Raw genomic sequence first — 72,089 nt, forward strand, 5'->3', positions numbered from 1 at the left:
TTTTTACTATTTTGAAATACATTTTTGAATAGTGGAAATAGCCGATCTACAAGCTCACAACGTGTTCGTGTAGATCGGCTAGTTGAACAATTTTAATGTTTTTCAAAATAGTAAATCCAAAGGCAAAGAAGTTTAGGGATAAGGCGTTTAGCACAGACGGAAATAGAGCCCTTATTCTCAAACACAGCACGATGAGACTTAGATGAGCCTATATTAAAAAGACACGTGAATTTGATAGACACAAGCTTCAACACTGTATGTACACAACGTTTTCAAGTAAAGGCATGGGTATGTAGTGTTTCTCAGTCTGATCATGATGTCAATAATATTGCGTTGCTATTTGCTAAACTCTACAAAACTTGTGTTACATAACTATGTTTCATTTAGGTGTTTCTGCTAGTGGTGCACAACAGTACAATATACTCAAGTAAATATGAAAGGAAGAGAAAAATACTTTATCACCTCATATCTTTCAGCAACACAATGAACACAAAGTACAATAACTCAATCACTCGCAGGTTTAGACTTCTCCCATTCTCAGAGTCTGAGAACTATCAGAACCATGACAGACATAATGACAATACAAAACTGTCCAGAACAATGCAATATTGTAAAAAAAAAAAAAAAAAAAAAAGAGGACATTATATACAAGCCTAATTCATACCTTGCTGAAAATAACTTCTTAGTTACAGATCGGTTATTTTTTTGTAAACAACTTTGTCATGACAAAGTATAAATTAGGCTTTAGTGGCTCGGTGCAGACTTTTCCACAGGGTCCCTCAGTACCACGTTTCATTATAAAGACACAAAACGTTTAATTGCAAGTGTTGAATGTTCAATTTCTCAGCACTGAACGCCAACATCACATCATTCAAGAGAATCGATTAGTTCTCGATAAGTCACAGTGCATTAGCAAGTACAAAACTACACAAAACGAGTAGAAAACACAAACAAACTAAAACAATCGGAGTGTCTTGCACCCAAACAGGTGACACGCATAAAGAAAACAAGGTCACACGCAAAATACTGAATTTGAGGACGGAACACAAAAACACAAGTAATATAATGATATCATTATATGAAAGCAAGGTGTTAATTGAAGACGCTACTAATCTAAAATTCATAGGATGAGCCACAGAGACCGTTTCAAGACTGAAATGGATTAAGGGTAGGATTAGTACTGGCTAATGAAATATTACGTAATATTTGTGTACAGTAGCCTATACCAGTGATTCCCAAAACAGCCCGTGACCCAAAAGAGAAATATCCCCGGGAAGAGCCAAACTAGTGAAAATAGCAGATCCAAAATAATTTCATGCCGATCTACAAGCTCACAATGTGCGTCGTGAGCTTGTAGATCGACATGAAATTATTTCGGAAAATTATTTGAATTTCGTATATGAAAAACACGGGATATCATTTTTGAAAATCTTTTGACATAAAAATAAACAAAAATATTTACTCACGACCAACACAAATCGGTCCACGACCTACATCTTGTCCCATCTTGGTTTGGGAAACAGTGCTGTACACAATTGAGAATGGTGAACACATATTATTTATTAATAAACAGATTGATATAAGGGAGTCAGACACAGTACGTTGCAGGCCTTGTAGTCATTAAGAGTTGCAGAGGGCAGAGGCCTCTTTAGCATAATTCCGGAAACAAAACAAAAAAGTTCATACGTGCTAGTATGTTCAGCCTCACCTTTTCGATCCTACTCTCAGGAGTATTTATGTCTGGCTACCTTAACCACTTTCAACCAGGTGTCCTTATTTTGGGCACGTAATTATAGGCTTTATTTCATAAATAGCAGATTTACAAGCTCACAATGTGGCACGATGTGATGCGTTGTAAGTTGTAGTTTAATTATTTTTAATAGGGCTTAAGTGGTTAAAGCTGAATGTTGAGTAACGCCGTCCTCAATGTCCAAGAGAAGAGTTTGCACCTGGAAATTCTGGAAAGCTTCCCGTTGGTTGAATGCAATGACATCTGAAATCAATGAAATCTGGATTAGGAGTTGCCCCCATTTAGTCTCACATGGTCAGACCCACACAAGTCTTACGTAACCAATTTCAGCAATGGAGGGTTTGAATCACAATGTTTGGATTTTGACAGAGAAAAAGTCCAGGGAAGCATCTTTTTGGCTGGGCTGTAACGGAAGTCCAAAGTTGGTCCGTGGTTGGTCAAGATCCTTAACTACTTTGATAGTTGAACCTCAATTTTGTAGGTTTAAGGTCAAGGTTTTAGCTGCATGTAACATTTTAAGAAGCTACCTTTTGTATAGAAATGTTAGAAAATGGTGCTTTCAGTCATTCCTGAAAGATTATAGGCACACATCTGACATCATGTTACTGATGGTTGAATCTGTGGCGGGTGGCCGGGTGCTGTATTTGGCTTGCATTTGTAGGATCATCTGGCAGGGACAAAACAAATTGACAAATCAAAATGGGCACCTCGATTAGACAATAATATTAATCAAGTGAAGAATCAGTCTGGAACCTGGGCATAAATATCCCTTCTTCCACGGTCTTGAAAACAAGCGTGTTTGGTCAAATGCAAATCAATGCATGGTTCATTGTATTCCACGGTCTTGTTCAGCGTCTCCAAGTCATTTCCCTGAGTGCTTCCTCTGCAATGTACCCTCAGCCAGGTCAGTACATTGACTCTGTGTCTCGGATGGTTCCAAAGGACAAGCTAAAAGTGCTTCCTAGTCTCTTGGTGACCCCACCCCCTTCCCTGTTCTTCTTCCTGTTCCAGTTGAGCAGGGAGCCGGAGCTCTGTCCCCTGGCTCCGGCCAGCATGCGTTGTCTAGTGTTCTCTTTGTCCCCACTGTGTGAGAGCATCACTGACCTCCTGTCCACCTGTATACACACACACACACACACACACACACACACACACACGTTACTATCAAGCTTCAATGTTAAAGTACTTATTTTAGGCATTTACTGTAGGTGGTGCTCTCTTAAATAAATTTTATTCCACGATTTTGTAACCCCCGTGTCAATTATCTAATGCGATCTTGGGCTCTACACACCCTCCGCCAACCTAGTCCCCCTGTAGGTGGTGCTCTCATGCAACCAATAAGCTTCAATTTCGCAGTGACAGACATTACATTACACTCAGACGTTGTAATGAGTGCCAATTCTGCCAAATATCTCCCAATAACAGCACTCACATAATATAAATGTATCATTTTACCTTATTATACCTGTAGCCTAGCAACTGCTGCCAGTTTATGTATTTAGCTGTGTAATAAGCGGGATAATGTATGGCTTCGTGTCCGTGGTTAATCACCCAGCCATACATTATCCCTTACTTGTGTGTTGATCTACAAACACAGACTACTAGAGCAAAGTATTTTTGCTCTAATAGTCAAAGTCGTATGGTTAGTCACACACGTTACCACAGTAAAATGTGTTCTCTGCATTTGACCCATCTCTGAGCGGTGAGCCGCAGCGTGCACCGTGCTCAGGAATCATTCGTTGATTTGAGCCCCAATCCAACCCATTGATGCTGAGTGCCAAGCAGGGAGGGTCTTTTTTACATGACCTGGCCCGGGGATCGAACCCCCGACCTCCCAGTTTCAGGGCAGACCTAGGTGTTTGTAAAGATGATTTTAAAATGGCAATGGTAACAACTGAGGAGGTACTTAAAAAACTGAGTGCCCTCCAACCCCACAAGGCCACTGGCCATGACAATATTCCCTCCAAGTCATCACCCACATAGTAAACCTCTCCATCAAACAGGGACAGGTCCCCCAAGATTTTAAACTGGCCAAAGTAACCCCCCTGTACAAAAAAGGGAGTAAATTAGAACCCGGCAACTACCTACTTCTACTACTTCTGCCCTATTTCTATTCTAAGCTCCATCTCGAAAGTGATGGAAAAAATAGTCTATGAACAGGTTGAAAAGTATCTTGCCACTAATAAATTGTTGTACGAGTTCCAATCTGGTTTCAGAACATCCCACTCCACTGACACATGCCTCCTCTATTTGAGCGACCACATCAAACACGAGGTGGATGCTGGAAAATACTGCGGCATGGTCAGGCTGGACCTCCAAAAGGCTTTTGACACCTAGAAACCACTCCATACTGGTTAACAAACTTAAAGCTATTGGTTTTGATAGCACATCAGTGAGTTGGATGCAATCCTACCTGGAGGGGAGAGAACAGATGGTGGAGGTGAATGGAACACTCAATCCATTCTCTTCGGATCTAATTGTAATCTCAGCAAGGCAGATGGCTTCTTGGTTAGAGTGGGTGACAATATTATCACACGAAAAGATGAAATTACCTACCTAGGTTCCATCCTGGAGGCCAATCTTTCCGGTGATAAAATGGCCACCAACGTAATCAAAAAAGTCAATCAAAGAACAAGATTCCTTTACAGGATCTCCTCACTGGTCAACAAAAACACCTTGAAGACCTTAACAGGAGCCCTCGTACAAGGTTTCTTTGACTATGCATCCACCTCTTGGTACCACAGCACCTCAAAGGCCCTTAAAACAAGGCTCCAGACCTCCCAAAACAAACTGGTCAGGCTCCTTCTTGGCCTCACCCCCCGAACCCACCTCACCCCTGCCCACTTTGACAGGCTGGGATGGCTTAGGGTCGACGACAGAGTACAGCATCTTGCAATGGGTCTGGTCCACAAGATTCGATACACCACCAAGATACCCATGTACCTGTCTAAATACTTCCTTAATGTAAACGAAGTCCACACCCACAACACCAGAGGGAGTGCAACAAACCATGTACAACCCAGATTCGGCACAAACAAGGGACTAAATTATTTTCGCTCCTATGCCACCAAAATGTGGAACGCCCTACCAACAGTCATTAAGACATGTGAATCCCTTGACTCCTTCAAAACCACTCTCAAAGGGCACCTACGGATGGCTGCAATTCAAAACTGGCCTCTGTAAAATCTGAATCCCCCCACCGCCCCCCCCCCCTTTCCCCTCACTGTATATGTATCTTTTCCCTTTTTGCTTCCTATATGATGAATTCCTGTTCTGTTTTATAACTACATAGAAGTGTCTATTTGTATGTCTCTAAATGTTTTGATGAATTGAACAATGTGGACCCTGTTGTAAACAAGTGTAATGCTTAATTGGGTCGTCCACTCACAGTCTTTGTATTGAGTTTGTGCTTGAAATGTACTGTAATTCTACAAACTGTTAATAAATATTTCAATCAATCAATCAATCAGACACTCGTAGTAGCACAAGATCAGACATAGTGAAACATATTATAAGTAGTTGCTATATTTAGAAATGTAACTAAGAGAGGACGTAAATGCAGTAGGTTAGGGTTGATCCATTTATAACTGACGGTGTACAAATGCCCTAAACCTTAAAAGTCTCAGAGTTATATGAACAGTATGACGTTACCTGTATGTCTTGTGAGTGCAGTGTGACGACCCCTAGCTGCACTCCTCTGTCACTGCAGCTCTTCAGTATTTGGACCACCTCTGCATGTTTAGCCCACTTACAGTCCTGACCGTCCACTGCCACGATGTAGTCTCCTTCCCTCAGCCCTGCCTCCTATACATACATACAGCACACATACAAAATATATATAACACATGTGTGTTTGCATGGTTCTGTGTGTGTATTGTCTGTGTGCACACAAAATGGTAGCATTAGGATATAAGTGGAGAGGGTTCTCTCTCACCGCGGCACAGCCTCCAGGCACCACCCCTGCCACCAGAACAGGGGAGTCTCCTCTGAGCGTGAGGCCCAAGCCGCCGTCCCGTCTCTGCAGGCATATGACACGAACCGGGCCCCAGCGTGCCCGAGCACAAAACACAGACAGAGGACCCTGCGGCAGAAGAGAGAGAATGCCATCCTTATCCAAGTTACATTACATTTTCAACCCTTTTCATATCAAGGTCCATTATTTATTTGGCATTTGAGCCATGGACCACCATTTGATGACATTTGATGACATACCAAAAACTTATCGTTGGATACAATTTTGTCCACAATTCCATGCTGTATTGATGTTGGTACCACAGGAGAGACAACAGGCAAACGTTGATCAAAATAACAATTCTTGTACATTCTCTAATTGTGTAGACTTTTTGTAAATTAAGTGTTGCAGATGTTTAACAATAATGTAACTCTTACATGAAACCAATTGGACTCTTACGGGTCCATTTGTTTTCAAGAGTAAAAAACCAGTGGTCCCTCTCAAGGACCACTGGTTGAAAACCACTGCTGTATACAGTATGGAGAGAGCTGCATTCACATACAATGCAGCACAATTCACCATCACAATATTCAACTAAATGTTTTTCAATGTGAAGCAGTGTCTCTCACCAGTTTTTGGAAGATGTCAGTGACTTGGACGGTGGAGAAGTTGGGTGATGTGATGTCTGGCTTCTGCAGGGTTTGAGCTGTCAACAGGAGGCAACGGGATCACTTACTGTTTTAGCATACTGTAACTGTGTTACTGTCACATTAAAGCTGCAATCCATAACATTATTAGTGAATATGAGTGAGATGGTTGAGAAGGGGTATAAAGGTACTGTATGAAGCTGCCCAAAAGGGCTTTTCATCTCAGCAGTAGATGAAACCCAGGGTTTAACCCATTTTGACATGACGTCAAAATTTTAAAACGATTTTTCAAAAATAGCAGACCTACTGTACAAGCTCGTAGCGCGCCACCGAGCTTGTAGATCTGCTATTTTTCAATAGCTAAAGTGTAACATAATGCTTAGTTAAAACACCAAAAGGGGTTCCCGCCCAGAATGGGTTAACCCTGGGTACAGATCGCAGCTTTAACATCCAGCTCCTCAACATTATATATCGTTAAAATGAAAAAGATATAAAACAATATGTTGCTCTTGAACAATGTAATTAATTTCCTCTCCATCTCCGCATCATTCCTTTTAATATTCTCTTCATAAGGCAACTTGTTTTCATCTTGTTAGAAATTATTTGGCCACTGTTTACATTAATAACAAGGAGGTACAGTGCTGAATAGTGTAGTCAAGGATGTGTACGTGACAGAGCCGATCTACAATCTTTCACAGCATCGCGATGCAGTGAGTTGTGAGCTTCTAGATCAGCTCTTGTTGGCAAGCGACACCCAGCGATTATGCAAATTAAGCTTAAAGGTCAATTCCGCACAAGCTGTTTTCTTACCGTATATGAAGTCCGTATCCATTCGTCAAAGGAAAAAAAAGAAAAAACATGCCGAGCGGTCCATACCAAATTAGCGGATTTACCGTCTGTGCGGGTCAAACGCTAGAACTCTTATTCACTTGCGCAATTTGTTTTTTGTTTACATCTGCTCTAGATTATATGAAAGGTTAGTCCATGGAGTGTTGTTGCTGGAACTCTTCCGGTTCTACGTGAGCTGACATTAGTCCCCGCCTACCCTTTTTTTCCCATATCAACAGAATTTAGTAAAACAAAACAGCTATAGGGAGGAATTAGGCTTTAAGTCCCATCATCACCCAGTAGTAGTACCATCAACGTGTGTATTCAGAGCACACTCTACACAGGGCACTCACACTGGATCTCTGGAGCATCAGCAATCTCATCAAAGTCGTCCTCTCTGTCCAGCTCAGAGTACGTGTCCAGAGAGCGTCTGTGCGTCAGAGACAGCACGTCCTGCAAAATATCCATCTTCCGCAGGATCTTACACAGGCTGTGGACGCGCAAGGCCTCCTCGTGACGAATCACAGCACGCCGCAAGTGAGCTTTACCTGCACATGTGCACACACACAACACAGAAACATGATCTACCACTAGCCATCTTAATGTTTGGGATACAATAATCACTTTCCTGGGGTTCTTATGTGTGTAATACGTGTTTTTAGATATTTTAGTATTTCAAAGTGCCAGTGATGTCATGTACACTGGTCTCACTTCCTTCCTGGACTACAGCCCTCCCCCTATCCACAAGGTGGGGAGAGTGCAGCAAACTACCCACATAAAACCCCCAGGAAAGTGTTTATTGTCTCCCAAACATCATTCAAATAAGACCTGGTTGCAAAAGGAGTGAAGTATCCCTTTAAAGACATGATTAAATTGATATCTAGGGTTCTTGGACCTAACATTGCTATCGAGGGGAATAGCGATGGTGACAATCTCCCTGGAGGAGTGGTATTCCACCCGCTCAGCTCCACTCACATGCTCATGGACTGATAGATACTTTTTGTCCTAGTCTGATCTAACAACACAAATGACTCAGTGTCCATGTCACAGTTATTAAAATTAATTTTAATAACAGTTATATTAATCAATATAATGTATGTTTACAATAATACATAATTATTATCCGCCTAGGACTTAGGACTCCGGAGGTCCCAGAGGCGAAGCAGTACACTAGAACGGGCAGAGCACCCCCTGCCCCTCCGCTCTTCTCCTGCCCAGTCAATGTTGTCAGGGCGCCAACTCCCTGCAAGCCCCTTGGGACCCGACCAGGTCCCGGTCCGGCCCGCCAGAATGGGCTCACGTGCCGTTGGATGAAATTCCCCCCCCCCCCAGACTGGACTTGTTACATGACCACACACAAATCTGGTACATATTGCATTCTCTTTAAACTATTCTCTTTCCTTCACTCGCTTAATTACTCATCATGCCCCACAGCTGTGCACAGTGGACACCACAATTTGCGCACGCACACGCGCGCACACACACACACACACACACACACACACACGTGAATGAAATGTTTCAGATCGGAGATCACAAGCAGTCACAAATACTGCAGGAGAATTTCAACCTTGTCCTATCAAACGAGCCAGTTGGTTTTGTACAGTGCAGAAAATGAAAGTCTTCTTGACTTATTATTATTGTGGGTTTGTATTTATCAGCGCAAGGGGCGAGGGGCTGCTGAAAGTGCAGCAGCTGTTGCGCGCAATGTGAATGCATGCGCAGCGATGCGCTAGAAAAGGTGTCGGTGGGCCCATATTTTGGGCCCATGCAGGGCTTTGGAGTGCGTGCGTGCGTGTATTGACCTAGTCTTCGTCTGGCCTCTGGGTCTTGTAGGACAGTGCAGACTGGCGGTCCAGCAGGAACATTGACGTGGAACTGCAAGAAGGCCTTCTGGGCCTCTTCGTCACACTCCTCTTCCTCCTCCTCGCCACAATCTACACAGCAACACACACAATTGTTTTTTTTAATTATTATTCAGCAAAAGTTCAACTTGTTGTTGCCACACATGTAGATACCTTGACACAATAGTATACAGTAACACGCCATAACTTTCCCTTCCAGATGGAATTTCATGGCTCCCACGGTGTCCCACCAGTACAGGCTTTAGTTCCGACACACCAAAGGTTATTAGGCCGACAACGTATACCCAAAGCCCTAACCTAACCCTAACCGAAAGAACGACGCAACGCATGTCAGACCAACGCATGTCGGGAGCGCCAGGTGATTTTAGCATTTCGATCGACATCGACAACAACATCAATCGGCATTAACCAACATCGATGTGGTTAGCAGGACCTTGTAGTCAATCCTGGCTGAAACGGGGAGCCAGTGTGTGGGGGGATCAATCTCTAGTTTACTCAGAAGGCACACTGTCCCAACCAGTCCAGAAAACAGAGGTGAAACATAATGGCCACCACCCATCCCTGTATCGCTGTGACATTTAGGTTTATTGTCCTGCAGTCCATGCACTCACGTTTGTTGTCGCAGAGTGCGGTGGCAGCGTAGTAGTGGGACAGGGCGCGGAAGTGTTCCGATTTGACCTGGACCATGGAGGCCCAGGAGAACGGCACGTAGTCCTTCACCAGCGGCTGGGACATGCTCTGCTGCACCAATGAGTACACGTCTGATACCTGAAGAACACACCAACAATATCATATTATGGTATTCCTTCACACTGAAATAATGTGTCTGGAGTTACGGCCGGGCAGTTATATTGTCTTCAACAAAATAGAAAATACTGTATATTTTAGTAACATGTAGTATCTAGGGCTGCGCCTGCAACTATTGATTATTTTCTTTATTTTTATTTTATTCTAGAGATTACTTTTTCAATTAATCAAATAATCGAGTGCATCTTTTTGTATACTGTATATGAACAAATCACTGCAAGAATAGATTATTTTGTAATCAATCATAATAAAATACTTTAGTTATTAGTTTGATTAATGTTGCAGTCTTAAAACCATCTTTACCAAGCTGTGATTTTCCAGTATCAATCAACAATAGTAGGGAACTGGGAATTGTGTAACTGATTAAATGAGGTATGTAAAATAACGTGACAATATCACATGTATTGTCCACATTACGGACGGCGCCTGTGTGTGTGTGTGTGTGTGTGTGTATGTACTGTGCTCACCCGTGCAGCCTCTTGTGCCAGGCAGAGTTGCGAGGTGAAAGGTTTGCCCTGCGCAGTGAGCGTGACTCGCTCAAACACACACTCCTGCACCTGGGCGATCATCAACCGCACCAGCATGCAGAGGGAAGGACCACTCATGTCCAGACTGGGAGCGTTGGAGAAGTTCTCCTTCAGGTAATTGAACGCACCTGCATGCACGTAGGCGCGCACACACACACACACACACACACACACACACACACACACACACACACACACACACACACACACACACACACACACACACACACACACACACACACACACACACACACACACACACACACACACACACACACACACACACACACACACACACACGCCAATATGAACCGTTTGCTGGTGAAACCTCAATAGCTGATCTACAACAAGCTATAGTATAAAAGCATAAAATCAGGCTTAAAAAAGGTACCTGCAGCCCTCTGAAAGGCGTCTATCGCTCGGTCGATGCCGACGGTGGCAGAGCGGTCCTGCCGTGCTCCAATCTGCGTGTACAGAGCCCCGATGTTGAACAGAACGCTGCCCTTCTCGAAGGCCAAGGCACGCTGGCACGATGGCACGCCTGTCAGGGAGTCATACCTGAGGAGAGGGACACACGTGGAGGTCCCCATTGTAATCTGTGAGTGCAAATGTGGGGCACTGGTCGTCATTTGCATCTGCATTTTGTTATCATCTCCTGATCGACACTTTGATCAGGAGATCAGCATGTGCATAAAATATGCATTATTCAGTCCACACTGAATATTCTTCAGGTTTGACCTGAAGAAGGTCCATATGAATACATGTTTCCTCTTGTACCAAGCAGATATACAGTGTGCAGGCGAATCTTTCTATTCCAGTATTGGTTTGCTTTATTTAAAATTATTATAAGGGGGGGGGGGGGGGGGGGGGTTGATTAGGTTGATTATACTTTGTACATCCTGAGTGTCAACATAGTCAAATGAACGCGAATGAAATAAGTAAAAACATGCAGATGCTGCATTCAGAATGGAACTTTAGGCCTGCTTGCGTGTGTGTGTGTGTGTGTGAGTGAGTGAGTGTGTGCATGTCTAGTCTACGAGTCTGACCAGTGGAAGTGCACTCCCAGGTTCCTGTGTTGGGGGAAGAAGCGCTGGTCCAGGTAAAACAGCTGGTTGTAGTATTCTATCAACAGCTCCAGGCCAGCCTGATTACGACTGGGAGTCCGCATAGCCTGAACACAACAACAACAACGATAGAGTATGAACATTTTATACTGCACAACCACAACAGGCTTCGGACTGACATCATTATATATGATCAAGTTGTAGACAATAAGCAACTAGCAGGAAATACACATAATAGGGATGCATAGTTTGCCGACACTGCTAATTTGTTTTGAAAAATATCACTTGTTACCGATTATTTGCTATTTACACCTCCGTTAACTTCACTCACAACAGCTTGAGAGTCTGTATATGCGATTATGCGTACACGTATATATTGTCCCATATCTATGTGTCACCTTACCTATCAGTTGTCAGTACTAGCTGTCAGCCAGTAAGTCTGCTATCGTTCACACCTGAACAGTCCCGATAGTTATCCACAGCCTACTTTATCATGCTTTCATTGTTGTCCCACTGCAGCAAACGCTGAACCAGATACAGGTTTAATGTGTGGAAGTGTGTTTGTTAGCCCTCACCTGTCTGAGCTCCATCAGTTCTTTGATCTCCTTGTCGTAGAGAGAGCCGTCCTCTCCGTAGTGCTCGCAGATGAAATCCTGCAGTGGAGACAGCATGTCAAAGTGATGCACATCCTTGCACTGTGTGCCCACTAATTTGTGACAAATGGCTGGCTTTCATTTATAAAGTTTGGGCAATACTACCAACTGTGTAAACGTTTATCAGGCCAGGCGTCATTGTGATTCCCTTGTCCAAGGGCACAGCAAGGATCATCCAAGAAACATTACCGGCAAGCAAAATAAATTCTTATTTAAAGGGGACCTGTGCCATTTATGCATTTTGAGGTAATTAATTGAATTCCATTCAATCAATACCGTATGAAAAATCAACTAGAGACTTAAATGAGATATGTATTGTATCCAACACACAACATTGTAACTGAAAGTTACACAACTACATTGATTAACGAGCCGAAAATAGTCCCCAAAGAAAAACCTACAAATGCAATTAAAAAGTCCATGAATTCTTAGAATAATTAAACTGATTCCCTGAATATTCCTTTACTATCTTCTATGTCCTTTCAGTAGTCTGACATGCAGAGACATGCATAACATAAAGAATCAAGTCATTATTTGATGGGGCTGTCCTGACCCGTCACCCGCGCCGTGCTTCAATGATCACTCAGCAATTTGACAAAGCCGTGGGAAAACCGGTGGCTTTGTCTCCATGCCAGCCTCCGTTCGACAGCATTTTCACTGGCTTAGAACAGCACACTTGGCAGAGCTTTTGCAAACTATAAATCTAACCTGGAGGCACATTACACTGACTATAAAAGGTTTATAACTGATGAAATGCATTGCCGTGATGATTCACTTGTGCAGGGAATAGACCTGTCAACACTTAATCTAACTACCCTTAACCCAACTGAAAGTAGCTTTGCACTACAGTTATATTGGAGGGATCAGGGGAGGACTTATTACGTTACCTCATGTTAAGGTCATGACTCTCTCTCTCTCTCTCTCTCACACACACACACACACACACATGCAAATGGTGCAGCTATTAATAAGCTACTTATTGATGAACAAAAATTATTCATGAATGACATTTGTGCACCCGTCTTGTTTGAAATTGGATAACGCCCATAGGATATGTACTGTATTAGTGTGAGTAAAGGGGGGAAAACTAATATATATATCACAGTACAGTCCACGATACCGATATGATTTGCGGTCTTTCTGACCTTTTCAGGTGTATTTTATCGATTGGGTCACCAAAGTATATTTTTAAAAGCTTGTTATCATACATTGAAATGATCCCTTTAATGTTGGTCAATGATCTTGCTTTCAGTAGACACTGACACCCCCTATTTTGTAATTTTGTTCATGTCCCCAATGGCCTTCGATGAAAGTGGACTTGAGATAGGACTATAAAAAATGTACAAAACTCCATAAATTAGGCCACATATAAATCTATCTTTGATTTATTGCTGGTCATGTTAATTTTTTTAATAAATAGATGATTAATCATTAAAATAACATTAGATAGATCTGTTCCCTAGTTGCACTCAACCCCGTTACACAAGTCATTCTCCATAACAATAATGAACTGGCCCTTTAGTGACATCAGCAACAGGAAGTGGCATTCTACAAGTCTTCTGAACAACATGCTACAGAAAGAGGCAATTTCACACCAATTTCACACTTGCAATGTTTTATAGTAATTTATAATCTCTTTATACTCTTAAATCTATTTATACTCTCTATACTCTCTCTCTTATATGTGGTCATAAATCATAACAGCTCAACTCTGTTACATGGAATAAAGATAGAAATCAATTATTTGTTTGTTATTTCAACAATATATCTTATTTCTTAATCATGCATGCGATATGCGAATATCACAAACGCGTCCCCGTTTTTCCTAACCGATTTCGCACCAGTGAGGGGTAGGAGGGCGAGAGACCTGTATGCAGATTCAAACACACTGCCTTATTTAATACAACAAACCACCTTTACAACTGTTTTAGTTGCCTTAAGTTCAAGATTCATAACTTGTACTATGCAATTGGCTGTTTGTATTATTTTTGGAAACATAAAAGGATACTCATGGAAATGCTATTTTATTTTACTTATATTGATCCTATAAACAATTTAGTATATTAATGTTACCTCGTCAGATAATCCCCAGACTCATAAATAAATAAATTATATTTGTACTTTGAAATGAGCATTTGTGCCTGTCGTAGACATGCGCAGAGCAAGTTCAGTCAGGGAACCTCAGTGCAGTTGCTGCCGGCCGTTAATTGGACCACCTCAGCATCACTCATCCACATGATTCACTCAACCAATCACACACTCACTCCATCTTCATACCGGCTACTTTAACCGGAGGTTTGCATTCCTCCTCCTGCTTCCTTGTTTGCTGCTGCTGCTGTATCTGCGCGCTGCTGTATACAAACCTGCTGCTCACTCACCTCCACCCCAGCTACCACCTGTCGTTTTGGATCTACTGTTTAGGTACGGGGGATTCAGAGTCCCTAATTATATGGCCGGGACTGATGCGCTTGATCTGAGTACCTAAAAAGCAGATCCAATACATCGCCAAACCATAATAAATATATTGCTCATCTTATATTCAATAAATATATATTCCATCCATCTTGAGTTGTCCTGACTGAAAGTTTATAGTTAGAGAAATTCAAAGTTTCAACACCAAAGTACCGGTAGTAGTAGTTGTTGTGAATTAGCAAACTGGACATTTGTACTGAATGTTTCCTTTATCCTCGTGTTGTGCTTCTGTTTTCGCCGAAGTTTTTAATACGTGCCGTTGTCCTTCCAGTTCCACAGCCGACCGCCCCCAGCCCCTCCCACCCCTCACTAGTGCGAAATCGGGTAGGAAAAACGGGGACGCATCACAACCCTGTTCGACTCAACCCTGTTAATTGTCAATCCTGTTATTGTATTATTGTATACAAAATATTAATGTAATGCCCGAGATGGGAAAATATGATTTTCTGCTAGTTCAATATGTCCTTAAAGTTGTGGGGTATTCAGAAAAGTAAAACCTTTCCACACTGTTCTCAACCAGTGTGGTTTACGTTCAAAGTTCTATTTAGCACCTCAACTATCCCAAAGAACCACTGAAGAACCCGGACGTGCTAACTTCAGTAATTGTGTTGAATGATATATTTGGAACTATATATATATACACACAGTATATATGATTACTTGGGTATTTTAATGTATCCAGATAATTTGATGACAGAATCACTCTCTCCTCACCTGAATAGAGACTGTGAAGTCCACTTCCTTCGTTTCTTTCAACCCGAGGGGGATCATGGGAACGTTGACTCCCTCACTGGGAGTCAAGCAAAATGTAAACATAAACACATGCAGGGCAGGATACTTCACCCTCACATTGTACACACATTAACCACATACTGCATTACTTACACAACATTTTAGGCTAGTAGTCTGTAGTCTAGTATAGATGTACAGTATATTATACAATTTACAATGTTCTGCATTGTCTACACAGGGTTCCTCAATTAATTTTTCTCAAGGGCCATATTTTGACTAGCGTACCAGGCTGAGGGCCGAGTCCGCACACGCGAGGTCGAGGTCTTGCCCTGAAAATTTAGGACAAGACCCCATTTGAAAAGGATGCCCAGTTTGACATGCATATAGGCTACTGACCCCCATGTAATGCCATTTATATCTGGGACTCTGCCATTTATATCTGGGCAACAAGGGGGCGCTCTGCGGGCCGCAAATGGCCCGCGGGCCGCCTATTGGGGAACCCTGCTCTACAGTAGTCGTGTACATGTGCTTTGTCAGTAGTATGTGATGTGTCTATTGGTGGCTTGTCACAGCAGCACCATATGCAGTGCCACTAGCAAAACACGAGGCTGTAATTTTTTCATCAAAGGCAAAGCAGTTGCACATGATCTCCAAAACAAGATATTCTTCTGTTCTGCTGAATGTCTGACTCGCATACTGTATCAACTTAACATAGACAGACAGGAAATCCTATTCAAAATGACACACTCTTAAAGAGGTATGTAAACCTAGGCAGATTTTGTGGTTTGATTCCAGTTCAGGTTACAAAATTACAGCAAGGTAATAAAATCGCAGGCCGCATGAGATTGACCTTATAGTACTGTGAGGACGTAATCAACACAGCTGTGCCTGCGGCTAATAGGATTATGGGTGTGTTAGATATTAGGTATGGCTGAATATGCCAAGAATTGACCGTGGCACACTCATGGCCCTCACACCTCAATCTAACAACCCATTATACATTTGAATAGCTGCAGCTGCATTGCTTACTAGCCTGCCTTGTTTTCAATTTGTAGTTGGGGGTGAGAGTAAACAACAACAATTTGCCCTGTCTTGGATCTCTCAAAGATCTATAAACATGGTACTCTGTTCACCAGATGTATTTATGTGAGCAAATAGCAGCGTTTGAAAAAGCCTCAAAATGTATCCTGGACTCCTGGTGTACTGTAAACAGTACTGTAAATACAAACTTTTTCAAGTGTTTCTGCCAACTCAAATGCACTTCACATTCACACACCACACTGGTGGAATACCTGTAAACAATGCTGCTACGATGCAGCGTTACACATTCAATGCACCAAACTGCTCAACCAGAGCAGTAACGCTGAGGTTCAGTGTCTTGCTCAAGGACACTTTGACAGGCAACCATGGTGCGACAGAATCTAACTTGGAACCTACTGGCTCCCAGACGGCTGGCTGCTCTATACCTCTTGAGCCACTGCTGCATGTCGGAAAGAATTAGCATGAGAGGGGTAGACCACATTTCTAGTGTAGCTAGAAATTATAACAAGTTTGAGATGTGGCTGAAGGAAGGAAAATGACACGTACAGTGTGTACAGTACAATAGTGAAAATAGTAGAGCTTGTAGCTCGGCTATATTTGTTATTCATTATTAGTTTACTTTCAATGCACGGATATTTTTATTTTTTAATATTAAGGCTAAATTCTTGGTTTACCTATGATCATAGATTATTGAGACATTACTCTGTCTCTGCATGTAATGTACTGTACAGTATTGTTTTTGTTGACTTTTCTCACTGCAAGTTGCTCTTTATAAAGAGTGTCTGCTAAATGCCTAAATTGTAAATTGTATAAACATGCATCCAGAGTGTCTACCATGTGTGACCAAACACACTAGGCTTGTTGCTTTGGCCTTCATCCCTCTAATAAGCCAAGCCAAAGCCAAGCATTAACCCCCCCACTCCCAAAGACACACATACGCACACACGCACAATTAATGACACTCTAATCAGGGGATTTGACCCTCTTGTGAACCTGAGCTGGAGAGGGAAAATCTCCTATATGGCCGGCTAAAACACACACAGTTAGGACAATAGCAGATATACAAGCTCACAAGTCACAATGGGCCAGATTCACAGCGGAAATTTACAACCAGGTGTAAATTAAGTGCGTAATGAGAGCGTATTAATCCGTCTGATCAATCTCACGTGTCATTCACCAAAGGTGGCATAATGACTTAATTTGTGCGGATCGCCTGTGTATCTCATGATGAGATCAATGTAGTAGCCTACAGCTACAGTTGCCCATTAGAATTAATTAATGGCAGCGCAGCGACATTAAGGCATATCGCATATCACAGCCAAGTTCAAATGATGAATTCCACACGTAATGTGGGAATGCTCGTAAATGTCCGTACGCCGTCTGTCTGTCTGTCTGTCGGTCAGACACATGCACACCATACTTGTGCGCACACGTGGTGTTATTTAATACAGAAGGATGGTCTTCCTGCTTTCTTTGTCGCACCTCCAACGGCGCCATGGCAGACTATGCATGGCAGGGGCGTCCTCTTCCCTGAGCCAAGCCTAAGCCTGACCGCATACCAGAAAGGTAAGTTTTGCTGCAGGGTCATCAGCTGGGGACCACCATTCATGGATGTTTCGCCCCTTATCCAGAACATCTCCTGGTGGCGGGGCAGTGAACAGGGACGTCTCCCTGACAACCCCTGCAGCACTGCAGGGGGTGTACAGTAAATAAGTATAAAGCAAAAAGCAATGGCCGCTTGTTTTCTCCAGTTATGGCATTCGTCAGGCTAGTGAGGGTGGCCTGGAATGCCAAATAGTAATGAGGCAAGACTAGTGTGTGTGTGTGTGTGTGTGTGTGTGTGTGTGTGTGTGTGTGTGTGTGTGTGTGTGTGTGTGTGTGTGTGTGTGTGTGTGTGCATGCGTGCGTGCGCGTCCCTAGTACCTCTCGGTCTGGTAGACCTCCATGTTGCTGTTGAGCTCCTCCAGCTCCTCTTTGAGCAGCTGCAGGTTGGAGTTGACGAAGCTCAGCTCCAGAGCCACGGTCTCCTTCACCTTGTTGTTGGTGGTCGCCCTGCAGCACAACACACTTTCATTTACTGCTTTAAAGACCTGGAAAGCATCTGTGTCACCTTAGCTTTTAACAACTTAAAACCAATATTTTATACTTTAGCCATTGAAAAATAGCAGACCTACAAGCTCGCTAAGAGCTTGTAGATCTGTTATATTTGTTTTTATCGTGAAAACGTGCGTAAATCTTTTAATATATATTCTTTCACAGCGAACATTTTTTATTCAAATCTTTGCTTCTGGGGGATCCCTGGAACAACATATTTTGAGATGCTTTTGGGGCGGTCAATAATTAACAGTAATAACAGTAATTCTGGGGGTCCGTGACATGAAAAGGTTTGAGCACCACTGACATAGAAAGGTACGTTTTCCAGGATTTAGAAGAAGACTAATTTTGTAGAATCTGGTCCTCAGGTCTAAGTGGGTTAATTTGTTTGCATGTGCATGGGACAAGTAGAGAGAAACATTGGACTGACTGTTTGCAGATGTACAGTATATAGTCATGAGCTCATTTCCAACAGCAGCCCCTCCAGGATGGACAGTTTTAAACAATCATTTAAATTACATGTTATGTTACGGTTTAAAATCTTAAAATGAGTGCAAATTGTAGTCTAAAACAGGAGAAACAGTCTTCTGTGACAACAACAGGCATCCATGACAGCACACACAACATGCACACACAACATACATTATGTCGTGCAAAAAAGCAAGCTTGTAGATGCACACATTTTTTTCTGCTTTTGAAAATGTTGCCCACGATGACCTGCCCAATAAAGGGACACAAGGTTGAAAGTGGCTCATCTTCACTATAAACATTCTACTTTCTACCAACCACAAACAAGCCACACAAACAACCTTTTGGAGGAGACCCCCTCTGTCATTTATTCACGCCCTCTCTTCCGTCACTCCATTCACTGCTCTTCTAAAATCCAAACAAAGGAGAGCGGCATGTAAAGCTTACGTTGCTGCGGTGTGTGTGTGTGTGTGTGTGTGTGTGTGTGAGTGAGAGTGTGTGTGTAGGGGGTCTGATGTTAACACACGTTCCTGGAAATTTTGAGGCACTGCTAGGTTGTCACGGTAACTGATGCTATACACTGGCCAGGGTAATCCCCGTGGTTACGCAATCATGGACAATCACTGGAGCCTTGATATGATGTGCTTCTGAGCCTGATGTATATTTTACTACAACTATACTTTTGTGAGTTGTGAGGATCAAGTAGTATAGTATATCACACCTGTGTGAAGTGAGGGGCGCTCTTATCATCATACATCATCTCATTCTGGCCAATCACAATTTGCGTACTTTTGTCTGCAATGTTTCTGTTTAGCTGGACATAGGAGGGGCTAAAAATATACATTGTGAGGACCATTTTCCTGGTCCTCACAAGATAAATGGATGTTTTACAGTTAAAAGGTTCAGGTTGGGGTTAGTATTAGGCATTGAAGGGTTGGGATTAGGAGGTTAGGGTTAGAGTTATGGCTGATTTATATACAAGTTTTATGCACCACAAATTGCAGATCTACAACCTCCCAACACATGGCAGCGCTGCACATTGTGAGCTTATAGATCTTGTTTTCAGAGCAAATGTTCACTATTCTGTTATTCTTGAGTAGTCAGTAGTGTAATGTACTCAAGAATGCAGCAGGAGCATGATTGAGGGCTCGCCTGAGGACGACCTAGAAGAATTATGTTATACTCGTACTTTATGTTCTATTATACACCAGGTAGTTCCGACCAAGCAATCTGATTGGTTCTACCATAGAGTAGCCTCGGTCCCAGGCTTACTTATCTTCAAAAAGAAAAGCCTGGTCACAACGTAAGGCAGAGAAGCTATCGGCGGATGTATCCTCCAGGACATCCGTCAGATGTATTTTCCCGATCACAACAATCACAACACTTGTTTCATTCGCGGAGAATGTAAACTGATTTGTAAAGCATTAACTTAATTTCCTTGGGCGATACTTCCGCTAAAATCCCACAACTTCCGCCCAAACAAATGATAGCCTTTACAGCGTAGGTCTTTCCCGGGGTGACCATAGAGTATTAAAAGGATAGAGACTGAACCGGAGCGACAAATCTTTTTGTAACTAGACCTTAAAAATCTCTTCCAAATCCGTCAACAAGGCCTGCCATATGCACTGGAAAAATATGTGCGTGAGCAGTGTGACATTTCTTGTGTTTTATCACATAGGAAATTATTGGTGGAGAGGTTTGTCTAACCCGTGTTATGCTTAGCTGTGATTGGACCATAGCAGTTTGGGGAGGGGCTTATAGCTATAGGTCAATTACAGTGAGATTGAGCTAACAGTTTTAATGTTTTGTTTCTCTGTGTTCAGTTTGGGAGAGGTTGTCCAGCGCACAGCCATCTCATTGTTGGGTTTGGACTGGCTGAGTAAACAAGGACTCAGACACCGCCAACGTATTTCCAGGATAACAGAGAGCGGAGAGCTTGTTATTCTGAGAGTGAAATGCCCCACAATATGAATACATGTATGTTTTACTTGGATGGTAACTGTTGTATAATCTCAATATTACACTTGAGGGAGGCTTAATCGTAATTATTGGCACTTAAGTGATGTTTGTGGAACTCGGCTGCACCTCGTTTCTGCAAGCATCACTGCCGTGCCAATAATCAGGACAACGCACAACGTCTCATGTAGAGGGAGAGAAAGAGAGAGACTCACACAGGCCCGTAAGGAAAATAATCTAACAGCTTCAACAATCAGGTAAATTCAGAGAATTTACATTACTTTATGTAATGCAGCCTTTAAAACCAGTACAAGACAGCACTTATGATATAATATTACAATATCAATTCACGTTGATATTTTACAGAGAATTATGTACAGCATCAACCTGTAAACGCATCAATCGGAAAAACATTGTCACTTTATCACGCACATGCTCGCACACGCATGCACGCACACACACACACAGTCCTCAATTCCCACAATAATATTCATACTATGTTTTTGAAGACATTTGGTCCTCACAAGATGTACCAGAGCGAGCACACACACCTCTCTGGGGTCAAGCCAAGGACAATCTGATTAGTCAGCTTAAAAAGGCCTGCCAAGTGCCAAATATCCCCTACACACACACACACACACACACACACACACACACACACACACACACACACACACACACACACACACACACACAGTGTTGAGGGTAAAATAAATAAATAAAACAATCTCTTGCTCTTTCTGAGTGGACTTTGCTGAGAAAGGAAGAAAAAGTGCCAGTTAACCAGAAAATGACCCCTTTCTGTTAAAGAGTTCTTTTTTTATACATGAACTAGCACGTGTCAGCAACCAGACCCAGATTAGTTAGTCGAGTAGCCACAGATAACACCACCCCCAGGAACGAAATGACGTCGTTATCAGCCAATCACTGATGAGCTCTGATGATTTACCTCCCCCCGCTCCCCCTCAACCCAAAATGTCTCATTAGAGGTCCAAACTCCCCTTGACCCAGTTCCACAGAGATGTTTATGTTTGTGTGTGTGTGTGTGTGTGTGTGTGTGTGTGTGTGTGTGTGTGTGTGTGTGTGTGTGTGTGTGTGTGTGTGTGTGTGTGTGTGTGTGTGTGTGTGTGTGACGTGTGCGTGCGTGCATGTGAGAGAGAGAGAGAGAGAGAGAGACAGAGGGGCAGAAGGAAAATGGAAAACAAAGAGAGAGAAACCTAATTTATGTAGCATGTTGTTGTACGACAGTCACTCGCCAAAAATAACAGATTATCAATTGAGCAGACTTTGTTGACCGTGGGCTCTATTTTTTTCCCACAACACCAAATCTCTTCACACACAGAAATAGCCAATGTACAAAACTCATTCATAATGTGAGTTTGAGATTGAGCTTGTAAAAATGTTGCTAAATGTTCAGCCCAGAATAGGGACGCTAGCGTTCATGAGGTTAAAAAATAAAGGCTCTGACTATTCCAGACCAATAATAACCAAGGATGAGCTCCCCATGGCTCCGTATTGGAACAACAGGAAGACACAAAGCCTGTTGATTAGAGGCAGGCCTGTGCGGGGGGGCTCTTTGTCTGCCAACCCCCCCCACCCGCCCGCTGTCCCAATAGAGGGGGAGGCGCGTGACTGTGCGTGTGAGCGAGAGAAAGATTGTTTTATTTCCCTTAAACTGAGTCATGGATCTTTCCGAGAGACGGGACCAAGTGAAACAAACATAGCCGGGGGAATAAAAAAAATAAAAATAAAGGTCCACAAACCCCCTCCCTGATTCAACAATGAGCCTGCAGAGATATTCTTTGATTTCCTCCTCCATGAGTAAACTCTTCTTCAAACTTAATAAGGTGCACAGCCAAACAAGTGTGGGTAGTGGTATGTGTGGGTGTGCGTAATGCGCGTGCGCGTGCGTGTGTGTGTGTGTGTGTAAGGGGGATCTGGGCCCCTGGGGATCGGTTGTCATTTAATTAGAGGCACTATTGTTTTCTGTGTTGATATATTATATCCTGACACAGCAACAGTCATAGTAGTAGTGAGTCACATGCCTACTAGTGCCTCCCTTTTACTTGGATGAACGTATGCAGTTCACCCAGAGGGAATGAGAGAGAGAGAAGAGAGAGAGAGAGAGAGAGAGAGAGAGTGAGACTGGAAATAGTTTCCATGCTTTGACGAGTGATGGGCGAGGTTCCAGTGCCAACACACTCACCTGGACTTGTAGCAAACAAGCTGTACGGTAGATAATTGCACTAATGCAACTCGATGCTATGACCATCACACGACACACATACTGCATCCTAATGCAACAGGTGTTGGACAGAGTTTGAAACATCAGGAAGGGGTTAACCTCTCTCCAAAGGCGTCATTTATTAACACCAGATACATGACGTTTGCAGCAACATGCTCTTCATCAGAACTATAGACATACAGACTGAGACAGAGAGAGAAGAGCTGCCGCTGGACTTGGGGGTTTAAAGATGACGCTGATGTTGTCAGAGCGAAGGCTTTGATGTTCTGCCAGACCCTCCGTCTTTTTTCTTATTCTTCTCTCTACGCTAGTAAAACTGTTAACTGTGTGAGTGACAGCTGGCTGCGTTGACACGAGGCCAGTGGAGTTATGCAAACTGCAGCATGCATGGCTGGGCTATGTTCGTGTATGTCAGATCAGACGCAGTATGGAAAGTATTAACGGGCAAAACAGAGCTGTCTACCCTCAACACACGCACACACAGGAGGAGCACACTCTAAGCTAAATAGATGCATACAAAGGAAAAAGCACTTATGAATACAAACTAGTACTGAATAAAAACTAGTACAGAGCAGACACATACACAACTATAGAGGGTATGCACGTGACATCATCATCAAACCCGGAAGTTATGCAGCCAGGAACGCCTACTTTCTGGCCTTGACAGCCCATACATCCACACAGAAAAGTCATATCTGATTGCATTAAATAACGTTAAACAATGTTAAACTCACTTTAGCATGTTGCTTTGCCACTCGATTTGCCACTCGATGTGACATTCACTTTAAGCATGCGCATACCCTCCATTACAGACACAATACGAGCAGAAAGAGAGACACACACACACAATGAAGTCCAAACAGTGTCATAAAACTGGGCGGTGGGGGGTGAACCCTGACCTTTTCCCACCATGGGACTGGGGGTTTGTTGGTTCATCAGACTCATCCTCTGCCACCAACAGCACCACAACAACACAGGGCTCTAGCACATGATGGCAACGCTGTCACGCACAGCAAATAACAAAAACAAGACACATAGGGTGGAGAACTGGAACTAGGCGAGGCATTGTGAGCTTGTAGATTGGCTATAGTCTACAAAGGTTCCCCTATTATCACATGCCCAGAATGGGGATGCTGGGGTTCATGTGGTTAAAGTAGCAGCACTCTTCTTACTAGATCCTGTTTGATGGCTGATGTAATGATGCAGGTCTATAGGCCATTCCACAACAAAGCAACTACTTGCAACTGCCATTTATTTGGGAATACTGGTTGTAGTTGCATTGGTGTGGACTGGCCTTAAACGGGAGGCTTCTCACGCCTTCTGTGAAGTCAACCATTGATCTAGCCTGCTTTGACTCTAGTTAACATTTCTGGAAACAACAAAAAACCTCAATCATAATGCGTCTAGGTTCCTCGTTCCTTAAAGCTTAAACAGGTTCCTTAACTTAATACAGAGAGGAACACATACTGAGTCTTACCACTACAAATAAAGTAGTTTCTATAATCTACCCCCATCTGATTGGTTCAACAGGTATACCAGCTGTCTTTACTATCCTGTAAAAGCGAGTGATGCTTTATGAAAAAAAAATGAAAAAAGACTTGTTGCTGCTGACTTACTGAAGAGATTAAAATAGGGTACATTTTGCATCCAAAAACACAGTTTATAGTTAAGGGACGCAATAAAACAACGACCTCTGCATCCACGGGATGAACTACTGTACTACTGTAATGTATTGTTTTTTATTCTAGTTTATTTTGCTAGCTTTAGTTATAATAATCATTTCTTCTTCTGTTTTCTACATAACAAAAAATACATTGCATGGATGCACCTGGGACGTATTTTCAGTGATGTATCCTGATTCCTGAGGTCAACGGGGTTTCTGGTCTTCCAACATCATACCCCTCACTCAGGCGACCCAGCCAGGGTGATCAAGTCCCGACTTACGTCCCAGTAGCTACCCCCAATCAGTCCCACTAGGGCAAAACCAGGGCCACACAATCTGTTGGAACTACTCCAGAACTACTCTGCCAGGGCTGGGAGGTACACTTCTGGCGCATGGAAGGACTAGGCTCTGTGGGTTGTCTGCTGACTAGTTTAGTCTACTGTGTGTGAATGTCATTGTACACGTTCCAAGTGCTGTATAGCCATGAAATTTGACAATAATGGAACATTAAATGCAACTTTATATAAGGCTTGGCGTAACTCATACTTGGCAAAAACAGCACTCAGTCGGCACCAACAACCCACCAACACACAAGCCAGACACCATGAGTCCCGACAGCCAGGAGTGAACCATTGGTTTAATATACCCTGGGTGTCTCACCTGAAGAGGTTCTCAGCCCCAGCTCTCATGCGCATCTCCTTGTTGATCTGCTGGTTGATGCGGGCCCGTCGATGCTGCAGCCTACTGCGCTGAGTCTGGGCAAGGGGGTCACATCCCTGGATACAGTGAGAGAGAGAGCAGAGGAGACAGTGAGAGGAATTGAGACAGTGAGAGGAATTGAGACAGTCTGAAGCAGCTAGCCTATATGTTTTCACAGCATGGCTGTGCTTATGACTGGCAGAGATGGGCAGCCTGTTAAATGTAGGACTCTTACAATTTAATTAATATTATTATTAAAAAATACAAACAAAAAACACAAAAAAATAATATATCTTTATGGAAGTTTATGGAACATTGTCATCTGTTACTGTTGGTAGTCACAGCTGCCAGTTCCCACCTGAGGTCGTGTGGGAGTCCAGACTGATCCAGACCGTACTGAATAAGTGTTAACTTGCATAACATCTTCAGACTGGGGTTTAATTCTAAGATGTACAGGCCATGCACCGGAACAGGTGTGTATATATATTTGTATCCACCAAAGAGGATGATACGATCTCCCAACATGCAACAGCACATCCGAGACATCCTAGACGGGCCCTTCCCCTTGGGCTCAACCTCCTTCCAGGAGGAGGTCTCTGGATTGAATTTCCAAAGATCATTGATGATCTGGTTCCAGTTGTCTCCACCAATTATGTACAGCTCTCCATTGTAGGCAAAGGCTGAATGAGACATGCGTCCTTCTGGTAGAACCTGTGCAGAAGGAATGCTCTGCCAGCACTTGGTCTCTGTGTCAAACACTCTGATGTTGTCCCAAAGGCCCCCGTCCTCCGCTACGCCCCCAAACACAAACATCTTCGTCCCAATGATAGTGGCAGAGTGACTTGATGAAGCAGGTGTGCCTCTGGTGTTAATTAGAGACCAGACCATTGTGGTAGTGTCCAACTTGTAAATATCGTTAGCGCGTGGCCGTAAAAGCTGGGTGTATCCTCCATAAATATACATGACCTTCCCCAAGACACAGGCTGAGTGGTTGTATCTCGCCTCTGGAACAGTCCCAGAAATCTTGGGCTTGAACCACGTGTGGGTGTCGACATCAAATGCAAAAAGCACATTGCAGAACTTCCTTGCGTAGGAGTCCTGCCATGTAGTAACACCCCCCCAGATGTAGACGACATCATCCACTGGCACAGCTGTGTGGCTGTAGCGCATTGATGGAACCTCAAGGGGACATTTGTCTCTTCCATTTGTCACTGCGGGTAACTCCATCCAGTGCAAGGACATTGTGTTGAAGACGTGTACCTGAATCTGATCCAAGTTGTACACGGACCCTCCAAATGAGTACACTTTGTGCCTGACTGCCACAGCAGCGTGACCGGCTGTCTCTGGTCCTCCTTTCTCTTTGGTCACCATCCAGTGCAACATTGTATTGGCCTGTCTATTTACGTGTTCGGGTAACTCAGTCGTGAGAGCACCCGACTTTGGACCACAAGGTTCTGGTTTCGATCAGCGCTAACTCAGCGTGAGTATCACGGTTGGGTAACTGAGATGTGCAATAAGTCCCGGGAGCTGATGGTAGGCGTTGCGCTCCACGTCAGCAATCCATCTTTAAGGGGTCTAGCACATTAAAGGGGGTAGATACCCCTGGTCCTGGCCGAAAAACAGACAGAAAGTGACTCCAACTTAGTAGGTCTCTCTAAGTGAAACCCAATTTGTTTTGGTGCCTTACCACTCCCTACGCCGTCCCTATCTTCCCTCTGCAACGTTCTCGTTCCACCCAACAGCATCTATTATAGGCTGACCAGAGCTCTGGTCTGACGTCACACACAACACAAACTTTTGCCATGCATGCCCGATTGCCCGTCATTGACCCTTCAGCTGATGTGACAACACGTGTTGTTGCAGTCTGCATTGTCTCTGCTGCTACAGATCACATGGCAGACTGAGGTGTCAGAGCTCAGTATAGTCCATTAGAGCACTAAGCCCCAGCATATTGTGCAATATTCAATATTTCTACTGGTGTACCGATTCTATATGTTTGCATCTTTTTCAAATGGTTGTCATGCAGTCAAATGTCTATTTAACCCATGTCTCTATTTAAAGTCATGCCAAGTACTCACACAGTGTGAACCCAAAAAAGTTAGCAGAAGTCTAAAAACTTAAAATTGACAATGTATTAAAAAGAAGTGAAGTGAGGGGCGCTAATATATTAAAGTCTAACTCATGTTGATTAGGTCATGTATTGGTGATGTAAACCAAACGGTGCAAACATACAAACATTAAATGCCATTAACAATAAAGAGACAATATGACGTAAATCTTCCATGCATTGTCAATGGCGTTTACAAAACAAACATTGAACTAAAGACAAACATTAAACCTGTGTATAGGAGCGCGTTTCCTGATCTGGTTCATTTTCCCATAGCTTAATTTGATTGGTTTGGCAGAGGATTTGAACTGAAAACACATGGTATGGTGTCATGCAGTATGTTTTTTGCCTGGATCCAGCCAAAAGACCCCGCCCACTCTCTGAGTGGACTGTGTCTCTTCAAGAAAGCTTCAGTCTGATAATCAGGCTAGCGCAACATACTGTAGTGGCTTTTGTGCAGCAAATATATAGTGCACAGAACTTGGCAGTATGTATAAATTCAACAAAATTAGTTCGCCAGTCAGTCATTCTACAGTAAAAATGTGGTTCTGGTGGCAAACGACTAACGACTAACACTAAAAACCAAATTATTCAATCAAATTGGGGGCCCTCATCTGAACAGCTGTAACTTCTAAGCCCCATGTCTTAGTCTCGTCATCACGTAAAGACCTCATGCCCTGGTTGACAGCAACAGCCACCACCCGGCCATGTACGAGCTGACTACTGTCAACAGACATCCGTTCATCATAGAGTAAACCATCCGCCTCACGCACACACGGTGAACAACTGTACTGTAACATGATGGATGGAGTGGGCCATATGGTAAACATGCCGCAGGCATACTCCCATCTCCTTACCCCCCACCATCACCAAAACCACCACCCCGTTCCCCGTCTGCCAACTTGGGCTGCCCCACACTTCTCTGCATTTCACTCCTTTATCTTTCTCCTTCCCTCTCACCCAGTTAAGGTGTTTGTCTAGCAAGTGCAGTAATCCTCAGAGTGCCTGGGGGGATTATAGCCGGTGCTGGCAGTTCCCCAGTCCCCACCACCGGGATGGGTGGTGTTGGGCAGGAGGATGCCCTCCAGGCTCCAGCATGGTTGTGTCAACAACCGTGTTGTCTTGCCCTAGCCCCTTAGATACCACTTTATGTAGACTTTTATACAGACTTATAGCATGTTACGTAGACAGCACTAGAATTGAATTTTATGTAGTCATAGCACTTTATAGTATATGTATAGTATAATATAGTATAGTATGCATAGTTTATATATATAGTTTCATTATAGATACTCCACTGTTACGCTCTTAGCTTACCCATACGCTTTTTTCATGAGAACTACTTTTTATGTATGTGTTGTATGCCATGCTTTTTTGTTATTGCTTTTTGGGGGGGGGGGGGGGGGGGTTAGGCACCAGGGGGGTTAGACACCAGCACCCAAAGGTGCTGCAGGTGTCCTGACTTGACTGGATGTCATGTTGGATGTGCGTGTCTTGTCTGTATCGCTGTGTGTTCAGGCATAGCTTTGCATTATATATGTTGGTGTGTTATACTACCAGGTGGTACTACTACTACTACTACTACTACCAGGTATAGAGTAGCAGTGCATGCCCTTAAGTTACAGGTCTATGGGTGGTTAAACGTGGAACCAAATGAAACCATTTGGTTTAATGTTATAGAAGTTACACTGTAGTCGTGGGTCTCCACATTGTCTCACCTTTCGGATGCTTTCTCTGTGGCTGATGTCCTCAGTGGGTAAAGCTGAAGGCATCTCGTCTTCCGAGACGGCTGCTTCTGACAGGGACTGCGTCTCCTCATCTCTGCGGAAAGCAAATGTTGATGCTGTTCATTTCAACAACGCAAATGATTAAAAATAAGTGACACCATATTCCATATAGCCCTCCGGTCCGGTTTCATTACGAACTGTCCATAACCGACACTACACTTGAAAAGAAAAATAGGCTAGCCTACATAATAACTCGTCACTAATATGTTTGTCTCTGTTCGGACCCAAAATATTATATCGACCACTTGCCTTGTTGCAGGTTGCTCAACTTGCTCCATCGTGCATAAAGTACAGATTGGCGGCGTTCTAACCGGCTACATGTCGTAGACAACTTCGTGCACCAACTCTGAAGAGTGTAAAATGCACACACAGTTCCAGAAGGCAGATGGGAACATACAAAAGTTACGCTAAAATGTTCTGCTATTCATTACACGACATAACTCCCTCCTCCACCTCCTGCTTGGTTGCTTTCTGCAACTCTTGGATACTGTCTGTGCACTCTCTACTGTGAGCGTATTCTAGGAGGCGGGCTGCTAAACTGGAGGCCAGCCAATCAGATCGCAGCCTACGTGAGGGACGCTGGTATCAACCAATCGCGATAAGGATTGTTTCAGAAGGACCGACAGATGTGACCAATTATAAATCTTATAAGAGTAAACCCTCCTACTCCAGCACTGGCTGTTTCTATGGCAACGTCAGGGCTGTGGCTAGTCGTGTGTGTGTGTGTGTGTGTGTGTGTGTGTGTGTGTGTGTGTGTGTGTGTGTGTGTGTGTGTGTGTGTGTGTGTGTGTGTGTGTGTGTGTGTGTGTGTGTGTGTGTGTGTGTGTGTGTGTGTGTGTGTGTGTCCTGTGTATTGTCAAAGATATTTAGACTAGAGGGTCCGCCTCCTCTCCCCTCCACGGGGTGGGCCGTAGTAGGAAGATACAAACAGACTATTATTGGGGGCTATAGCGGAGTCCACGCGGCCTTGTAATAAATACAATGTAACAAGTAATTTAACTAAGTGAGAATTCCAATGGATAAAGGCTACCAAAGTACCAATATGCACAAATCCCATTGCTGAGAAAAGTTTTTTCTTTTTTTTTTTATTGAAATATTTATTAACAGTTTGCAGAATTACAGTAATGTACAGTACATTTCAAGCACAACTCAACACAAAGACTGTTAACTGTGAGTGGACGACCCAATAAAGCATTATACTTGTTTACAAGCGGGCACCTTGTTCAATTCATTAAAACATTTAGAGACGTACAAATAGTCAGACACTTAACAGAACAGAACAGGAATTCATCATAAAGGAGGTAAAAAGGGAAAACAGTGAGGGGGGGAGAAAGGGGGGGTATTCCGATTTTACGGGGGGGCAGTTTTGAATTGCAGCCGTCCTGGTGCCCTTTGCGATTTTGAAGGAGTCAAGGGATTCACATCACTTAATGACTGTTGGTATGCTTACAGTACTGCCATGAAAGGCAATGTGTTATTGAACTTTGAACAATTGAAAAATATATGTGCATAGATAACAATAAGGACTTTTTTTTAGATACCTCCAAATACGAGAGTATAGGACTTCATGGGGGAGGCGAAAGCATCCGAGCCGGTGGCCTCAAACGATCTCATACAGGTTTTTATTCAGGCATATAAGCATGAGTCCAAAAGAGTATGTGTCCAGTATGCCCTGGTTTCAGCTAGGCCAACTCCACAGAGTAGGCTATACATTAAAACGAATTGGGAAAAAGAGTTGGAGATTACCATCACATCAGAAGAATGGGCAAACATGTGCAATACACAAATTACATCCACCAACTCAAGAATGTGGAGAGAATTCTGTTGGAAGAACCTAATGAGATTTTTTATTACACCCAAAATCAAATCAAGACAACTGAAAACAGATCAGCCATGCTGGAGACAGTGTGGCCACAAGGGGGCGGGCCACGCTGATATTTTCTGGTCTTGTCCTAAAATTCAGAAATACTGGCAAGATTATAGGATATCCACTCCACCTTGGAGACCATTCTGTGTTTTGAGATACCTCTGTCTGTTTCTTTTCTACTGTTGGGAAATATCCCTGAAGAGTTTCTAATACATGATAAATATTTAATCAAGATCCTCTTAGCATCAACCGACCAACGAAAGATCAATGGATGGACATTATTGAGGAACTGTATACTATCAAATCAAATCAATATTATTTGTATAGCACATTTAAAAACGACTCTCATCGTACCAAAGTGCTTCACAGGTCAAAGAAAAACAATACAATACAGTGCAATACAATACATCAGTGAAACAATAAAATAAAATAATAAAAAAAATAGAAGAAAAAAGAGAGAGAGCAGTTAAAAGGCAGCACGGAAAACGTATCCTATGTATAAAGTGCAAGAGTAAAATTAGGGGGACTGGAAGGCATGAGAGTAGAGGAACGTTTTGAGCCTAGACTTAAAACTCTCAGTGGAGGGGGCAGATCTAACATCGAGTGGGATGCTGTTCCAAATTTTGGGGGCTGCGACAGCTAACATTCATACTGAGACTACAAGAGGATAAATTCTATAAAAAGTGGGAAAAGTGGAATCTCTTCTCTCAGCCTAGCGATATTGCAATAGGATTTCATTGAATCTTTTTGTAATATGAAAAATGCAGCCTTTTTTTCTTTAACTTTTTGTCTTTTTCTTTCCGTTTAGTATTGTTAGTTGTGTTTTCTTGTCTGTTCTTCCTTCAATAAAAATTAAGTGAAAAAAAAAGATACTGTAGCCTATTCTGTCGTCGACCATTTGGTACCCTTGTCTGTAGCATACAGGTATTATTGATAGCATTTTTGAAGAAAAATATTTTTTCTCTCTTTTTCTTTTCTTTAGATAGGCCTACTTTATGAAAATAAAAGTATTATCATTATTATTATCTTGTTATATTTTTCTGTTGTTATAAACAGTCTTGTGGAACGGTAAAAGCACTGCAGTGTTGTAAATTAAATGAGGCCTGCAATAGTTCAGGGGCAGTGGGGCACGTTAAAAAATAATATAAATAAAAACCATTTAATAAAATAATGATAGGCCTATACATTAATAACAAATAATAACAAACAGCTGATCTACAAGCATATGCTATATTCTCACTATATAGGTCCCGGGCAACATCTTTTGGGTCTCGACCTGTAACGTTTGGCTACTGTAGAACACCACACATTGAAGTCAGTGAAGTATGTCTAGGCCTACTGTTAGTGATTAAAGAGAAAACGGTTTGATTTTAATAGCCTTTATCATCTTGTTGAATATGGAATGGGAAGTTATTGAGTCACAGAATTAGCCTACATTACTCAAATTCTCCTTGGTTGAAGGATACTCTATAGCATCACTAACTCATTCTTTATGATTTTGCAGTGACTTTTTAATGTAAATGCAAATTAAAATAGGCCTTACCGGTACGTTTGAGTCTTACAGGAAAAAATAGGCCTAACATGCATCTATGATTAGGATTTATATATTTTGTGAGCTTGTCTATCTGCTATCTTCAGCAACACCTTTCCCCATAATGGTTCAAAGGTTGTCTTTATTTGTCTCCCCTGGGAGAAATTTGACAAAACTCCTACTGAAATAGTCATTATGCGCAGAGAGAGAGAGAGAGAGAGAGAGCAAGCGAGAGCATATCCTCTAAGTTTTATATGATGTGAACCTGCAGATATGGTTTCAAATAATGTTAGTTTTAGGATGCCACCACTAGGTGGCGGCTAAAGGCCACATTTAAAGTCAGATTCTACTTTCTTTTCAATAACATTTTTGTTTAAATCATTAAGATATTTAATTATGTTAATTTGTTTTCTTATTATTTACATTTTTGTCATCCTAATTAATTATATTTGACCAATAAGCCTACATGTATCTGTCTCTATGAACATACTCTTGTCGCAAGAACTTGTTCAGCATCATTATTCATTATTCTATTGGCTGCAACAGCAGGTGCCTATTTATTTACTACTCTGTGCTGAGTTGAGTAGGCTAGAGTGAGGCCAAGAGTATAAATGTAATGCACAAAGCTATGTAAAGCTTTGGTTAAAAGCGATATATAAATGCACCATTCAACATGGGCTGCTTTTTTTGCAGTACTGTGTACTAAACATATGTCTCACTCAGGGATGATGCGTGACATCATCATCATACCCAGAAGTTATGCGGGAACGTCTACTGAGTGGTAAAAAAAGCAGCCCATAAATGTTGAATGGTGCATTTATATATCGCTTTTAACCAAAGCTTTACATAGCTTTGTGCATGAAATAATAATAATCTTTATTGTCCCGAAGGATATTTGTCTTCACAATCTGTTCAACACCCACATCAAAAACAACACAGAACACATTACACCAAGACAATACAAGGTATTGGTCCCCACTGTGTACAGAACCATCCTATCGCGGGGCAGTTTGTTTAATGCCGCGATGGCTGAGGGGACAAAGCTCCTACTAAAACAGACCTTTTTCCATGGGTTCTGTATCTTTGTCCAGATGGCATGAGGTTAAAGAAGCGATACAGAGGATGATCAGTGTCATTTGATATCGAAAGTGCTAGCTGTGTGATGGCCTTATTGTTCATATCAGAAAGTGTGGGTGTAGGAAGTCCGATGATCTTGGAAGCAATACTGAAAAGTTTGTTCCTGTTAGGCATGGACAATATGGTGTAGAAACATGCAGAACAGTACAACAGAACAGGTTGAATAATGCTTTTGTACAATAATAGCAGAAGATGAGGAGCAACAGATAATTATCTTAGTTTACGGATTACATTAGCTGAAAGCGTGACTGGATAGATGTAGGCCTAATGTGTTGATCAAACCTAAGTCCAGTGTTACATTCACCCATTCACCACACATTCATATACCGATGGCGGAAGAAACCATGCAAGGCACCAACCTGCTCAGAGGTTCAGAGTCTTGCTCAAGGATACTTCGACACTAACTTTGGGGAAGCCCGGGGTCGAACAGGGAACCTCACGGTTTCCCATCCGGCCGCTTAGTTATGGTGGTGGTCACCCTATCACTATCTTATTTTATATTTATTATACTGTTTTGGAAGTACAATAAACAAATAGTTGCATGTGGATGTCTTTGCTTCACCGCAATTTCAGTTTCTCTGGGTCTCCCTTGAAAATAAGATGCTGCATCTCAAGGGGCTTATCTGAAATCTGGATGGCAGTAAGTGGACATATCCTGGAGCTTGTCCTTTGAACATGAACAGGCAGCGATGGCTGTATCTGGCTATTACCTATTATACTCTGTCGTAGCCTACGACAATAGCAAATCTACAAGCTCAAGAGTAACAACACATCACGGCGCATTGTGAGCTTGTAAATCTGGATACTGTGTATGCACTGCACTGTATAATTCAGATGTATGATAAAGGTAAAGATATCGATTTCCAAAATTGGCCCAAGGTTGGCTGTCAGACATCAGGTCCCTATATTCAAAACAATCTAGTAGTTTCTTTCAAGGTCAGGTGGCATCAGCTCCTCATTTTTAACAGCATTCAGGTTCAGGTTGTTCGTGACTTTCTGAGGCATGAGTTTAGTGATCTCTGTTCTGAACATGCATGGATAATTGATTTTTCATGATGAGGAGTATGATAATAGTAAAGTCAAATCCTGAGTGGTTCAATGGACAAGCGGCCGGATGTATCGCCTACAGAGTGGCACAGCACACATCCTTGTGGTGTACCTGCAGTGAGCGCAGGCACACCTTCGCGCACAGCCGTGGACAGAGGAAGCTGACGACCGACGTCATTCCGGCTTTTTAGACAGCTGGTGGATGGAAAAGAAGCTCCACCCCCGCGGCTGACTGACGCGGAGGAGAGCGTTTCCGGGAATCTGTCCGTCGCGTCAGTCAGCCGCGGAGGTGGAGCTTCTTTTCCATCCACCAGCTGTCTAAAAAGCCGGAATGATTTCAGGCGTCAGCTTCCTCTGTCCGCGGCTGTGCGCTAAGATGTGCCCCCGGCCTGTGCCACACAAAGTGCCCTCAATCTGTCAGGAAGTCCCAGAGCCATCTGCAGCGTGAGAGGACAGTGTACACAGTTTGCCATGGACCAGGTCCAAAATGACGGTGTTGTGTCAGAGAGAACAAATTGGATCCTAGAATAGAAGTGAAGTGTGCTAAGTGAAAAGTCAATATTGCATAAATCATGTATTGGTTAGTTTGCTCTGAATGCAATTCGGAGGGGGTTAATTATGTCTATGTGACATCATTAACGTAAGTAGTACCAGGCACTCAAAGGTGTTCAACTGTTCATCGTGACTTAGATCACACCTGGCCTGAAGTCACCTAACCTGAAGTCACTCAGGCAGGCAACCTCATTCCTCTGTGAAAGTGGATGAGCTGAAACAGGTATGGCCTTACAGTATATGGGTAGAGGAGAGTGAACATTGGGACCAGCTGCTCCACACAATATCTCAGCCTTCAGTTCAGACTCCTGTGGAGGCTAGGCAGAGACATTAAGGTCAGGCACAAGGACTTTTGGAAGAAATCTAATCTATACTTTATAGTCCTCATTTTTGTGCCAAGAAAACTATCTGAAGGTCATGTTCATTAATATTATCGATGTGTTAAAGGACCATACTATACCGTCGATACTGTATCATACTTCAATTCACTGATTTGGTCCTATTGTACATTGTACAAATATATGGCTTTATTTGTTTTATTTTTTTATATTGTGTTTGATAGTCATCATCATTAAAGAGGTTAAAAAGTTTTAGTTTTCAGCTAGACTTATCCACGATAATTACTTGTGTAATGATATTTGTGTGTTGGATTATGATTATTATAAACATCTTTGGAATGCTCTGCAACTTGAATCGAATTTAAATGAATGGTAACCAGTGGCTTCCTCAAAATTCAAACAAAGAAACCATGTTATACTGTTAGTAAATGGTCGGCATGATTTAAGCATTTTCAAACTGGCAGCTCTATTTCAATAGGCAAAATCAGATCTACAAACTTGTAGATCGGCTATTTATCGCACAACAATGTAGAGCCTTATGGTTAAAATGTGCTTCAGAAGAATCAGAAGAATAGAAAGAATAGAAATTAATTTGAGCTTTTAAACAGTTCCTCATGTGCTCTCAAGTAATCAAGCACACATTTAAGCCTGTCATTCATTGAAAGTTTCTCCTAAAGCCACGCGTTTCTACTGGCGCCCTTTTACCTGTGCCAGGCAAAAACTAGAAAAAAAAAATCACACACGTGTGAACTGAGTGGTGCAATTCCCTCTCTCTCTCTCTCTCTCTCTCTCTCTCTCTCTCATTAGAGACACAGCACTCTGCACTACCCCTCTCTCTGTTTCTGGCTCCCCCTACTGGTATAAATAAGTAACATACTCGGGCTCATAGACACAGGTACACAGGTACATGGACATTGCTGGTTGTAGCTTGTAGGAGTGGTTGCACCACTCAAAAACAGACCCTGCTCTAGAACCGGAAGTATTAGCCGCCTCCATCGCTCAATCTGACCTTTCACTAGCATTTTTTTTTTACCTGGACGAGATGGTGAGTGCTGCATACAGGAGGCGTACTGTACAATAACCAGCCATACACGGGATTGGCATTAAAGTGCTGGGTTTTCTCAACCGGTTATAAACGTGTATGGCTGAAATGTGTTAAAGTGACTAAAATGTGGACAGTTCAGTGGGGAACAAAAATATTACAATAGTTGTAAAAGCTGTCAACCTGAATAATGCTGTCAGGTTTATTCCATCTAAAGTCAACATTATAGCTATCAGACTATTGTCTGCATGTTTCTTCGCTGTCACCCGTGGGGCAAAAGAGAAAAGAGAAATTGGTGCCTGAATTGGGAGTAACCAAAATAAATAGGATTTATCACCAGCATGAATGTTCTATAGGTGGTCCTCAGACGAGCCCTCATCGTTGTTTCCAGTCATCCCGGCTCTCCATACATCTGGCCAGATCCTCATCGTTGTTTCCAGTCATCCCGGTTCTCCATACATCTGGCCAGATCCTCATCGTTGTTTCCAGTCATCCCGGTTCTCCATACATCTGGCCAGATCCTCATCGTTGTTTCCAGTCATCCCGGCTCTCCATACATCTGGCCAGATCCTCATCGTTGTTTCCAGTCATCCCGGTTCTCCATACATCTGGCCAGCTCGTTGGTGCTTTGCACTCCCACGTCGTTCCTGAGTATACATCCACATGTTACTGTCCTCGTGACCAGTGCCAGTGTATTGGTTCCCACAGAGCACTAACTTGCTGGCTTTCATTCAAATGTGCAATTAAAAGCTGAATCTCCTTGTGAGGGACCGAGCAGTCAAAGCTTAAAGATGACACAGGTTTTCAAACTCAAAGTTTGAAAACTCAAAAGTAGCAAATAATTAACAAAAGTTTCAACAACTGAAGTGGTAGGGCCCTTGAGGTCAACATAACTTAAATGAAAATAACTTAAATGAAAATAATGTGGAACCAAACAGGAAATGAACTCAACCAACAGACCTCTTCAAATGACACATGAGGGAGACTTATATAGTGGTGGACCAAACCAATAAATACACAAAGGGGTGGAAAGCAATTAGAGCCAACTGGAATCCCTAAACAATTCCCAATTCCCCCCTTCTCAATCAAGTATGTTGGTATGGTCCTCAGCATCACAGCTGACTCCACCCCCTGCCCCATATGTTGCCATTTCAGGAACTAAATAAAGAACAGAACATTAGTACAACAGTGCATATTGTCACCAAGCCATTTTCAAATACTGATTGTGTTTTATGCATTATAATATAATATAATTATTGCAAATGTCAATACTAGAGGTTAGAGTAGAATGCAAACGTGAGTGTGGTGTGTGGGTTAGACTAGTCTTATCTCACTGTGGGGCCGGGATCACAGCCCTCACTCCTACTATAACTATAACTTAATTAGTATGTGCAGGTGCATGCATGTATTGCACACACGCACGCACGCACACATCCACACACACACACACACACACACACACACACACACACACACACACACACACATCCAAAGGTCACAAAGCAACTGAGATCATGCTTGTGGTTATGATAGGTTGACAGTTCTAGGGAACTTTTTGTTGTTAGGACTCCATTAGGGCTTGACTATATTTCCAAGAGATTAACAGTAAGAGGATATTTTATATAATAATGATCATATGAATAATAGAAAGGACAAACTATTTAAAAAGTCAAACCTTCATTCACTGGTTGGTTTCTGCCTATTACTGTAAATGTGCCAGTTAAATGAAGGATTTTTTTAAATTAATGTTTAAAGAAATGTAAAAACAGTAAAACATTATTGATTAACTATATTTTTTTCTTCTTTTTTTAATGCAAACACACACACACACACACACACACACACACACACACACACACACACACACACACACACACACACACACACACACACACACACACACACATACACACACACAAAGCCATCTCCAAATTAATGTATTTATTATAAGATTACAAAGGACTGACAGACAGTATCCACACAGTGACAGTGAATGCCATATCCCACTCATGTTCCTCTACTACAATGAATGGAATCATACTGTAGAACACTGCTGGTACGTGCTGCTAGCCACCGGGCTCTTCTTGCAAACCCTTGAGTTACATACTGTAGTCTAGTCTCCACCATCTCTCACAAATCACCACTCCACTGTATCCCTCTCTCAAAATATGTAACACTGTGTCTGGTATGAATGAAAATACTGTTTAAACAAATATATTGAATCTACTGTAAGTCAACAGTCTTCACGCTATTTAATACAATTGTATTCCGTTGTCAATTGAGTGTCATCCGTGCAACTAGATTTAGGATTTATTTTGTGTCGTGACTTGTGTACCCTTGCTTTTCATCAATTTTGTGTCCCAACATGCTGACAGTGATAGTAGCAAGCAAAGCACGCAATGAAAAAAATCCCTTTGTTGTAGCTTTGACTGGTATCACAGACTCACCAGTAACACATAGCCCTTGACAGTGAGGAAATTGATGTAAACAAAAGCTTTTACTGAAAGCCCTATTTTATACTTTGTCGTACAACGTTTTGACGTTTTCGTCTACCGAAAATAAACTTGTGATTTGTGAGTTTTCAGATATTTAATCACAGATGTGTACCAAGAACATTGGTACAGTATATATTAAAATATACCTTATATCAGAAATTATTGTCATGTCAAAGCAATGCTGAAATTACTAATTATAATTTTCTTTAGAGACTTTTTTAAAGTGAACTCAGTGATTAGAGGTGATTTGTCACTTTTGCACATTCAGCTACAAACATGAACATACAAAATTCACTTTAATTCTATGTAATCACATTTCTAAGATATTTTGTATTAACTTCATTAACTACAGCATTACTATAAAAAAAAACTATAATATAAGGTGCTACTGTACATTGTGAGGTGCTGCTTCACGTTTGATATAGATATTGTAATCATATTATAGAAATGTTAATACATGTATTTTCAGAAACAAGACATGCAGTGTGCAAATAAATGCTTGTTTTCCCTATGACAATGTAAGATGTTGCATGGCATACTGAGATTGAAAGTGTATTGTTTGTAGATGAGTAGTTAGGTTACAGTAAACTACTGTACTGTACAGCATGTGTGTCACATTAAAGAGAGTGCAATGGTGAGTTTGCCTTAGAGGCTTAACACAAAGAGAATTTAACTAAATTCATTCAACTGCTTTTTCCACAAAAGGAAGAAAAACCCACCTTTCTACATGCTGAATATTAGCATTTGATGCTTCAAATATTCCAGCAGTGGTTTTGAGGCGTTTCAAAACTATTTTGTCCTTCTTTGCCCATTACCTCACAGATACCACCACATGCCTGCAAGTCATGAATAGTGGATAGACGTTCAGTTCCTGACAGGGTGGTCATTCCACTTGCACAAGAAACAAGCAAATATGCTTCTTATTTTCTCAAGGTAGACTCAACAGTGGTTGCTGCAGCGCACATTAAGTACCGGAGTGTGTGTCTAGAGGCAGCTGTAACGTCTCATCTATGGTGACGACCAGCTCCTCCGATTGGTTAGAGCTCAGGCAGTTGGCGTGGTTCAGGGCTATGAAGTTCATCTCCACCAAAGGTGGCCTTTCACCCATCACGTTAATTTCGTTCAAGCTGATACAGTTTATGTCACTCTGGCTCCGGTTGGTGACTCGGCGGGATCCAGTCACCCAACCTGAAGGGTAGATAAAGTGACGTTAGGCTGTTCATTTAGTGTTTATACAAAGCTAACTTACTTTCATTCATCACTGCTCCAGTACAAAAATACAGGTATTACACATATTTTTAATGTATGTAGCGCAATGGTTTGGGGGGAAGTAGGGGGATGGACGGACGCACGGACACGCGAGCGCACACACACACACACACACACACACACACACACACACACACACACACACACACACACACACACACACACACACACACACAGCTGATCAGCAAGCCATTGTTCGTGACATTAACAGAATATGACTGTAAAACTTAATCTGATCCAGCTTTCTTTTATTTGGGGGGGGGGGGGGGGGGGGTTCAGCCTTCATAATTCCATTAGAAGCAAAACACCATAAAATTGTTTCTGGGGAAGATGTCTGCCACACACCAAAGGCCATCATGTGTGGTGGAGCCAGCTCAATTGGGACACATCAATCATTGTTGTGTGAAATAGTGCACAGAGATTAAGGCTGACAGACAGTGTGAGGAACAGACAGCAGGAGGAGTGCATGGCAGAATTCCTCAACATGCTTAATGGCTTGTGGACTGGACCCACACAGCTGATACATTGTCAGATTGCACAGTGCCCAGTCTCAGCTCATGGTAATACAGCAAGCAATACAGCAAAATCCCTGCACGGCATGAAACAAGGCTAAAGTGATGTTGAATGATGATAAGGATGATAATTATTGTGACGATGTTGATGAAAATGGTGATGATATCAACGATAATCATTTTGCAGATTAGGCTGAAAAAACAGCCAAAAGAGACGCACATCCATATAGCCTGGTAGGCTGGGTGCAGGATCAAACAAAGTCATAGATCAAGAATAAAGAGTCCGCACACCATTTTCTGCTACCAGAACTATCTTTACTTTATGTGGTAACGTTTCGGGCCGAAGCCCTTCCTCAGACCAGGTCTAATTATGTTGACAATGATGAGGACAACGATGATGATGATTATAAAACAGGAATAAAAATGTTAATGATATAGTGCAATTGAAGTGTAATTCCTTCCTTCCTTCCGTTGCCATCATAATGATAAAGTACAGCTTTGACATTGCTCATGTCTTGTCATTGTAGACAGTATGTCTAGACTGTAGACATGCTGTTTGGTGTTTGCAGCTTGTCAGAAGAGTGGCCCATCAGGCGAAGTGAGACTTATGTTTCCGGGCCACCCCTGGGAGGAGAAAACAATCACACCACACGACCCCAAACACACACTCTTCACATTTACAACTGCACAGCATGCCCAGGGAGCGGCACACATGTGCATGTGTACGCATGCATGCCTGACTGTGCATGTGCATAATCGGTGTGTTTGTGCATGCATGCCGCGTGCGTGTGCATGCGTGTGTGTGTGTGTGTGTGTGTGTGTGTGTGTGTGTGTGTGTGTGTGTTTGCTGAGGCATGAGGCCTGCAGTCAGGTAAGGAAGGCAGACAGATGAGTTCTAGCAGAGGACCAGAGGAGCACGTCTCTGCGGCCAGCTAAGTGCTGCAGGCTCTGTTCCACATTTTTACCTGGTTCAGTGCTTCCTCCACCATCTCCTTCTGCAACAGTGGCTCCTGCCCTGCCTCCACCTGCCCCACGAGACAACAGGGATTTTAGGCTCGCTCCACAAGGGAGATCCAGCTCCACAGCTCGTTTAATGGCGGAGACAAAAGTTACACAGTGAAGTCTGTAGTGTTAGTTTGAAAGTTTGTAGCCTGCTGTGTACCTGCATAAAGTCAGACTTCAGACACATTAGACATAAAGGTCACATAATCTAATTTAAAAAGAACCCCAAGGTATAGGTATGTATGCATTAGGCCACACACCCCCTTAACTCTGAGTGTACAAATGGTTCACATTAGCTGGGTTACCTTTTCTCATGAAATGCAAAATGGCATTCTATTCATTATATTTAAAAAGCAGTGTGCTCTTACTCTAAATATCCATTTGGCCATTCCACACACAGAAAAATAATTATTTGTCGATAGTATTTTGCTTTCTCTGTCACAAGGTCACAGATGTGAGCTACTGTAGATTGTGATGAAAACCGCTCTGTGTATGAGGTGTCACCTTGAGTGGTTTTCATCACAATCTTACCTTGAAGGTGATAGCTGCCTGCAGATGCAGGATTCCACTAATTGAATTAATTGCTAGGCATATTCAAGAGGTCTTTGGTTTCTTTGTCTGCAGTTTCAGTTGCAGCAGCACTGCTTTCAAACAATCCCTTCAGGAAGCATGCGTGCATGGACACACACACACACACACACACACACACACACACACACACACACACACACGGACACGGACACACACACACACACACACACACACACACACACACACACACACACACACACACACACACCTTCATTCAAATTTAGATGGAAGCAGGCAGGCACGCGCACGCACGCACGCACACACGCACACACGAGCCACATACCGACGAGGTGATGAATGAGATCTTTGACCAGGTGTCCTACGATAGCATACGCCACCGCGACCACCACCAGGGCAGCAATTACCAGGTACAGCACGGCGTTGGGCAGGGGGGTGTCCCGAGCAGGCGTCCTGTCGTCCGTATACAAAAGGTCACTCTCCGAGTAGGAGTACTGAAAGACGTGCTCCATACCGGAGGTGTGGTTGGAGTTCAGAGGAGGGTGGCTGGCGCTCATGCCACTGTCCGGCTGCAGCGCTGTCACCACGGTGGTCGTGACACTGACAGCCTCCGGTCTGTCGATGCCCTGGTTTACGAAGCCAGTGGTTTTGTTAATCAGAGGCAATATTCGAGTTAGGAAATAGCTCCAGTCTTTTGTATCACTGGTGTTGCATACAAACATGATTTGTTGCGGGTAGGTTATAGCCTAACTGCGGATGAAACAGCTATGACGTTTGATAAATCGTGTGGTTATTTAATGTCAATTTTCGTGGAATTGATGCAGGTAGAAATAGCACCGGACTCTCAAAAGTTATTGTTCTCGCAATCTCTCTGCCGTTGGTAGGCTATAAAGACAGGTTGCGTTTTCCAACAGGTTCCCTTAATAGCCTACATTCCAAAAGATGCGTCCGACAGCTCGTTTGTGCTTCTAAAACTTGCCCACGTTGTGTGCGATACGCACGAGTAAACGTTGACTTTGTGGATGCTTTGATAATCCCATCATGAAAAAAGATTAAAATCCTTTGACACATGCTGTATAATCATCATGTCGCTCATCCTTTGACAGAAGTCAGAAACTGTCTTGAAGCATTTTCCTTACGACCTAAACAGTGAACACACGTGTGCGAAACTGGCTGCGTAAGCATCTCTAGCTTGCGTGATACTGCACCGAATTATCGTTTTGCCCTTAATGACGCTGATAAGTGATATACATACCGATCCAGTGGGATGTGGGATCCACGTAGACTTTGTACAAAAAAAAAGGGGGGTGGGAGGAGAAAAAAGGTGGGGGAAAAGTTCCAATCGATCTCTAAAAGAAAGCACGGAGGATGGTCCAGATCAAGACTCCAGCCGAGGGAGCCGAGGGAGTCACGACGTGCAACACCGCCATGAGCAACACTCCAGTTCTCCTGCACTGTGCTCTGCGCTGTCCAGTGCTGAAATACTTTAGTTTTAGAGGGAGAATAAATGGGCCGCCTGCTCGCCATTTATTTCCAATCCTGCCAAATGATCGAGAAATACTACGGAATGGGGTAAGTTTGTATACTTGTTCCTGCAGTGCCTATTTTACTGGATGGTTGGGAAAGTTTAGAGCTCATGAATGAACAAGTCAACTAAGAACAGTTTATTGACGTGACCTTGACTTAATAAAGATGATGGAGCTTCTCAACTCTCTGTGCAGATTTAGCAGTCTGCATAACAAAAATAAACACGTGAATTGTGTTTAGACCTCAAAGTGAGTTGAGACTTCTGACAAACCTGAAATAAAATGTAAATGATCGTTTAATTATGTTTATTACTGCATTACCAAAGCAAAATCGCAAATATAATTACATGCACACTCCCACCGTACGTGCGTTACTTACTTGGCTCATGACGCAACTCCCCATAAAAAATACTATATATTGCACTGCAATGGTCACGGAGTTGCCATTTGAAGTGTAAACACTGTGCTTTAGCGCCATATGTTTTTAGGTTTTATGGTGTGACTATTCTCACAGACCGCTGCTAGGCCTATAGTGTTTGTGGCTGGTTTGGTGCATCGGAGCACGTCTGTGGACCATGGGACATTTGGTGAACCCATGGCCCCAGCTGGTGTATATATGATCATGACTCGCAGAGGCAGACCCCAACGGTGTTTGTGCCAAGTTGCAAGTCTGGATGTTTTTGTGATGTGCACGGCCGCCCACCGCCTACCAATTAGCCAAGTTATATACACTAGATTTCATTTCCAGGCCTTCAAATCCAGCGTATAGGCCTACGTTGCACTGATCAGAGAAATGGACTGTCACAGAGTTATGGCCATTTGAAATGTTAAACACTGCTGTAGTGCTCCATATGTGTTTAATTTTGTATAGTCGCAGTTACTATCCCGTCAGTGGGTTGGTTGGTTGGTCGGTCACGCCACCATATATGGCCACACCCTCGTGACATCACATCTACATATATGGTCACGCCTCCATATATGGTCACACCTTCGTGACATCACGCCTCCAATAAGGTCACACCTCATGGCACCACGCCTCGTGACACGTCACGCCGTGACGCCACCATATATGGCCGTCTCCATATATGAAGATCACGACACTGACCTCATCCTGGATAGCCATACGGAGAAGACTGGATCATCATCTAGATCTGCATATATGTGACCTCAAACCCTTAGATCTCCATATATGGAGCTTACCTGTTCTGACATTCCATATGTTGATCCTCCCCACTCGTCCTTCCTACTTCGATGTCTCACTTTTGACTGATACCTGTCCATTCAAACCGACAGGCTCGTCCCAAAGTTATTAGTGCAGACGGCGAAAATAGACCCAACAGGCCCTACCTGGGCCCTCATCAAACCCTGTATACTTAAGATACTGCCCCCGCTTCCACCCTTATCTCCATATATAGAGCTGACCAGTTCTGACATTCCATATATGTTGATCTGACCTCATCAAACCCTGTACAGTGTACACTCAAGACACGCTCCATATATGGTCAGACCTCACCTCATCAAACCCTGTAAGACACTGCCCCCGCTGCCACCCTTATATCTCCATCTATGGAGCTGACCTGTTCTGCCATTCCATAATTGATCTGACCTCATCAAACCCTGCATGTACACTCAAGACACGCTCCATATAAGGCCATTCATCAAACCCTGTACACTCAAGACACTGCCCCTGCTGCCACCCTTAGATCTCCATATATCGAGCTGACCTGTTCTGGTCAAGGCGTCTTACTGGTCCGTTTGTGTGTGTGTGTGTGTGTGTGTGTGTGTGTGTGTGTGTGTGTGTGCGTGCGTGTGTGCGTGCGTGCCACACACGCCCCCTGTGTGAGTGGGACCTAAACAGTGTTAGTGCCAAGTTTGTTGCTTCCCTCAAAAGATCTATCCAGTCATCTCATTATCATCCGAAATGGGAATGACAGATTACACATTGCAAATTGCAACCTACAACTGTTCAGATCGTATATTGTGTGCTTGTGGATTTTGCAACATATATCTACCTCCATAAAAAGACACAATCCCCCTTACAAGAACTCTGTCTGTCTTACTCATTATGAAAAGGAGAGTTAATGATTTTAGGAGTCACGTTGTTTTTCAATTAATACGCATTTAACTGCAAACTGCAATGACGACATAATATATTGGCTGTTTGCTCACAGAAAGTCAGACTGTGTGCCGCAGTATGTGAAGACAGCCCTTCATCGCTTCATCGGTTCAACCTTGAAGTTTCAGAATTCTGCCAGTACTTAATATGTTCCCTGATGGATGAAGTATACTTTTCATATAAATAATCCCTTCAAACCTTGATGTGCGTGCATGATGTAGTTATCTGTTATGTTTTGGCCATGTCTTAATGTGTTGACATTTTTGTGTAAATGGCATGCCTGTTGGCATTGGGTAGGGGGATTCATACAATTCAAGTAGTCATGGGTAGGGGGATTCATACAATTCAAGTAGTCATGGGTAGGGGGATTCATACAATTCAAGTAGTCTACTACTATTACTACTACCATCACCATTCACCACCACTACTAACTAACTAACAACTACTACGACTTCTAACTGCTGCTGTTGCTGCTGCTACCACACCTACACTACTTTGATATAACTTTTGCGTGCACCATGCACAGGACTAAAATCAAATCATGAATTCTTACATGCCTAAGACCCCCACCCCCTTATTATTATTATTATTATTCATATTAATAATAATTATTATATAAAAAATCTCAAGTTTCCCGTCGCGCCATGTCCCTCTTCCCTCTTTTCCGGGGAAAATGAACTCGACTCAATTAAGATCACGTCACTAGTTTCAAAGGCCGATTCTGAGAAAATGTATTGGAGTCACTGACCCTTACATAAATTGTGGCATCCAATGATTCACTCTGTGTGCCATCACAGCTTTCAACTGTGAAACTTGACCAACTATGCAGGACAGACACATTTCAAGTCAGTCGGGACTCGGCAGCAATCTTGAAACTAAAGGGAAACTTCACCCTTTTTGCAAAAAAAAATATGTTAATGACATTTAACATAATATATAACCCACTTCTCTGGGGGTCTTTATGTGTGTAATATCTAATATGTGGTATTAGATATTTTACATTTTAGCAGTGAGCCCAGTGTCTCTGATGGGCTCACTTACTTCCTGGACTACATCAAGGGCTATTAAAAGAGGACAGGAAGCGAAGACCGTACAGTGGACTCAATTGAGACCAAGGAAGCTGAACGCGGAAGTGTTGGCTGCATATAGCCCATTGTGCATGGTTCTTTCCTTCCAGGGATCAACATGGAGTCCACCGTACGGTCTTCGCTTCCTGTCCGCTGGTAATAGTCCATGGACTACATGTTGTCTCAGTAAGACAGCCCTCCCCCTGGCCACAAGGAGGAACAGTGCACCAAAGCATTATGTAGTCCAGGAAGGAAGTGAGCCTAGTGTCGATGACATCTGAGACACTGGGCTCACTGCTAAAATGTAAAATATCTAAAACCACATATTACACACATAAAGACCCCAGGAAAGTGTTCTAAAACTTCTAAACGTCATTAACATATGTTTTTGCAAAAAGGGTGAAGTGTCCCTTTAAGTCTTTCACATTTCATGGACATCGGTGTGGTCTTCAAATTAAACATTAATCACTTGCCTTTGGGCCACTGTCAATTTGTCCAGACTTGAAAGAGAATTATGGTGTTTGATACATCACTGATTTGGCTGTGATATAGCTCTGATTGACAGTCTGTTTCATTATCAGCAGAACAGCCATGCTTAATCAAAATTGATTCAGTTATATATATATATATATATATATATATATATATATATATATATACATATACACACAGTATATATATATATATATATATATATATATATATATATATATATATATATATATATATATACACTGTATACATACATACACGCACGCACACATGCACACACTAAAGGACACAGCCTTTTCCACCGACAAAACATTTCACAATTTGCAATTACAATTTAGGCATTTAGCAGATGCTCTTTACGATTTACAGTAAGCAAGAACAACACATGGTAATACTACATGAAATACATAAATACTTACCAAACGGTACATAATTATCTTTGAACTCATATGATCAAGATTTATCAATCCGACTTTTCATATTCTGTTCCATTTGGCTATGACTGCCTTCCAAAATGTACAGTCCCTGCATGTGTATAGGCAATTAGGCCTTGCGTATATGAATAATGTACTTTTCTAGTTAGAAAAAGGGAGTTATTTTAGTCTGGTAAGCCACTGGAAATATGAATGTGGTTTATGCAAAAATCCAAATCCCCTAAAAACTGCAATTTATTCCTGTGATTATGATCACCTCTGCTGTGAGTTCAGGTCAGATAAGAAAGATTACAGAAGAAGAGACTGACAGAGGAAGACAGTAAACAGCCAGCGTTGTGGCGGGCATTCTGCTCGGATCCTGCCACATAACACTGCCTGTGTGTGGTTCTGACATATCTGACTGCCTGATGAAAATGACCCCTTATGGCCTGGGCCGGCTTTTTTCTTCCAGGAAGTAAAACGTCTGGGTTTCCGAGGCTAGGGCCGGCTTAGCGGTCCAGGCACCTTGGCTGGTAATCCAGCACGATCCCGACGAACTTTACTGTGTATCTCGTAAAAAATTGTAATAATAAATTACCCCTTGCTCTGGATCCATGTACATTAATCAGATATGACCCGAGAAATAAATGTTTCATTCCGCCTTTTGCTCATCCATTTGCTGTACCACGACTCCCTCCCTTTCGTCTTACCCTTTTTAAAAGTTTCCCATTGTATAGCAAGTCGCTGATCTATTGGTCGTCCCTGTTTCAAAGGGTCAGAGGATTCTTCCCCATCTCACTCCTCTTTTTCCAGGGGAAAATGAACATGACTCAATTTAGATCACATCACCAGTTTCAAAAGGCCAACACTGAGAAGACGTATTGGAGTCACTGACCCTTAAATAACTAATGGCATCCAATGATTCACTCTGTGTGCCGTCGCGACTGCAGGGGGAAAGTACCTGCCCACCCTGTGGAGACTGGGGTTTGATTGCTGCCGGGTGAAGGTACTGGAATATCCAGCCGAAGATAAAAGGTCCACTTGCGCTGGCCCGATGGCACCACCATGTCCCCATGGTCGCCGGCATGAGCAGCCAGCGGGTAGCAGTGATGCTGTCTTTTCCCCAATGACAGCCACGTATCCGATATCCCTCATTCTCCTTGTAATGGGAAATATGAAGTTGTTCATTTGTATAATATATTTAATTTGCATTATGGCCTCAGGTGATCTCTACGTGCTCATAACACTCCTGTTTTGGTGTGATGAAAAAAACAGAAGCCGCTGCCTTATGCAGTCTATGGGAACGCAGTTTTTAGAATCTTTTAGAATATCTCAGATTCTTCTTTTTGGATCAAAACAAGCTTGATTTCCACCTCATTTCTCTAGCGCATTGCATCGCCAAAGTACAATACAGCCCTTCGACGGTGATCATCTGAAATTCCCGAAATGTATGAGAATCTTTCAAAACCATTTAGACGAACAGATCCCAATAACATACACAGAGTCACAGACAGGGTAGAATACCTTGAACAGTGCACCACTGGCAAAGCCAGCAAGCTCATTGAGTACGGCCTTTCCATTACCGATCCAGTGCTAGCACATGCCACTGCCATGAAGAATCTTCGGGACCGTTATGACTTATGACAACCCCAACATCATCATTAAGATTCTCCACCAAAAGGCACTCAGCGGGCCGTGAATACGAACACCCAGTAAGAGCAGCTTGCCGAATTTACCCATCCCTATATTACCGAGACTAATCCATGTTAACAGTGAAACTTAAATACTTGCATGGCTGTAGCTAAAAACACTTAAAACCAAACTAGTGTCAATCACCTGCCAATCACCTGCGAGGTTTAACCTACTAATCATCCGCCACGGGTTCGACTTCCAATCCCGACAGCCTTTACTGCATGTCACTCCCCCATCTCTCTCCCCATTTCCTGTCAGCCTACTGTCTGTCCCTCTATAAAGAATATAAAATAAAGGCGGAAGCCGCAAAATAAAAACATAAAAAAAATATATGACCCAAGGTCATAACGGCCTCCATCGGGAACTTTCACGACATACAGTGAGCTCCTTAAGACTACTGCATTAGCCATGCAGGGGGCAATCCAAACAGAAAACGGAAATCCCAAACATGAGATGTGATTTAAACACCTGAAGGGTGGGGGCATGTCTAATGTCAGAGGCAGCTTATTCCAAAGCTTGGCAGCTGTCACTGCAAAAGCCCAGTTCCCTCTGAGCTTCAGCCTGGTTTTTGGCACCACCAGGAGAAGCTGGTCAAAGGACCTAAGGGTCCGTTTGGGAACATTGGGGTTCAGCAATTCAGAGAAATAAATGGGTGCTAAGCCGTTTAGACACTTATAAACGAAGAGCAGGATTTTGAATTCAATCCTGTATCGCACAGGAAGCCAAGGGAGGGAGGCTAGTACAGGGCTGATATGGTCTCGCTTACGTGTACCTGTAAGCAAATGAGCAGCGGCGTTCTAGACCAACTGTAAGCGAGAGATGGAGACCTGGTTGACACCAATATACAGGGCATTACAGTATAGTCAAGGAGGGATGTCATAAAAGCACGAATTACAGTTTCAAACACAGTTTCATTGTCCTGCTGTCATCGCCGGCTGCTACTGCATGTCTAGTGCTAGGGCGGCTGTGGCTCAGGAGGTAGAGCAGGTCGTCCAATGATCACTGGGTCGGCGGTTCGAATCCCGGCTCCTCCAGTCCACATGTTGAAGTGTCCTTACATTGCCTCCAATGAGTTGGTTGGTGTGAGCTTGCCACCATTGGTGTGTGAATGTGGGAAGTGAGGACACTGGCGTCGACTGTGTGCCGCTTCACCTCCCAATGTATGAATGAATGAACCATTTGAGCACTTTACGCTTGATGCTAAAGACATCCATCAAACATGGAAAGCCCAAAGAGCCCCCCCCCTCCAAAGAAAAGAGGAATGAATTCACGTTGGCTGACATCTGTAAGTTTACAACTTACAAGGCACAACCACACAGGGCAACCCCTAATGTGGCCACGTCTCCTTGGCCAGACGAATCGTCACCTCGAGATGTTAAGCCCCCAGACAGAACCAGAGACAAAATATCAGAGCCTCAGTGCGATGGTCCGAATCAGGACTCTGTACGCCTGACAAGTGCAACTTTTTCGAGGGAGTTGCCCTTGATGCACCAATGGGCTAACGCATGCTTAGGCAGTGGGCCAGCAGAGAGAAACCAATAATGTTAATAATGTATTCAAGCTTGCCGTCTGGTAGATCTCTCTCTCTCTCTCTCTCTCTCTCTCTCTCTCTCTCTGTGTGAGCTCACTGTGGCCGCGACAACAGGGTGTGTCTATGGTCTGATGGAGTGAGTTGAGGAATACAGGGCTAGTGAGTGTTATGGTGAAGACCCTCTCATAAATCTTTTGACCTGTCAAATGCTAAGAGTCATAAATCACTCACTACCTGTCAATCAAACATAGATGCACGTGTGTGAACTCACACGCACTTGCTATGGGGGGTAATTAATGTACTTTTTACTGAGAATGAGAGAGAAAGTGGAAGAAAAAGAGGGGAGGGGAGAGACAGAGAAGTACAGAGAGTAAAAGCCTGATTTATACTTTGTGAGATGTCTCTCACCAAAAATAGCAGATCTACAAGCTGCTATTTTTTGCGTTGTGAGCTTGTGCACAACCATAACTCAGGGTGAGCACTGCATCGTGTCTGCTGGCAAATGAGCCAGCATTGTGTTGAGAGGAGAGGACATGTGTTCTAAAGCTCAGATCCTGCCGCGTAACAAACAATCAGTGCCACTGTGTGGTTCTGGCTTATCCGACTCCATGATGAAAATTACCCCTTGCTCTGGACTCATGTACTTTAATCAGATATGACCGGAGCCAGACAAATACTTGATTCCACCTCTCTGCTCATCCATTCGCTGTATCCCTGATCCCCTGCTGCCCCCCTCCCTCTACCCTTCACCTTCCACCAGGGTCAATTAAGCTCTCCTGTGTCACACCTCTCTTACACCCCACACCATTATTCATGATGGATTGAAAGTCATCTCTCCCTAAGAACGTCACAGTGGGTGAGTGGGATGGAATTCTCTGTCTCTTTCTCTCATGTCTGATCCTAATCTCCCAACTAGCTCTTTTATGTGAGCTCATGGTCCTAAGAAGTGGATTCACTTCTTTCAATACCTCTTACCAATGCGCGCCCAGAACCCTGGCTACAGAGTCAGACCAGTAGTGGAAATTAACTACATGTACTCAAGTTCTGTACTTAACACTCTTAAAACCGGACCCGTGGGGTCGCGGGTATATATTTGCACCCTCTGATAGCCGAAACCGCAGCGCTGCAGGTTATAAGGGTTCCATTAGAACCCTTCAGATCAACGTCTGTGCCACCGTTGTGGCTCAACTCTCTGGGCCGATTGATGTCGCAACACTGGAAAAACAAGTGACCGTGTAAATAGGACCGGTCCTGTGGCAGTTTTTTGTGGGGTAGACGAGTTGGTTAGTTTGTAGGGTAACAAGACTACTCGCCCCGTTTCTGTTTTCCTCCCAGAATGTTCCCCAGTGAGGGGTGGGAGAGGCTGGACAGCAGACGGCTGGACTTTTAATTTCTCTAACTATAAACTTTCATGAGAGCAGACAGCCTAAGTACAAATATAATTTAAGTCTGTTCACAGAAGTTGTTGTAGGATATGTGGGGATTATCTGACGAAGTACCATTTGAGGGGGAAAAACCTTACATATACTAAATAATACTAAATTGTTTATAGGTTCAATATAAGTAAAATAATATAGCCTTTCCACAGGAGTATCTTTTTATATTTTTCCAAAAAGAATACAAACAGCCAATAGCATATTACAAAGTTATCCCCCTCACTGGGGACAATTCCGGGAGGAAAAACGGGTAAGCACCGGGGCGAGTAGTCCAGTATTCGTTTGTAGTAGCCAGCCTGGTTATCGAGGCTAGTAGTAGCCTATTAGTTTGTAGTATTAGTTCAGTATAGATTTTAGTTTAGTTTGTTTGTGTGTCAGTCCAGTTTAGTCTGTGTCCGTCCGTCCAGTTTATTGTTCTGTGTAGTAGTCTTGTGTTTTCTTTGTCGTTGCAATGGCGCTAAAGAAACCAACAAAATGAAAAGCTTCGATGGGGGGGTTATGGGTACACTTTCTTGTGACTGCAATACCTCTGACCATTTTGCTGACTTTTGTATTATTATTATTATTTATTTGGTACTATATATGGTACTTATATGCTCAGTCCAGGGATAGTTGACTGTCAAGGATGTTGCCCAGCAATTTGGCATTGTCCACCTGTTGTAAGGACTCACCAGCTATGGATAAGTCAAGTTTAACCAATTTGTGTCGTGACCTAAAGACAAATGCCCTTATAGTTTTGCATATAGGCCTACCAAACGCTACTGCATTGCAGTATTACTACTTTTAGGGTTAAACATTTCCCCACCACTGGTTAAGACAGACGTCTCCATCTATTTGTCAGCCATTTCCTCAATCGCCTCAAACAGAGTTTGACAAACTAAAGAGTCACTAACAGTAAACCAAGTGTATTGGCCTAATGTACCTAAATCTATATCACATTGATTGATTGTATTTGCTCTAAAACTACATCTGCAGATTTCTTTTTCTTTAATTATTTGTACAATGGTGCTTAGAATCTGTACATTTATCAAAAGTTATATCATGAAATAGCCCCAGCTTGAGTTTATATTTGGATTTATGGCTGCAGTGTTGTGCTGCTCTTTATTGTCCCCAGGCTCCCCAACCAAGGTTATGTGACTAGTAAATTCCTGATCAGACTGGCAGGTACAGGGAATTTCCCGGGTATTAATCACAGGAGAGCTGAGGGAGCTACAATACCTGACAGCTCTCGCTTCTCTTGGAGGACCTGTGAAGCTACACAGTAAAATTCTCAGTCTTCATTTAACCGAGAACTCTCAAGTTACAAATGTATGAATTAACATTGAGGATTTGACTGTGTATGAAGCAACGATGTGAGAGTGTGTTTGATGTTTAAGTCAAAACCTGCTTGACTAATTTCATACTGTTCAATCTTTTTTTAACAGCATGCAGTCCTGTGCGTCACTGCCTCTATCAGGACAAAAGCCATGGTCAATTTAACGGCGTCCCTTTTCAACTTGAAATCCTTCAGTATGTGTTGGTTGGTGTGATTGTGACTGTGAGTCATGAATGAAATATAGTTATGCTTTCAGGCTTCACTGGGGTTACGTTAAAGGACCACACCGGCATCAATACATTATATTTTCTATTTATACCTTTTCCAATCTAGATTACAAAAACAGACCAGATTAGTTCCCTGTGAAATGCTTTATTTTGGGCTGTACTGCAAGAGATTCCGTGTCATGCAGCAAAGGTGGTGTAATGACTGCATTTGTGCGGTTCGCCCGTGTATCTTTTTTATTCCGCCTCTTTCCCAAGCGATTATATGACGTGCTAAAAAGCATGACTTTACACTTTGTCTATTCAAAAATAGCATATATACAAGCTCATAGCATGTCACTGCGTGAACTTCTATATGAGCTAGGTGGTAAATGTTGTTTTTTTTAAACGTGAAAAGGTTTTGCAAATATTTTTAACTCAAATTTTTACTTCTGGGGGTCCTTGGAATAAGATGTTTTGAGATGGGGGAGTCTGTGGCCAATTACATATTGTTTTGGGTGTCCTTAATTGACATCACAGATAAAACAACTTTTTCTGAAAACTGTTTAAGAATAAGCCTCAGGTCTTGTCTTGGTTTAATAGAGAAAACACCTTACAAAACTATCCTCAACCTTTTCCTGGTGTCTGCTTGCCCATCAGGCATGCTGTCACTGCTATGACACCTACATTTTTCTCCAGGATCAATAAAGATTTATCTTATCTTTTCCAACATGCTGCCGCCTTAATGTTATTTTTTTTTGCTAGCGAAAGGCTACCACTTGAACTATGACCAAGAGCTATGACCAAAATACAAACAAGGGAAGAATACTGATCGATAGTACATTATTTATGCCATAGTATTATGCCACTATTGTATGATCAAGTAGGACATTCATTTACGAAAAAACACAAAAAGTTAAAATATGGAGATAAGAGGTTAATTCTGCCCGACAGCAACGCTATATGACAAGTGGAAAACACATTGCTTCGCACGGTCCCACCGGCTCAATTGTCCAGCATTGCCAGGGTTGTTGCACTAACAACTCGTCACCTAGCGACACGTCACTCAACAATGTGTCGCTAAGCAATGTGTCACAAAGCAATGTGTCACTCAGCAACGCGACAATCAGTGTGTACATATTTCGGTTGCCGACATATTCAGCTGCGGAGCTCTGAATGTCAATGTCACTCTTCCACACAGAGCTGATTCATATATGCTACTATGTTGAATCTAAAGAAAGATGGCAGCCAGACAGTACATTTAAAATTCAAACAAGACACTAAAATATGTAGGGCTATCTTTACGTGAGAAATGGGCAATAATAGTAATAAAGTTGCTCTCAAATCTCACGAGAGTTTGTTAACTGGGATAACGAAAGGTTGATAAAGTAGATTTTCTCCTGATTTGTCTCACTAAAAAAAGCCATTTTAGTATGATTATATCTTTGAAATATTGTGTGCCTTGTGATGACTGGGTCCAGAATTTAGTTCAGTGGCCATGGAGCTAAGAAATGGTTCATAAGCTGTGTTCACGTTCACTCTCCCATTGGAAATTGACTCCAACATTCTTCCCGTCTCCTAATAATGTGTCAATGTAAAGCAAAGTTGGCACCTCTTGCTATTGGCCTCTTGGGTTGTGCTGACTGATTTAGTCAGGGAATGACCCCCCCACCACCACTCACTGATTGGCTGAGACACACCCAGCCCCTGTTCACCAGGAAATACCCCCCCATGGGAAATACATCATGATGGTCAGCATGATTCAATACTACTTCCATCTCTAGACAGAGACCAGCACTGATTCATGTAATTTATTTGTATGTGTTATGAGACTGTATAGGCAATCCATAGGCAAGCACGCTAGCAGATGTTTGATGAAAATAAACTTGAAATATTATTGTACGGTAAAAAGGTCTCTTCCCTTCATCTTTATCCTTTTTAAGGATATAATTAGTAGGATATAGTTTCACTGAATACCTACTTAGTCGCCCTTATACCAACTCGCACCGTGTGTACAGTCGGCGGAACTGCTCAGCCTGATATTCGTAAAGTAAATACCTAGAAATTGAAATGGTTAAACCTAACCTTAATCCTAACCTTAACCTCTGTAAAATGGTATAAAAACCTAACCTTATTACTAAACTTAACCCCAGTAAAACTATGCCTAGCCCTAAACGTATTTCCAGAATAAAGAATACAAGAACAGCCACAACGTTTGAAATATGACATATTGTTGTTGCACAGGCCCTAATGATATTTCTTTGTTAAGTGTTATTGTCACCGCAGGTCACAGATTACTATGAAAACCTGCAAAACCTGTCCGTCCGTGAGTCAGGTCACACCTCCATATATGGTTGTCAGTTCATTACGCCTCGTTACATCATGCGCCTCCATACAGACCATTATGCCTCGTGACATCACGCCCAATTGTGACACGTCACACCACCATATGGCCGCCAGTCCATCACGCCTTGTGACACGCTCCATATATGGCCGTCTCCATATATGAAGATCACGACACTGACCTCATCAAACCCTGGATAGCCATTCATGGAGAAGACTGGATGGATCATCACCTAGATCTGGAGTCGGCCAGCACCTCTACATCTGACCTCAAATATATGGAGCTGACCTGTTCTGACATTCCATGTTGATCCTTCCCCATCCGTCCTTCCTCTTCGATGTCTCACTTTTGACTGATATGTCCATTCAAACTCTAGACGTCCATTCAAACTCTAGACAGGTCTGCCCCAAAGTTATTAGTGCAGCCGCGCCCGGCAGCCGGCGAAAACTAGAGTTTTCAACAGGCCCCAAAATTAAAAATACTTTCCTAGTCCTCAAAACACGGCCCTGTTCTGCTGTAGCATGGATGGCAGTGTCTCTTTGTTTGTTTGGATTGCTTCCCTGCTTCTGCACATAATTCTCTACTTTTCTTCACCCCAAACCTTTAAGACTAAATGCATCAACAGGATGAATAATTACATGTGTGTCTGAGTGACTTCAGGGTAACAGGTGTTAAGAACAGCTGATAAGAACCTGGGACCGGGGCCAGTCGACACAAAAGTTGGGTTTAATTTTCCTTATCTATATCCTCTTTCCTGTCGAGTAAGTAACCCAGTCCTAATACATTAAGCACATCAAAGCAGATATCCATATTCAAGATAAGATTGATCTGAAAATCCACATCTACGAGCTCCATATCCAAAATGAAAAAGATTAATTTGTGATAGTGAATCATGGTAATATATTTTTTATATTTTACTGCCGGGTGACTACATTGTTCAGAGAACTTTTTCTTTCTTCACCTCCAATCATATTGGTACTTCCTTTTTAAGCCGTAATTGTTTTCATATTGACTCAATACACCTCAGTTGTTAGCACACTTTATTATGCAGCTTGGTTGAATGCTTGATTCCGATTGGTCAATTGCTGATTTCAGCAGGGTGTTATTTCTGGATAATGACCGCACCGCTCTATTACAGACCGATGGCTAATCTATGTCAGCTTTGATCAAAGCGGCACTTCCGCACGGCACTTCCACATCAGTGCCGTAAAAGAGGTGCCGGCCCAGTACAACTTTTAAAAGGAACTACTTTTTTGAGCGGAATACCCACATACATATTTTGTATGCTAAATAGCCTAAATAAAACCCATGTTACTTATAGCCCTTTTGTGTCAAATGTCTATTTATTATTTTATGTAAGTAGCCGTGTAATGAGTGGGATAATGTCTAGCTATAGCTGGTCCTTGTTGGGGGATTAATTCCCCAACAGGGTGATTAACCACCAACACGAAGCGGAGGTGGTTAATCACCCTGAAGCTAGCCAGACATTATCCCTTAGGTAAAATCCAGAGTCTGAATTTAACTCTGAGTATAACAATGGGTGGATGGTGTCGGCTGTTCTTGTACACTCATGTACCTCTGCTCCAGAGAGGGCTCGTGTTGTCACCGGTGCCAGGTGGGCTCTTTGTGTGGGGCCAGGTGACAGTTGCCGCAGGCCACCACCCTGTCCAGTGTCCACCTTTGAACTTCAGTGTCCACCTCTTGCCAGCTGAACGCACTGTACAGGGTTCAGCTGGCAGCCAAAAGCGCACTTAGTCACCAGTCATAACATGGTGCCTATAATTAATTTTGATAATGTTTTAAGATTCAACATTCTGAAGGCTAGACAACAAGCATATTGTCACTGTCGGATGGAAACATTGTACACGGGTATGAAACCGTTACTTTACAGGAAATTGGTGCCGTGGATCCAATTTTATTATTTTGTCACACGCTTGTAAATACTTTTCATTGGTTAGCAAAATGTTATAATACCACAATAAGTATAAGGCTTGAGTAAAAGTACTTTCAGTATAAAATAGAGCTCAAGTGGTTAATGCATGTTTTGTAATAATAATCTAAATCTGCAAACTAACTAATGTTTTCAAAGAACTTAAGTGGAGTAAAAGTACAATAATGTACCTCTGAGATGTAGTGGAATAAAGTATCAATAAATGGAAATTCTCAATTAAAGTAAAATTAGCTTATAAGGAAACAATCTGCAACAAACTTGGCAGTGTACTGTGCACAAGAAATTTGGCACCGATCACTCCAGCAGGAGGCAAAATGAGCTACGCACGCACGCCGCACGATCACGGGTAGTAGCGAGCGGAGAGACATACAGTACACAACAAAGGGCCTGAGGGCCAATTTGAACACCTACCATGCCTGATGCCCGACATGTGTGTGTCAAATATGGAAATGCGGTCAATCCAAATCTGCCATTGTTAGGCAACAGTTTATGTTTTGTGTGACAGCAGAGCTCGAGGAGGGTGAGAGATAGTGAGAGAGAGAGAGCTAGAGAGAGAGAGAGGGATACTTGATGCTATGATACCGTGAACGTGATAGGCCTACTGGCATGATACTAACATGATACTGACATACTGACAGGAGTTTTAATCATATTTAATTGTCTTCATTTTTGTAACACTTTGTACCTTTGTATTTTCTTGTCTTTATTTCTATTGTATTTTTATTTAAACTTGAACCGGAACCTGAATAATCTTATCAACTCCAATAACCTCAGCAATGCCGCAGGCAAGCTAATAATGCAGTGTTAAAAGGACAGCCTTTTCTGCTTGTAAATAAATAAAACAAAAAAGGGGTGTACTGTATCTCTCCTCTGACTTTTTCCCCCATTGCCATCGTCCCGTAATAAAATGAAGGCCATTATAGACTGTGGCTTGTAAGCGAGTTATGAGTACCAAATAATGCCCGCCTTGCCTACAAATCACAAGAGACTTTTATAGCTTGCTATAGCACGACAGAGGAACAGAGATTGCTTTTGGATGTCCACCAAGCACACAAAAATGTACGTATTTGTTTTATTATTCTTATTTTCTTATATCTGCCGCATATGTTTTAGCAAATCAAGTGTTTTGATATTACTCCATACAGATTTTATCCATCCTGATTGGCTATGATTGGCTTTGTTTGCAGGAGTGGCCTGTTTTGAACAAAATTAAACTTTGCATGCACGTTCTCACTAGGGCTAGGCATTTTTCAAATTTGCCTGATGGGGGCAGATTCACATTTTGGCCTATAACTCTTGAACTTAGGTAATGCAATCAAAATAATGTTCCCCTTTTGCTATTAGTCCTAGCACCTGACGAAGCTCACGGCGAAACGCGTCATGCTAATAAATAAGTTGATGCAGTAAGCTGTCCGTCTCTGTTCCCTGGAGTGTGTATGTATATATATATATATATATATATATATATATATATATATATATATATATATATATATATATATATATATATATATCTGAATGTGTTGTGAACAAAATGAAGACGATTTTAATGTCTTCCTTCTATTGGCATTTATGATACTTTCAAAATCTGTGCGTAAACAGCTTTGTGAAACAGGCCCATTCTCTCTGGGGTCACGTGATCAAGATGTGATCAAGTGGCTATGACTGCCTTCCAAAGTTTGCGGGCCCTGGATAAGCAACCAGACCTGTGCTCTGAGGGGCACTTTTCTAGTTTTGTCTCATCCTTTGATTCTCTTGGCAGGAGAACGGTAGACGTACAAGGTAAAATCAGGGTGAGTGACTACGTATGTATGGCCTTTCTGTTCGTCTCAGCTGATAACAATGTCACCGTGATCAATACGGCTTTAATGCATTCCCCTTGTGCGCTCGCCTGAGCGTCCACACCAAGGGTATGTCTCAGGGCCCACTCAGCAAAGTCATTCCAGTTTCTTCAGTCGGTGCAGTCATGAATCATTAGACACTCAATCATTCCTCTGTTGTGTACGCGACATAAGAGAGTAAAAAATTATGTCGGGAGACTTGGGATTGCTCTGACATCGTAGGTAATGGGGATCAATTTGTTTTTAATTAAATTAATTCACAATGAGAGATTGAGAGACTGATTGTGGGCCATTCGTACTTGGTGGACTCTTTTTTATGTTTTGACATTTGAAGCCACTTCTTGCAATGGTTTAAAGTGACCCCAAGAACTTTTAAAACATGAACTGCAAATGTTTCCCAAGCATTATAATTAGCAGTTATGAAAAATATTCTGTATTTACTGTACTGTTTCGTAAAAAATCATAGAGGAACTGCACAAAACTAGCATGAAAACGTATTTAAACTCATATAAGTAAGCCTTGCCGAGCCATGAGGCTCATAGGGAAGGAGCCTATCTCCTGTTTCTGTAGCGTGAGGCAGTGTGATGTACAATTACACCCTCTGGACATAAAGCTAGTATGTCGCAGGGACTTACCCCCAATCAAACCCTTGATGCTGAGTGCCAAGCACGGAGGCACTGGGTCCCATTTTTAGAGTCTTTGGTATGACCTCGGCCGGGGATCGAACCCCAACCTCCCAGTCGCAGAGCGGACACTCTAACCTAACCACAAGCCCACTGAGCTGGTACACTTAAACCCAAGTAGACCATATATACCGACATGATGACATTATGATATTGATCATAATACTGACCAATGACCATATACTTAACATGATACTGACCACCATGACACTACTGACATAACCCAATAGGGTTCTATAATTAATGTCCAAAGACGTCTTTGACGACAAAGACAGAGAGGAAGAGATAAACTACCCATCCGTTCTCAATTTTGACCTTAACATTTGACTTTCTGGGGTGATTTCAATTCATGAGAATAACTTCTCGAATAATGACGTTGAATTAACAACTTATCTGTAAGTAAATATTACATAATACAAATTATTTTAATGTCAATTCAATTCTAAAATAGATTATCACAATTCATTTTGAAATAATATCAACATTAATTGTATTTTTTAAGTAATTGTACGTTTTAAGATATAGTATTATACCATCTCGCTGATCAATGTGTTTTCCATCTCCACAGAGATTGTCTTTTCACAGCTGCCCTCTATGGTGTCCAAACTCTGTTCTCTGATATCATAAATGGTAGCCTAAGGACTGACTGACCTCTGTTAATTCTGTAACTGGGTTGTGATCCCTCTTAAATCACAATGAAACTTCAGTTGAGGTTTTTGTAGTTATAGTCACAGTACCATGCATGCCATGGTGCAAGTCCAAATGTTGGTGAGATGCTGTATCGATTTTTTATCTGATCAACAAACATTTATGCATTGGCAGCAACTTTGTTTGTGCGCATTTGTGTGTTAAAATTGGACTTTGAGACCCATTTCCCTTTATTATCCCACTGGGAAAATCAGTCGCCCAGAGTGGATCAACTATGGAAGATATACCGCCATTATTTGGAGATAGATCATGACAAGTTCAGTATATTCTGCATACATTCTATAACCTCACACTATCCAAATATTCTGGATTGTGTACAGTAAAAAGAGGGGTATTCATAAGCAAGGTCAGCCAGATAGCCCTTGATTGTTTTCCGAGGAGATGGCCTCTACTTCTATGAACAAACACCGAGGAGATGGCCTCTACTTTATGAACAAACACAGAGGAGATGGCCTCTACTTCTATGAACAAACACAGAGGAGATGGCCTCTACTTCTATGAACAAACACAGAGGAGATGGCCTCTACTTTATGAACAAACACAGAGGAGATGGCCTCTACTTCTATGAACAAACACAGAGGAGATGGCCTCTACTTCTATGAACAAACACAGAGGAGATGGCCTCTACTTCTATGAACAAACACAGAGGAGATGGCCTCTACTTTATGAACAAACACAGAGGAGATGGCCTCTACTTCTATGAACAAACACAGAGGAGATGGCCTCTACTTCTATGAACAAACACAGAGGAGATGGCCTCTACTTTATGAACAAACACAGAGGAGATGGCCTCTACTTCTATGAACAAACACAGAGGAGATGGCCTCTACTTTATGAACAAACACAGAGGAGATGGCCTCTACTTCTATGAACAAACACAGAGGAGATGGCCTCTACTTTATGAACAAACACAGAGGAGATGGCCTCTACTTCTATGAACAAACACAGAGGAGATGGCCTCTACTTTATGAACAAACACAGAGGAGATGGCCTCTACTTCTATGAACAAACACAGAGGAGATGGCCTCTACTTCTATGAACAAACACCAGTAAGGATCTGTGTCATTAATTAAATGTCATTTGAGTTAATGAGCGATGAAATGAGGACACCCCCCCCGTGCGTGGGCGCACGCACGCATACGCGCACACACACACACACACACACACACACACACACACACACACACACACACACACACACACACACACACACACACACACACACACACACACACACACACACACACACACACACACACACACACACACACACACACACACACACACACACACACACACACAGCCCATGTGATGACCTGTGAAGTATTTAGGTGGTGTGAGATGGGGAAGCTCATTACTGGATCCCTTATAGGAGAGAGTGTCATGTTGAACGGCATACAGTACATTTAGCAGTGGATTATATGTAATGGATTTCTGTTTTGAAAATGAGAAGCCAATGTATTTCTTATAACAATGCTATTTGTCAATGTCTTTTGGAATATGGAAAACCTTGTGATTGTGCATGATTGTGTGGCTGTATTTGTGCTTTGCCGTGTTGTGGCCAATGTAATCGCTCCTTGGCTATCTGTGTTTTGCCTCTCCAATGCTGCCTCCATACTTCTGTCTCTGACTGCATTTTCAACACAGAGCCCGCCAGAACCGTAGTAACCATAGGATTAAATTAATCGTCTAGCTTGCCAGAACCGTAGCCTACATTTTCCAGGGTTTATATTCTTTAATCCATGTGTTTTGAAAGTGGGACAGTGGCCGCGGCCATTTGAAGATGTGCGCACATCCACTTTCAGTCTATGTGCTGCTTTCAATGGCCTGTATCTCCAAATCGGCGCAATGAATGTCGTTTCTGGTGAAAACAAAGATTTTCAACGGCCGGCAGCAGGCACTGTGATACTCGCGGTCGGGTTTTTCCACCACCGACCGAGAGAACAACAACCGGTGAAGACACCACTCATTGTCCGGTTACGGATATTTGGCAGTGCGCGATAAAACCTTGGCAATGCACGATAGATAGATTAATTAACCCTGGCGGGTAGACGGTTAATCTGTCTCAGCAAAGAATTATAATAATGGAAATGGGCGACCCACTCTTATTTAACCATTTTGAACCTGGCATGGGTGTAGTACTTAGTTTAGACAGTTTTTGGTTTAGACTAGTCATTGGTTAGACCAGTCATTAGTCCTACAACTACAACCTATCTCAAACCCTCACCATAAACCTAACCTCCTACGGGACTAACCATAACCCATGTCTAACCAATGTTGGCCCTATTTTGGGCACATAAGCAAATATACTATATATTTCAAAAATGGGAAAAATAACACATCTAAGGTCACAACACTGCATCATGGTACGTTGAATTGAATTGTGAGCTTATAGAATGTATATTTTCGATATTGTTGCTATATTGTATGCCATAAAGAAAAATTATTAGAAAGTTGTAGTTTGATCTAAGAAGAGTGATATATCCCATTTGCAACTATAGTGGCTGAACATCTACACTACAGTATGCATCAATCTGTACTGCCGGTAATATTACATAATATTACATATCTGACTGTTTGTTATGTCTCTTTTTTCCTACTGAGATGGAGTTTTTGTTGAGGAAATGCTGCGTCTCTGAGGTCTTGTTATCTGCCCTGCCATCCATTATTCCATCTAGAGAAAACACAGAGCCCACAAACCACTTTGACACAATGATAGAGACAGGCTGAAATAGCTGGTTTGATGACACAGTCAGGACAGTAAAAAGTTATGGCCAATAATGTGGATTTACTTACAGCAATCGTGCTCATTTAATTTTGTTACAGTGACACTGATGAGAATTGAGAATAGCTGGCAACCTGCACAAGAATGACTGGCATTGCTATCGACCTCTTCAGCTAGCAGTATAAACAAAATTGGATTTATGTCTGTCTGTCTGTCTGTCTGTCTGTCTGTCTGTCCAGGAATACCCAATTCCCAGCGGTGAGAATGAGAAGAGGAATCCATCAAAAAGTGTTAATTACTTCAGGTAGAATTTCAACTGTGTGCGTGCGTGCGTGCATGCATGCATGTATGTGTGTGCATCGCGTGTGTGTGCAATGTGCATGCATACAGGTAAGAAGTCAGCTAGTGTCAAGTGACAGCTAAGAGTGTATCCAACAGCAGGTAAAGGAAAGCACCAACCGGTGCATGTCCTTTTGCTATACAACATGCAGCCTTACATCACCGTGTTATTAATCAACATTTAAACTCATCAGCCCAATTAATAAATACAAGACATATGATCAGTGACCGGATGAGCAGACTGACACCGGATGCACTACTAACTGACAAAAAGGCGAGAATGTATGTGGGAGGAACGAGGACACGGCATCTGGCCCTTTCACACCTCATTGAGTTGATGGAATACTAATAAAAGCCATATGACAACAGCATACTAAGTGTGCAATTAATATTCAAAAATATTCCTGCACCGCATGTGGCAAAGACCTGTTTCAGACTCCCGCCTTGGCAAAGTGACGGGGCTGTCTCTCTGGTAAAGCGGAGACGTCCTTATTAACCTTTGTGCCAGCTCTCTCCCGCCAACGGGCCATGCACGCTGTGGGCTCTATACTATGTACAGTACAGGGCACACGACACCAGGAGGCCGGTTGTCATCCAGTTTGCCTGCCAACCATTCTGCCGGTAAATAAACAAGCTCACGTGCAGGAGAAACAAAGTGGGGGATTTTCCTTCTTTTTTTTTAAGCCAAAGGGCGCATAATATGGCTAATTGATACATTTGGCTATAGGGGGAATTGAATGATGACACACACTACAAAGAAGAACTTCACAGGAGAAGACACTAAAAGGAGGAGGCTGGCAGAGCAAAGCCTGCATCTGCCAGGGGAGCACCAGAGGAGAGATAGGAAAACACTAAGGAGGGTTGGTAAAGTCATAGCCTAACTTATGCAGAGGAATGCAATGGCTGAATCAATCAAAGTGGCCTTGCAATGAACCATTTTCTGGATCTCATGCATTTACATTTCATTTCATTCTGGCTTTACACAGTAAAATCTTCAGTGTTCATTTATCCATTTGTAATACACTGTCAGGTTTAAACCTGACAGTGTATACTGAGGATTTTACTGTGTACTTTCTCCATTCCTCTTGAATAACTCCGTGCCTTTGCTGCGCATCATTCAGAGGATGGCTTTGTTGTGTAGCGTGTTGGTCCTGTGGAGAGTCTCCTGAGATGTTCGTCTAACACATTTATTATATGGCTGTCTCCTGGGTAGGCTCCGCTAGACAGATAGAGCAGACAGGAAAAGGCCCCAGACAGACCCCCTAGCCTGTAAGTGTAAGTGCACAGGCCAACTACCTGAGCTGCTCTGAATAGGAGCTGTCCTCCAGTAGCCTGGTTTCCAGCCCCATAGATCCCGCCCACTTGACTGAGCGCACTGGTATTAGTCTGACAATTAGCCTAGTCCTGCAAGCCCATTGTTAATACTTCACCCCAAAATCAACTAATCGATCCTCCGTTCGTCTGTGCTATCCATTAACGTTTTAACTAAACACGTAGATTCCCGCCTCTGTTCTTGGTTAAGGTTTCTGTAGGTGCATGAAGAAATGATGGCAGTCAGGCTGTATCTCAATAGCACAAACAGCACCATCAGAATGTACTGTAATTGTTGGGTACTTATTCTTTCCTTTATCAGGGTATGTACATTTTGTGACTAGTCTTTTACGGTTTGGACCAAATAATTGTATTATTGGGGTAGAAAGAGGCAATAATTCTGTATCCGATTTATACATTTAAATGTATGCAAATGGTGCCAATGAAGCCAATTAAGTCTTCTTTTAGTATGGTCTCATGAGGTTGAGATTACGGTAATATTGAATATTGAAGAAGAAGGTTTAAGGAACTTGTTAGTGAAAATAGTATTTAGATATCTTTAATTGTGCATTTCCCATGATGCTACTTCCTGACCCATAGAAGAATTGAAAACTGGGTGACTTCATACATTACATTTTCAAAAGCTTCAGCTTAATAACCTTCGAAAGCGCCTGCCCCCCACTTAAAATGATAATATAAATCTGCAAAGAAACTAATAATATTTGGAAGAGTAAAAAGTTATTATATTTTTCTCTGAGATGTAGCCTACTCGGAGTCGTCAGTAATCGATTTGTTTTTTTATTTTTGTATCAAAAATGAAAACATTCAAGAAAAGTAAAAATCAAGTACAGTACTAGAGTAAATGTAGACTTATTAGTTACTTTCCACCACTGCTAATAAGCTGCTTTCATCTGCTGTCCTTAATGGCTTTTTGGTAATAACTCAATCTCAAGTCCTTTGATGAGAAACCTTTCAAGAGATCTCTTCACACATGCTGAGCATCCCAAGTACTTCTAAAAAAAAAAAAAAAGTTTTTATGTGGCACAGTGGCAATAATAGAGTATCTCCGTGTGGAGATCATTGGTGAGGGAGATCTTTACCCACTCGACCACGTAAATCCTGACTTGGGTCATCTTTGGTGACCAGAGTCCCCCAGGGGTCTATACTCGGCCCCCTCCTTTTTTCCCTCTACACCGAATTTATTTCACTGAAAATACAAAATCGGCTATTTTTGCTGAATGTTCAGCCCATGCAGAATAGGGTCACTAGGTTTGATATGGTTTTTACATTTTTATAATAATTGTATTTCCCCCCGCCTATAATGGCATGGGGATAAGGGATGCCAGGTTGTGGTTGAAGATAGGATGAAGATAGGATGTGAAAATGTAACCTTTGTGCTGCTTATTGCTTGCTGGGTGAAACTAAACAATAACAGGTGAATACTACAGGTCCGCCCCTATCCACCGTGTAGTGTTCAGGGAAAACCAATTTGCATTTTAACACAGGGGTCAGTGTGCAGAGAGGTGTCGGGCAACGCATCAGCCCTGAAGGGCAGGCGCTCTCCACCCATCGTGTTTGACACCACATTTAATAGAGAGGCATTGACATCGCACAGCCTGCCAAACTTGATCTGCTGTCCCGCGTATGCTGATCACCTGCCTGTTTGAACTGTTCACTATTGTCCTGAACATAAACACAGCCAAATTGCTTTTTGCAGCATGGCTCTGCAAGGGGGGATCTGTGTTAATCCCGTGCAGGGGGAAGGTGGATCAGTTTCAGCTTCACAGTTGATGGATGCTCAGATGGTCATGATGTGCTTGTGGGGGAGCTGTTAGGGGTTAAGTGCCTTGCTCAGGTACACTTTGACATGTAGATGTGGGAGTTGGTGTGAACCGTTAACCCATTAAGTATACTGGTCTAAATATAAAATAGCATATTCTTCTGGACACACCTTATCACACAGGTGTGTGCTGATTAGCACTTAGGGTGTGTGTGTGTGTGTGTGTGTGTGTCTGGAGCTAATCTAGCAAATTGCAAATGTTGCTGACCACAGAAATATTAAATATTAGACACATTTGAAATGGAAGTCAAGGGGCTACAACCTTACCCAGATGTGGAGCCCGACTTTGACTAGAGCTTTAGCGCCACACCACACAAACGCTGGTACAAGTGGGCGGTGTGGGGTGGAGTGGTGACACATGAAGTACCAGATCCTCAATCAAGCCCCTCATACTGTATGTGGATCCTGAGATCCACAATGATTTGATTACATAACGTTCCTGATATTTTATGCGACAGATGAGGTCTGGAACAATGTAATATTTCAGCTGAAGTGGTATTACAGTTAGGAGAAACAAGCAGACTGACCTTCAGCAGGACAGCAGGTGCATGGCTCAGTGACTTTAACGGTTCACACCAAAGGCTCAAGTCTTACTGCGGCAGATATTTTCTGTCCAGGACCAAGATTGTAAATGGATGGTGGCTGCCATTTGTGAAGGTTACACACACAGAGCTCTTTGAATAATGATACTGCCATCAAGCAGGTTAAGTGTCTCAGAGCCACTGATGTGTTCAGTCATCAATGACTAGACTTAAACAAACAACGGTAAAACATTGTATGCTGTGTGTCCAGCTTGCATTGACAAGCTAAGGTACTATGTGATACTGTAATTACAATAGAAAATATACACCAGTGGTTCCTAAACAAAAGATTCAGACCTATTGTCTGCGACTGACTTGCGAGTGAATTAAAAGAAAAGTTTTCAAAAAGACTTTCCAGTATTTTCACTCATTTTGAAAAATGGCTTAATATTCATTAGTTAGGCTATAATGTATTTTTGTACCTTTGGGTCCTGAGGAGACACCACGTTTTGGGTCTCGTATTGAAAATATATGGGAACCCCTGCTAAACTTTTCCCAAACTAAATAAAATCAAAATATGAAAAACTGCACTTCTTCAGTCACAGAAGCACTACATGCTGCCCAGGTTGCAGTCCTGATTCTTCTAGACCTGTCAACAGCATTTGACAGTGAACCACCAGATGCTCCTAGACACCCTAGCTGATCTAGGCATCGCCGGGGCGGCACTAAAGTGGTTCTCCTCCTACCTAACCGATCAGACCTACCAAGGTTTGCTTTCACCCCCCCCCGAACCCTCCGAACTGGGGCCCCGCAGGGATCTGTACTTGGGGCCCTCCTTTTCTCCTCTTTTTCTATTTTACCGTATGTAGACATAGCACTCTATAGTGTATGGTATGCACATAGTTTCATTAGGCTATATAGATTTTCCACTGTTAGGTTCTTAGCTTAAGTATGATTCATAATGACTTTTTAAAGTTTTTATGCATTATTTAATACAGAAGGATGGTCTTCCTGCTTTCTTTGTCGCACCTCCAACGGTGCCATGGAGGACTATGCATGGCAGGGGTGTCCTCTTCCTTGAGCCAAGCCTAAGCCTGACCTTGCTTACTGTAAATCGCTCGGATTAAGAGCGTTTGCTAAATGCCTAAATTGTATAATAATAGATGTCCAAGGACATTACAAGTTGCCATGATTCTCAGGTCAGGTATATTGAGCATGAGGCATTTATAAAAATGTGAAATGACACTTCCCTGTGCTCCAGAGGAGGCTGTGGTGATGGATGACCTGCAGCTCGGCAGGAGTGCTAGAGATCCTGGACGTGACGCTTTGATCAATGTGTCTCTGCCCACAGCCAGTCAGGAGATGCAGTACCTGCCATGTTCTGGTCCCATTGTTTAATCCAACGCATAATTTGCACACAACCAAAGGCTAATGACAGAGAGAAACCACATTAGAGAACAAATTCATCATTCCTGCATTTATCTACGTTTTTGTCCTTTTCAAGCGCCCCCCAAATCTTAAATAACTCATGGAAATCAAGCAGACTGTATACACAATATGCACATACTGTATAACAGTCGAACTCAATCATACACACAAGTTTGTTTCCACTAACCTTAACTTTAATCCTGACCACAAATCACAAATGTCCCACTCCAACACACACCACTCCAACACACACACACACACACACACACACACACACACACACACACACACACACACCAGCAACAGGCATTTCTTTCTAGTTTCTTTGTCTTATCACATTGTATAATTTGTCTGCTTTATCTGGACAGAGGGATTGATCTGGCTTTTGGGTCCATGTTTAGATAGGGCGGGACATCCATTATCAGTCCAAGGCAAACCCGATTTAGACCCTACGTAAAAGAATTACTCAGAATGAGGGGAGGGCACCGTGATTCTGTCACCTTCTCTTTCTATCCTTGCTGTTTAATTGGGCTGCTAATCAATTAAGGCCTGTGCACACAGTCACAGATCCCTCAGCTGAGCGCATAAATGAGGCTAACAGCGCTGCAGTAGAATAGATCCTGACAAATCAGAACTGAACAGTTAAATGTTTCAGAGCTATATTTCATGTCTTCCTGAATTGCCCTATCTATTGTCTCTATTCTGGAGCAAGGGTATTTAATGTTAAGGTAAAAAAAAAAAAAAAGAGCATAATAGAGCCCTGCGAGACTCCAATATACCGATATACAGTATACTGTATAGTTCAAGTGGTTAATCTGGGCAAAAGTGTACTTACTAAGTTTCAGTTTTTACTGTTTTTGGTGGGACGTCTGAAGCTAAAGGTTTTCTATGGTGTCCTCTCAGCATACATATTAGCCGCAATTTGCAACTCTAGATTTTTTTACAATTGGTTGAATCTAGAGTTGCAATAACCTCCATCGACTTCCTATGCATGGTTTTGGTTTTGCATTGGTTTGTGATCTCCTGGTCTTAAATTACGTTAAACTCACCAACATTGCAGCTGTAGTCCAAGCTTGAATTATCCTCTTTCAATCTGGTGTCGCTTGTTTATCATAAAAGTCCCCCGTAAAGATGTTATGAGCTACTTTCTGTCCAAAATATTCCAAGAGTGACAATATCGAGCCGCCATTTTGATTTTTGCAACGTACCATAAAACAAGATGTGAGGGGGAGCGCTTGTTTAATAGAATCTTACCTGCGCAGGTAAGACACCCAAAGAAGAGGCCGACGCCCTAGGGAGGGAGGGACGCTATTAAACAAGCACTCCCCCTCACATCTTGTTTTATGGCACGTTGCAAAAATCAAAATGGCGGCTTGATATTGTCACTCTTGGAATATTTTGGACAGAAAGTAGCTCATAACATCTTTACAGGGGACTTTTATGATAAACAAACGACACCAGATTGAAAGAGGATACAAGCTTGGACTACAGCTGCAATGTTGGTGAGTTTAACGTAATTTAAGACCAGGAGATCACAAACCAATGCAAAACCAAAACCATGCATAGGAAGTCGATGGAGGTTATTGCAACTCTAGATTCAACCAATTGTAAAAAAAATCTAGAGTTGCAAATTGCGGCTACATACATATAGCCTTTTCCCTCAGGCGTTAATCAGGAAAACAATTGAATAGTGATGTATCCATCAATATGACAAATCATGGTGACAATTATTTTATAATTGAATGCTGGCTGCTTTGGTAAATGTGCTGTCAAAATGTGTTGTGCGGCAACCTCTCCAACATAATAGATAAGAAAGCTGCAAACAAACAATCTGGTAAAACCCAGTCTCAAATGCAATATAGCACGGTTGTAGTTGTCCTCCTGCTTACTGGCAAAAATAAATGATATA

At 42.5% G+C, this 72,089-nt stretch overlaps 1 protein-coding gene across 3 annotated transcripts; it reads right to left on the minus strand.

The window, feature by feature from the left end:
• Window positions 1-506: 506 nt before the first annotated feature.
• rhpn1 (rhophilin, Rho GTPase binding protein 1) lies at window positions 507-29,809 on the minus strand. Of its 3 annotated transcripts, XR_013964480.1 has the most exons (17): window positions 29,607-29,809; window positions 29,289-29,391; window positions 25,425-25,540; window positions 18,262-18,390; window positions 15,280-15,355; window positions 12,016-12,093; window positions 11,423-11,547; window positions 10,768-10,934; window positions 10,317-10,504; window positions 9,654-9,810; window positions 8,983-9,114; window positions 7,531-7,725; window positions 6,332-6,408; window positions 5,685-5,831; window positions 5,402-5,554; window positions 1,709-2,865; window positions 1,414-1,525 (listed from the first exon to the last, which is right to left on the minus strand). XR_013964480.1 is itself a non-coding variant. In XM_080769894.1 (16 exons), exons 1-16 carry the CDS (start codon window positions 29,633-29,635, stop codon window positions 2,656-2,658), a joined length of 2,082 nt encoding a protein of 693 aa, XP_080626020.1. In that variant the 5' UTR covers window positions 29,636-29,809; the 3' UTR covers window positions 507-2,655. The 3 variants fall into 3 exon arrangements, 2 of the variants coding, with proteins under 2 accessions (XP_080626020.1, XP_080626021.1); XM_080769894.1 differs by having other exon boundaries at window positions 507-2,865; XM_080769895.1 differs by having other exon boundaries at window positions 507-2,865; window positions 29,289-29,384; window positions 29,600-29,809.
• Between the last annotated feature and the right edge of the window lie 42,280 nt (window positions 29,810-72,089).

This window comes from Protomyctophum bolini (genome assembly GCF_963924005.1).
Source record: "Protomyctophum bolini genome assembly, chromosome: 8".
Taxonomy (NCBI): Eukaryota; Metazoa; Chordata; class Actinopteri; order Myctophiformes; family Myctophidae; genus Protomyctophum; species Protomyctophum bolini.

Coding starts and splice junctions, on each gene's coding strand:
- rhpn1 (XM_080769894.1), bottom strand. CDS start 29,635: ATGGAGCAAGTTGAGCAACCTGCAACAAG. Junction 18,391..25,424: donor GGGGCTGAGAACCTCTTCAG/GTGAGACACCCA, acceptor GTTGTGCTGCAG/GGCGACCACCAACAACAAGG. Junction 2,866..5,401: donor TGCACTCACAAGACATACAG/GTAACGTCATAC, acceptor GTGTGTATACAG/GTGGACAGGAGGTCAGTGAT.